Genomic DNA, 58,124 nt, shown 5'->3' on the forward strand with positions numbered 1-58,124 from the left:
GCATGCCTTCGAGGAGCCGCCGGGGGACGATTATCGCGTTTTATGGAATCAGCAACTTGGTAGAAATTTGTCTGTTTACTCGTATTCTGGTCGGTGGTTCTGATGTTCCCTTTTTCTTTTGCAGTTCGTCATCCCAATACAATTGCCTATCCCGAGAAATTCTTCGAAACTGCTCAACTGATCGCGACGCATAGTCATCTCAGGTGGCCGGATCTTAGTCGGGAGTGGATACGTCGGCAACAAGCTAGGATCGCCAGAGGTAAAGTTGCCGTTTACCCTAGAGAGATGCTCTTGAACCTTTTTCGTAGTCTTCGTGTCTGATTTCTCTTTCTTATGTAGTTGATTGGGAATCGAGACTTCCTTGTGTACTCGGTCCCCGCAAATCACGTCTCTCCCTATTTACTCGGAAGCAACAAAAACTCCTTAACCAAGCTAGAAAGATGGAGGGAGTTCCCGACTTAAGTGCCCTGTTGAAAGGGAAGCTTCAAATGCTCTCGACGAAATCGTCTTCCGCCGGTGCCTCAGAAGTCAGGCCCGTTCCCACAGATGGAGATGTGAACTCTGAGCCGCCAGCTCAGAGTTCCCCAAAGAGGAAGGCCAATAAGGCCAAGGCCAAGAACAGGAGTGTCCCTTTGGAAGAGGCACCATCTTCTGCCGATGTCTCTGAAGTCGCGGCTAAGAAGAAGAAGAAAAAGGAGAGCAAGAAAAGGTCTCGTGAGGAGACTTCTGTTGGGGCTATGGAGACCTCAACTGCCGCAGAGAATGATGGTGCGGAAAGAAACGATCCAGCCGATTCTACTCGGGGATCGCCTGAGGAGCGTCCCAAGAAGAAACTGAAGAAGAAGACAGCGGAAGACGATGGGACTTCTGCTCCCGAGATTCCTTCTAGAAGTGGGGAACCGGCTACCGAAGTCGGAGATGGCTCACGGGATGAATCTCCGTCGAGTAAGGGAGCCCCTTCGTCTTCTGCGAGGGAGACCGGTGCGGGAAGTGGAGGTTCACTTCCGCGGAAGGCGGGGGGAGGAATTCGCTTCCCGGATCGCGTAGAATTCCTTTACGACGAGGCGACTCCGTTGGTTCTGAATCCACTTCGGTGTGCTGAACTGACTCGTCAGATTCGTGGCGGGACCAAAGAGTTGCCGCCGGTCGATGACTTATACTTCAAAAAGGAGTACATTGACGCGGCTATGGCGGGCAGACGGGTAAACTCGCTTTCCCCTTATTTCCCTTTCTCTTTCTTAAAAAATTTTTCTAAGTCTTTACTGCTTCACGCAGAGCGACGGGAGCATGAATTATCTCGTGGAGAAGTACGACAGCACTTTGAAGCAGACGATGATCCAGCTGGGTGCCTCGGATAAACTCGCACGGACCAGATTGGGCGTGATCGAGAGGTTACGCGCTGAGAACAAAAAGGCCAGCGACAAAGCGGCCAAAGAGAAAGAGGTCCTCCGAGTTAAGTTCGAGGAGTTGGAAGACAAGCTGAAGTCCGACCGTCTTGCGAAGAAGGACGCTCTCCGCGAGAAAACTCGCTTAGAGCGATTGGTCGCTTCCCTTGAGAAGGAGAAGGCTGAGCTCGAGGGAGAGAGGGACGCTGTCGTCGGAACGCTGGTCAAAGAGAGGCAACGCCTGAGGGATTCAAGGGTTCAGGAGGTTACCCGCGAGAGGATCAAGGTCCAAACGGCTATGGCGGACAAGTCTACTCGCTGTATCGGTAAGATGAAGGGCTATCTGGATCGCCTTATCGCGCGAGAGAAGGCCAAGAACTTATATGGGCAGGCTTCAGGAACCAAAAAGTGCCTTGAGATGATTAAAGATAGCGGGATCGCGATTCCGCCGAGTATGATCAACATCTTCTCGGAGCAGGAGAAGATGTATGAGGCTGAAGTCGCCAATCTTTACCTCGAGCCGTTCTCTGAGGATGACTATGCTCTCTCTCCTCTCAACCTCCCTTCTCGATTTGTGAATGAAGAGCTCATGGGGGTACTTGACCCGTACGGATCAAATGTTGGTCTGATTGGCCACGAATCGGCCTCCCAGTTGATCACTTCCCGCGAGGCGACTGAGGATCCAGTCGATGAGCCGATGGTAGACATTACTTCTGCTTTGTCGGAGCGTATCGTCGTTCCCGAAGGAACTACCATCGAGGAGCGCCCCGACGGGAGCGATCCCGAGGAGACCGGGGATGCGATTCAAACAGACACGGGGGATGTAGCCGCTGAAGATCCGGTCTTGGTTTCTTCATCTGAGGAGCGAGGAGAGGACGAAGTGGGCGAGGAGGAGAACAGGTCATCGCCGGCGCTTGTTGAAGAGATGGTCCCGAACCTGCCAGTTTCAAACCCTCCTGCTCAGGTTGAAGGCCTTGGCGATCAAGTCGTTGAAGAAGAAACGATTGAAGCGCTTGACCCGAGTAGGGACGACCAAGACGTCGTCGTCTGATCTTGTTGTATGTTATATTTAGGATGCTTTCATCGGTGGTCTTGATAGACCTTGTTGTTGTACTTTAAAACTCTTTCTACTTTGTGTTTCTTGTCAGTATTTGCAACCCTTAAGCGATTTCATTTATCTGTTGTGTTTTGAAACATCAGATTTTCATATCCTTAATTTTTGCAAATAGACAAGTGATGAACCGGTAATTGGTTTTACTCGGCTGCCATCATGTTTCGATTTGGAGTTGTCCAAAAGTCGATAACAAAGAATTGAGTATAAGAGTGAAAGGTCCTTCTGTCCGTTTCCTCAGTGACAATTAAGCAATCGGGTAGCTAAGCCGTTACATTTTAGTCGAGAAAAGGCAAAGATTCACTCTGTTTAGTCGGTTCAATGCTTAGGCATAGGTGAACCGTGACTGTTAAGGTCCTGGAGCCAAGTGTCTGATCAGGACATAGCTGCGAGCAAAGGAGTGTGAGTGTCCGCGTATCCTCTGCTGGAGGCACGGGAACCATGATGTGAAAGTCATTGTTTATTCAATTGAGACCTAGGTAAGGTTTTGACTTTGGTTTTGTTACAGCTGGACCTGTTAAGGCTGCCTACGTACCTTGGTTGAGGATCAAGCCATTCGTAGTTCGTTTTTCCCGAGTAAAAGTGACTGTGAGTGGCGCATTTACTCGGTCGAGTAGAAGTGACCACGGGGGTGCATCTACTCTGTTTTTTTTGTTACAGCTGGACCTGTTAAGGCTGCCTACGTACCTTGGTTGAGGATCAAGCCATTCGTAGTTCGTTTTTCTCCCGAGTGAAAGTGGCCGTGAGTGGCGCATTTACTCGGTCGAGTAGAAGTGACCACAGGGGTGCATCTACTCGGTTTTTTTTTTTTTTTTTTTTTTTTTTTTTAGGCGTAAATACTTCTACGAGTAGAAACGTCGTAGATGCATTGAGTTCCATGATCGCGGGACTTCTTCTCCGAGCGAGGTTTGGAGCCGGTATACGCCAGGTTTAACAACTTTGATGATTTTGTATGGTCCTTCCCACCTGGCGCCGAGTTTACCGGCGTTAAGCTCTTTAGTGTTTTCAAACACTTTGCGCATGACGAGATCACCGAGTTCTAGAGGTCGGGCCCGGACCTTTTTGTTATAGTAGCTCTCAATCTGATGTTGGTAATTCTGGATGCGCAGCAGGGCTTGATCTCTCCGTTCTTCTATCTCATCGAGGGCGTCGAGTAGCATCTCCTTGTTTAGCTCGACGTATTGAGGCATTTTGGAGCGTCGGAGGCTTGAAACGTTAACTTCAGCAGGAGCCATGGCTTCAACACCGTAAGCGAGAGAGAAGGGTGTCGATTTAGTCGATCCTCGTGGAGTCGTGCGATGGCTCCATAGGACTCCGTCGAGTTCGTCAGCCCAGTGACCTTTTTTGAGGTCCAGACGCTTTTTAATGCCATCGATGATGAGTTTGTTGGAGGATTCGGCTTGGCCATTACCTTGCGGGTAACGTGGAGTGGACGGGCTTAGTCGAATGTTCCACTTGCTACAGAATTCCTTAAAGTTGCCTGACATGAACTGTGACCCGTTGTCGGTGACGATCTCGTAGGGCAGTCCGTGGCGGCAAATAATGTTTTTCCAGACGAAGCCGCGGACTTCTTTGTCTGTGACTTGAGCGTATGCCTCAGCTTCGATCCATTTGGTGAAGTAGTCGGTGAGGACGAGGATGAAGCGTCTTTGGCGGGAACAAGGGAGCGGTCCTATGATGTCCATCGCCCATCGCATGAACGGGTAGGGAGCGGTGGTTGTTCGCAACAGTTCGGTTAGACAATGGATGCTGGGTGCGTGCCGTTGGCACTTGTCGCAGCTTCTCGCATAAGACTCACAATCCGCGTTCATTGTTGGCCAGAAGAAACCTAAGCTCCTTACTTTTATTGCTAACGCACGTCCGCCCGAATGATTTCCACCGGCGCCTTCATGCGTTTCCGCCATAACCCTTGCTGTCTCGTCGCCATGGATGCATTTTAAGAGCACCTTACTCGCAGTCCATCTATGCAGTTCATTGTCGAGAACAACGTAATGGGCGCTGCGGGTTTTTAGCCGGCGAGCTGCCCATTTTTCTGCTGGGAGTTCCCCTTTCGAGAGGTAGTCGATGAATTCAGTTCTCCAGTCAGGGCCAAACCCATCGTCGTCTGGAGTGGCGGGTTCAACGACTTGGGCGATGAGGGTTTGATCAGTTAGGACGTCGATGCTTGGTTTCTCGATACGATGTATCGGGATGGTTCTTTTCACTTGATCACGAAGCTTGCTGCCAAGGGCGGCGAGGGCATCGGCGCAGACGTTCTCGCCTCTCGGAACTTTGATGAGTTCGAAGAATTCGAACTCTGCTGCCAGGCTTTGCACTATTTTGAGATAGGCGTCCATTCGATCGTTGCGGGCGTCGTAGTCGCCACTGAACTGACTGGCGACTAACTGGGAGTCGCAATAAGCGCTTAGTCGTTTAGCTTTGACGGCTTTTGCTAAGCGGAGTCCTGCGATCAGAGATTCATATTCTGCCTCGTTGTTTGACGCGGGGAAGCCAAAGCTGAAAGATTGTCTGATTAGCTCACCGGTCGGGGACTGCAATTGGACTCCGGCGCCTGCCCCCTTGTTGGTCGACGTGCAGTGTCCAGCTTGAGCTTGGGGATGTGAGATCTTGCTCTAATTCTGGGGCCAGTTCGACCAAGAAATCGGCCAGGACCTGAGATTTCGCTGCCGTGCGGTTCTTGTAGATGATATCGAGCTCGCCGAGTTCGATGGCCCACTTTGTGAGTCTGCCGGATCTGTTAGTGTTCTGGACTATCGTTCGGAGAGGCTGATCAGTCAGTACTTCGACGGAGTGCGACTGGAAATACGGTCGTAGTTTTCGCGCTGCTTCGACGACTGCTAAAGCCATCTTTTCTAGAGTTGGGTAACGCGTCTCTGGTGCTGTCATGCGTCGGCTCGTATAGAAGATGGGCTTTTGCTCGCCGCGGTCTTCTTTTATCAGAACGCTGCTGACTGCAGCCTGTGATACTGCGACAGAGAGATAGAACATCACCGACGTCTGGCTTAGCGAGTACTGGGGGCGTGGTCAGGTACTGTTTGAGTTGAGTGAACGCTGCCTCGCACTTCTCATCCCAAATGAACTTTTTATTTCCTCGCAGGAGATCGTAGAATGGCAGGCACTTATCGGTGGATCTGGAGATGAATCGATTTAGAGCGGCTATCCTGCCCGTGAGCCGCTGCACTTCTCTGCTGTTCTTCGGACTCGGGAGGTTTAGAACCGCAGATATTTGCTTTGGGTTCGCCTCGATTCCTCGCTGTGTGACAATGTAACCAAGGAACTCGCCAGAAGAGACCCCGAACGTGCACTTTGCTGGGTTTAGCTTCATGCCGTACTTGTTGAGAGTTTCGAAGCATTCTTGTAGATGGCGGAGGTGATCGGTGGCATGGAGCGACTTAACCAGCATGTCGTCGATGTACACTTCCATGGTGGTACCCAGCTTATCTGCGAACATTTTGTTCACAAGCCTTTGGTAGGTTGCTCCGGCATTCTTCAGGCCGAATGGCATGACCTTGTAGCAATAGGTTCCCCTATCTGTGATGAAGGCCGTCTTCTCGCGGTCATCCGGGTGCATCATTATTTGGTTGTAACCGGAGAAGGCGTCCATGAAGGTTAGCATCTCGTTTCCAGCTGTAGACTCGACTAAGCGGTCGATGTTGGGAAGAGGGTAGCTATCCTTTGGGCAGGCTTTGTTCAGGTCGGTGAAGTCGACGCAGACGCGCCACTTGCCGTTTTTCTTTTTGACGACTACTGGGTTTGCCAACCATTCGGGGTAGCGGACCTCGGCAATCGAACCTGCACCGAGTAGCCTGTCGACTTCCTCGTTCACGGCCTTAGACCTATCGGGGCCGAGCTTACGTCTCTTCTGTCGGATAGGTTTGAAAGTTGGGTCGACATTTAGCTCGTGCGTCGTTATAGTCGGGTCAATGCCTTTCATGTCTGCCATAGACCAAGCGAACGTGGATACGTTCTGTCTGAGGAAATCCAGAACTGACTGCTGCATTTCATCGGAGAGGTATGCGCCAACTCTCACGGTGCGACTCTGGTCGGCGTCATCAATAGGTAACTCGAGAACCTCGTTTTCCTGGGAGTAGACCTCTGGGGTTGGAGGGGACACTGAGTTCACGGGTAGCGACGCTCGTTGGAGTTTGACCGTGGCGACTAGGAGATCCCTAGCGGCCTTTTGATCCCCACGCAATGTTTTTATCTTCCCGTCCGCGCCGGGAAACTTGACGCACTGATGGTAGGTGGAAGGGACAGCTTGCATCGAGTGTAGCCAAGGAGTACCGAGTATAGCGTGATACGGAGCTTTTGTGCTAACGACGGCGAATTTGACCGTTCGAGTAACACCGCATGCGCGCACCGGGAGGCGGATCGTTCCCAAGATGGTTTCGGATGATCCGTTGAATCCTGTTAGCGTTCTGGAGGACGCTTTTATGTCGTCGAGGTCGACTCCCATCTTATGCAGAGTTCCTCGGAAGATGAGGTCGACGGAACTCCCGGTGTCAATAAGGATCTTGGTGACATCATACTCTCCAATTCCGAGGACGACGAGGAGGAGATCATTATGGGGCGCGTGAACACCTTCAGCGTCATCTGATGAGAAGGTTATTGGAGGATGACTTGACGGTTTACTCGGCCACTTCTGGGACGTCGCGACTTGTCGACGATAATCTTTCACGGAACGGACTGAGTCGCCGCTAGGGGAACCCCCCATGATGACGTTTAAAGACTGTCCCGTTTGGACTCGCTTGGAGTTCAGTAAGGCGCGGAGGTCTTTTGGTACGCTGGTATCAGGAGGTGGAAGTTGAGGTTGACCTTTAGCTCGTTCCAACTGTCGTCGTAAGTCTGTTGATTTTGACTTGTTAAGCCTCACGCGGAGATCGCTTACTCCGGCATTGAGTTTGTCTCGGAGGTCGCCAATTGGCCCTTCGTTGTTGTTGCCATCGCTTGTCGAGATGCGCCGAGACTTCCGTGCATCTAGCATCGTCCGGAGATCTCTGCGCGTGGTATCGCTTCCAGTTTCCGGTGCGAGCCGCCGTTTAAGGCTGTCTCTCAGGTCTCCGGGTACAGGCGAATCGTCATTATCTTCGTCGGACGACAAGGATTGCTGAGAGAGTATAACCTCAATGCGTCTACGATTAGCCGGATGCTCTTCGTCGGCTGAGGAGTCTCCCCCGCCGTTATCCCTTGGGGTTTCTTCCTCGTCGTCTCGTTGCGGAGCGTCGTTTTGTCGACCTCTGCCAGTGGCTTTGCGTTGGGCCCTTCGTTCTTTGTTCTTGCTCCAGCTCTTACCGTTCTTTGGTTTGGCTTTCAATGGCTCAAACTTAAACTCGCCGCTTGCAAGGGACGAGAGGTAATGCGCGTAGAGAGATTTGCATTCTGAGGTATCGTGTCCTTTGACGTCGTGATACTTGCAATGCTTGGTGAGGTCGACGGTCCGGGAGGGTCCTGCTGCTGATCCGACTCCCGCTGCGGGTTGGGTGGTGCAAACAGAATCGACTTTTTGGTCGGATGACTCGAGTTCTCTTACCCACTTGTTCCACCCCTCCCCGCGAACTACGAGAGTGGAGATTGGTGCGTTATTCTCGTTAACGACATACATGTAACCGTCCTTGCGACCGTTTTTGTCGTTTGGGCATGTTGGCGCGGTTCTTGTCGCGCATTTGCGTTCTTAGCCGCTGGAGCCTTGGGTGCGCTCATCTTGCTGAGGATTGCGTTGGTGTCCTCCTCCATTCGGATGAAGTTATCGGAGCGTGCGATAGCGTCTTGGAGCGACTTGGTTGGATTCTGGTACAGGTCTTCTCAGAACTTGGAGTGGACCCACAAGGTGTTGCGCAATGCGTCGATAGCGATTCCGTCTGGGATCTCAATCTTCGACACTACGGCTTTGAATTTCTCCATGTAGTCGCGCAAGCTCTGGTCCTTTTTCTGATTGAGGTTTCATAGGCTGGACGCGGTGGCGCTGCGCTTTGTGAACATGATGTATGTCTTGAGAAAAGCTGCTGATAGGTCGCGGAAACATCCGATTGAGTTCTCCTCCAACTGGGAGAACCAAGTCAGGGCTTGCTCGTGAAGAGTCTCGACGAACAGCTGGCAGTAACCTGCGTCCCTTTCGTCGTCGGGGAGTCGAGCTCGCGCCATCGCGATGTTAAAAGCGGTCATATGTTCCACCGGGTCTCCGCCGGGCTTGTACTCAGGTAGGCGCAGCTTTTCTATCTTTCCGAGTTGGACGCTAGTTAGCGCGCGAGTAAAAGGAGTGCGCGAGGTTGCGGCGAGTACACTCTCTATTTGCGGAGCTGCGCTGGTTACATGGTGGATCTTCTCTCCCATTTGTTGAAGGCTGAGTTTGAGCTCGGCGAGCTCGCGTATTGTCGTGAGATCTGAGCCTGCTGGGGGAGCGTCTGCGAGAAAGGCTTCGTTAGGCTCCGAGTCGTCAGAGATATGGTCGACTCCGGCTGCCGTAGGATTTGTGTTGAAGAGGCGGCGGCGTGTCAGCTGGGGACGGCTCGTTTGTCCCTCAGGGGCTGTGAGCGCCGCGACCAACGCAGCGAGTTGGTCGTTGGTTGTCTTTTGGACTTCGTCTTGGCGGGCGAGTCGAGCCATGACGGAGCTCATGAAATCTGAGGTGATGGGCGGCGCGGCCGCAGGCGTAGGCGTCGGTTCCTCGCCTGGGGCGCCGAAGGCGGCGTCGTCTTGAGCCATGTAGATCTAGAACGTTGCTTTAGTCGGCCCCACGGTGGGCGCCAATTGTTTGTACAGGATTCGGTCGATTAGAATGATGAACTTAGAAAATGGGGTGACTAAAGACGTTTTTATTAGGATTAACACAGTGGGTTACAAGACTGATGAAAGGTAAGGAGACAAGATCAGAGGTTTAAACGACAAGATCAAAGAGATGATTAGGAAACCCTAAATCTAGCCGCTTAGTATGTGATTTGTCCAAAAGTCCTTCTTTCGTTGCCTCCTCCTTCTCTCTTATAGTGCCCTTGTGCGTGGTGCCCTAATCGCGCCTATCCTTTGGGCCTTGTCGCCCAAAGGCCGAGTATGTGGGCCTTGGTATTGTTTCATCCAAGCCGAGTACAGCTGATCGACTTAGCTGGTGGGCTTAAAGTACTCTGGGGTCGAGCCGACGTCTCTAGCCGCTAAGCCGACTAAGCTTGATCGACCTTGTTGGGCTAAAGCCTGTTATGTGATGGGCCTTGTGGAGGGATGTAATCCATCTCCTACAGTTTTTATCCTTTTGTATAGACTTCCATCCATATGAAGAACTAGTTGAACTTGTCCACCGTAAAAATGTCTATAAATTATAGTATCTTCCTTTATAAATTCTTGCTAGCAAGGACCGAGGGTTTTGGACTATTTTCCATGCATGCTTAGCTAATAAAGCCAAGTTGAAAGCTCTCAAATCATAGAATCCCATACCATCTTCTTTCTTTGGTAAACATATTCTTTCTAAGAAATCCATGATACCTTCCTTTTACCGTCACTGTGCCCCACCAGAATCCAGATAGAATAGAGTTAACTTCGTCACGTTTTTTAGAAAAAAATGTTAAATTAAGTATACATAAAAAAAACTTCAAAGCATTGACACCTTCACGCGCAAGTTTCATCGTGTTCTCCACCACGCGCAAAGACATTACCGTCTTTAAACAATAACACCTTCTCTAACCACCTAATTACGAATAATTTCTCGTCATTCACCTAGTTGCCATATCCTTCTTGTATATTGAACATAATAATTCATAATTAAATTATTATTTTATAGTTTAGAATTATGTTTTATGATTGATAAATTGATTAATTCATTTTTATAAATTAATAATTTAAAGTATAAAATTAGTTTATTTGTAAATGATTGGTTTATGTATATATTGAGTGGTTATATTTTAATTTATGGATTATAATTTAATTACATATTTATATTTTAAGGTTTAGTGTTTGTGTATCAAAAAGATCATACAGTTAGTAATTTTGCAAAACCTAGCTTCTTACGATGAGATATGGTATAAATATGTATGATCAATTGAATTAAATTGAAAATTCAGTGGAAATGTTTATTTAATTATTGTTAGAAGCTTGTACGACGTTTAACATAGAAACAGAAGATATGAAGAAAAAAAAAAGAAGTGGTATACAGCGAATAGAATCCCTTTATATATAGAATAAAAGAATCAAATGAGATGGCAAAGACGAGGCCTTGAACACAAGTGCCTTCCATTGGCCTTGATCATCGCCACCACTCCTGCAGTCACTCCTGCCCACAAAGCTGACGCCAGATACTGCTGCGTGTTTCTTCCCGCTGTTGTTTATATCATTCAAAATCAACTCCAACCCCATAAGTCATATAAAATTAAAAGCCTTTCTTTACCTTGATGAATAGTGAAAGATGTCACTGTCACACCACCTATCAACAATGCTGATGCTACTGGCAGAAACTGTTTTATTCTCACCCAGCAAACAAAACATAACATAAACGAAATCAGATCAGTATCTTTCCATTTTTAACAGACTGTTTGAGTGCATTTCAGGAGGAACATACAGACGGTTGTGATCCTCCAATAGGCTGGAGCTGTGAAGGGCTGTTTGTGCCCACTGTGTAGCGACCACTTATGAGATCCAAAGCATCCTGCAACCAATTGAAAAATCTCTATTTCTCATCTCTTACATAAAAACATCGAATCTAATCTTGTAAAAAAGACACTACTTGCCTGCCTCACACCATCCTGGAAGTTATTCAGATAATATCTCGACATAGCACTGATGCCATCTTTGATTGCTCCAGATACAGTTTGTTTCCCGTACCTGCCATGTAACTATTAACATCCTCTTTCTAAATTAATATGATAAAAGAATCTTAAGGCGGACATTTTCTCACCTGACGAGGTCGCCCTTAAGAGCATATGTCCCGGCGTATTGCAAGCTAATCTCGTCCCCTTGCTCAGCCCAAACTATCAGAAAAGCCAAAAGGATTTTAGCTTTTTGATGAAAAGGCAGAAAATATCATACAGCTAAGACAAGTTGCAAGTGAGTGACATTCACTTACTTGTTCTGAACTTTGTGTAATCATCTTCAAACATGGATACACACTCTGCGGAATCAAGCACTCCGATCCTTTGAAGTTGTAGATTCAAAGACTTTTGGGCCATGTAATTCTTTTCACATGAAAAAGTTTTTGAATGCAATCAGAAGCAGTTCAGTGACAATGTTATTTGTAGCAAACACAGATGAAGTTAGATATGCAAGTAGTGATTTTCTCCCCCAAATAAATTAGTAGCTTGACCAATACTTGTACCAATCAAGATGGCTGGTGGAAATGAAAGAAAAACGAGAGTAACAAATCAAATTGAACAAACCTGGGTAACATTTGTGCGGTCAAGACAGTCGATGCAGTTAGATCTGATAACTCCTTTCTGCTCTTCTAGGATGTTCCCTTCTGCGTCTACAAGGAAGTATCTGCTCAGCTTGGATTAGTGGCAGCTGAAACAAAAAAAAAATCTCTGCACATAGCTAGCATCTACCTAACTTTAACCAAACAAACAAACAAATCTGATCTGACTGCTATGCAAATATTAACTCAGTGTCTAGAACTGAACTAAAAGAATAATAAGTTGTTTGCTTACGCTTGCTTTTCAAATTCATCCCCAATCTGTTCATAAAGTACCCCCAAGTTGTCGAAGTTAGTAGTTCCACAGATGTGATGGAAGTCAAAGGCGACATATCTGTGTCAAAACAACCTCATTAGCTAATAATACCTCTAATTCAACTTTGATGGAAGAACAGATTAAATAAAGAGAAAGGTGAAAGACATCCAAACAAACGAATAAATTATTACGAAGTGTCAGGAAACGGAAAAAGAAGTTTACCTCACGTTTGGAAGCCTCGCCATTTCGGTGGCGTATGCTTTGCTTAATTCACCTTCAGCTCCATGCTATTTGTAGACAAGGAAAGTAAGCAAGTGAATATTGCGTAGCAGCAACCACAAAATAACTGAAGCTAAAATGTCAAAATGCACTATGTTCTTATCTGCAATGAGGAGCAAGGAAATGTACCTGATCTGTTAGGTTAACTACCATAATTTCTCCATATCTTTGGCTAAGATCATGGAAGTGGCGCTGCACGACCTTCGGCTGGATGCAGAAAATAACTTAATCAAGGTTGCGGGATGGACAGTGAAATAAAAATATGTAACATGATCATAAGAAATTACCGTGTCTTCATGCTTATTTATCTTAAGCTGTGGTTTATAGCTCAAATCAACGATTTGCTCCCATAGAAGTGGAATTGAACCTCTAACCTAGCAAGTTAAAGCATGACGGTTACAACCCACAAAAATGAAAGGAAACCTTTAAACTAAGAAATCTATATAAGAATAATAATGAAACAGTGAATTTCAAGCATATCCAAAACCTTAAAACAGTAACCACTCAGTTGAAATGAGCATGTTATAGCAACAATGGAATGTAATTCCACAGATATTACAGCCAGTACAGTAACAAGAAAAGATCATTTTAACAGTACACAACACATGAAAGAGCTCCTAACAAAGGGTACCTGCAATAAAGAGAACTTGAAACCATTAATCTCCACTATTTGTTCAGATTCCACAAAATTAGCAGTGTCTCCCTCAAGATTGGCTCCTCTTCTCCACATACGTGTACCTGGAAATGCGAATTCCACCATGAGTATCAAACAGGCATTTAACTGAATTTTCCAACAGCACTAGTTATAAAACTAATAAACACACCTAGACGACGTGTACAGCGCCTCGAAATTAACGATATCACGGAAGGAGTATTCGTGAGCTGTAGCTCAGCAACTTGGTAGCTTAACCGTTGGTTAAGTTTTAAACAAACACGTTGAGAGACACAGCATTACATATACATATATATAAACAGTCCAAGAAGAATCGAAACAGAAGATAAAGAAAGGATATTTCCTTGAAGCAGAGGGGTAATAAAACCATCCAGCTACCACAAAAAGAGAAGATTAGATCTGTGAAGTTTTGACATGGAATGAGAATATTCAACTTAGAATGCGACAACTTACTTTGCATTCAATCAGTTCCTCCAAAAGATGCCAGTTCCAAACATATCGAGGGTCAGCCTGAGACGCAATTTAACCTTCAGCCTAACTTTTACTAGACCAACTAAAATCAGACAAGAATATAGTAATAGAAAAAAAATACAAGTTGCAGAATGATCAGAAGAACAACCAACCTGCTTCCACATGGGCTTACTCGTCCAACCAACAGCTAGCTTGCACCTTCTTTGCAAGCTGTAACATTGGATGAATGTATCAAATATATATATTCTTAAGTCTAGAGAATGAGACACTATTTAGCCAAAGATAACCAGATAGTGAAAACTTACTTGACAGTTAGATCTGTCTCATATGAAAAATACAATCCTGGGGTAGTCTCAAGTGCCTGTAACAGAGTCCTGAAATACGCTTCGTCCTTTTTCTGCACAAGCCACCAAAAGCATTCCAGACAACTTTAAAAAAAAAAACTCCAAAAATAGAAACTTTACAGAAGAAAAAAAGACTTACTTCTTGAGCTGTAGCAAACCTCAAATTCCCATTGCAAGGAAGGAACTTCATAGCCGTGACTCGAAAAATAGGAAAACCAAGGAAAGTCCCAGCTTCCTCCCGAGATGTTATAACGAACAAGTACGTTCCTAAACACAGTGAAGGATCCAATTTAGAAGAAACCAAAAAATAAAATATAGAAAGGTAGAAACTTTCACCTGCTAAGAGCCTAATAGTTCCAGCTACACCAAAGACTGTAGACACTTTGGTAGCATTACCAGAACTAGTGTTGTCTGCATTAATACACAAATAGTAACATCAACACACACAACAAACAGCTCGCGAAATGAATTACAGATTCCTCTCCGAAATCAAAACAGGAAACGGACACAGAGAGAGAGAGGTGAGAAGGTGATACCGTCGAGAGGTTTGATGTTGCCGTCGCGGCGATCGACGGAGAAGCCTTCATGAGGCGAATCTACGGGTTTGACGACGTACTTATCGGGAAACTCCAGAAGCTCGAGTTGATCGTAGAGCTTGAATCTACTTGAAGATGGAGCGATCTCCATTTTTACGCGATTTCGAATTATATTTTGAGATTAGAAAAGAAGATTAAAATTGAAGGATGATTGATGGGTTCAAGAAGGAACGGGATCAGATAAAAGAATGTCAACACTACTTCTCCTTCAAAGTTGACTCCTGACACGTGTCTTTCTTCTTCGTTACTAATGGGCTTTTCGTAGGACACTCCAACTCCACTTACTATTTAATAGAAAAAAGCTTTTTTAATGTTCGCTTTCTAGGATAAATTTCTGCCTTCAGCCCTTCACCATTAAAAACCATAATAAATAAAAATTTACCAAATTATATTCTATTTATAAAAAAATCAAAAATTAGTATTCTCTGTTTCATAATAGATGAAGTTTTGATCATTTGCACACATATTAAAAGTTATCTTTTTTTACACAAAAAATCATTGAAATATAATTTATTTAATTATAAATAAAAATAATAAAAATAAAATTGGTTATACTGTTTTTGATAAAATTAAAGTTATCTAGATATGTAAAAACATTATCTATTATAAAAACAAAAAAAAAACAATCAGCTAAAACATCATATGTATTTAAACGGAAGCAATATTATTTTTTGAAAAAAACATTTTGATGGTTGTTAACCTCGTTAGCTAAACGGTGAATCCTAAGCTCTAAATCCTAAGCCCTAGGTTTCACTCTACCCCTTATGGTTTAAAGTTTGGAATTAAAGATTTAGGATTGTACTTCTAAGATTTAGACTTTAAAGTTTAGGACTTTAATGACGGAGACTAGAATTTAGTGTTTTACTAACTGTATTAAAAATTCTTTATTTTTTTTTCTTTCTTTAGTCATTAATTTTCTGATTATGTTTATTTTTTCTCATAAACAAAATAAGACTTTACAAATTTTTATTGACTATTATTTTAGTAAAAAATTCACAAGTTCATTTTAAGAGGTGAACATAAGAAAAAAATCTTAATAAAACAAGAATTTTGTTTACCCCTAGGTGAACATATGTGTTCACCACTAAAACGATAAACGATAGTAGATAAAAATTTGTCAAGTCATATTCCATCTATACAAAAAAAATCAGAAAAAGTATTAGTTGAGGAAAAAGATTTAACGTTGTTAACGCTATCAGCTAAATCTTAAGCATAAGTTTCAAACCTTAGGGTTCACCCCCTTAGAATTTCACTGACAGAATTTAAGGTTTAGAGTTTGTTGACGGTATTTAGGGTTTATCATTTTCCTGACGGCATTAAAAACGTTAAAGTTTTTTTACTTTTTTGTAATTAATTTTTGATTATTTTTAGTGACATAATATGATTTTGCTAAATTTTTACTGGCTATTATTTTACTGATGAACATGCAGGTTCATAATAAAAATTTATTAGAATTTATCGGTTCGGGTTTTGTAGAGCCAAATTGTCTTAAAACAGTTAATACCAGCTATTTTTGGTTTGTAATGGTTTCAGATCGATTAAGATATTTATAATCTTAAAAGTATTTGAAGACCTGAAAAAATCCAAACCCGAAAAAATTAAAATTATTCAAGTATAATTTTATTTAAAATCTAACCCGAAGACATGAAAATATCCTAATTATATTTTTTTAAAATTAAAATTTTACTTGAAATCTAAAATTATATCCGAAAACTCATAACTGAAAATAATATATAAAAAATTCCAAAAATATACTGAAAACTCTAACTCCAAAATCAAAACATATAAACATGCTCGCAATTTATCTACAGTACAACTACTTCCAGAATTCCAGTAATTCACGCACCTAACATAGACTCACACAAATAATATATGGTGGTCACCACCAACCCTAGCTACGCTAGTGGCTATTACTCATCATCCACATTCTCCAACAGTGGTTCATCCTCATTCTTTAGGTTTAACTTTCTTCTTCTTCTTTTTCATTTCATCTATATCTAGCAGGAGAAGATGAAGTAAACGATGTCGTATTATTTTATATTTAGTAGTCGTATATACTTGGATATTATCTTATGAAAGGAAAATAATCAGACAAATTAACCTGTTAAATTTAACAAAAACTATTAAAAAATTATTGATAAAAATATAGAGAGAGGGCAAAAAGAGATCTCTTTCGTCGATTCGCTAGATATGGCTCAAGCAGAAGGGAATACATGTATTTATTGATACAAGATTAAAATAAACGCTCATGCGGATGAACAAATCGATCAAATTCTAGTATATAAGTTATTTCATTACCATAAAGTTTCACAAAACATGTAATATATAAGTTGTCAAGTTTTTAATGCCAAAAACATAAATCAATAAAAAAATTAAATAAGATATCTTTATATGATCCATTCACTGTAGTTATCAATTGCTCAGAGCCACCTTTGACAGTGATGTTGAAATAACATGTTGCATTGTCGTGAGAATAACTATGCTCCTAGAATTAACAAATGCGAGATGACAACAAAATGTCTGTGATCAGATTCTGACAACCTTTGAAATTCAGTCACATAATCTGGATAAAGATACATCCACTTGGATTGGCTTATACATCCACTTTGGATTGGCACTCACTATATCAAAAAAGCTTTTGATAAGATGAGAACCTATTTTGCCAATCCATGAAAATTTTCCATTTGTTCATATATCTCGTAAATCATAGGAACTAAACCTATTTTTAAAATAGACAAAGATTCATCACACGATAGGCCCTTTTTCTATTATTTGATATAATCTTGTTGAAAATCCCTGACCAATAACCAAAGTCCTTGTTTAATACTACCAATACGTTCTAATTTTTCCATAAATGGTGTTAATATTGTTGTATCAAATCTTACTATATAAAAGCTACTAATTTTGAAGCTTCTTAGGAGTGCCACATAGGACAAAATATTTCCCACCAATCAAATTGCCACGTCATCGCAAATGTTTAGATGATGGGTCTCGAACTATCCAAATCCATCAAAATAGTGAGTCCATTGTATAACTTATAGCTTCCTTTTCTTTAGCCTACTCGCCTCAGACGTCTCCAGCGATTCCAAATCTGTTCGTCTACCCAACTTCACCGGTGTAACTCCTACGACTACAACAATGGCACTTCAATGCTCCATTATAACTCATCAAGTGAAGACTCTTTGTACCTCTCCACATCCCTCCTCTCAATCTCTTGCCCAGTTCCTTAAATTTGATTTGTCACAAAAAGTTAGTGCATCAGATAGTTTTTGAAATTCAAGTAATACTAGGTGTTTTCCTGTACCATGTGCAATGATAATTTTTTTAAAGTTAAATTATATTTAAAATGAAATTTATTAATATTATATATTTTATTATTTTTGACTAATATTTAATATAAAGTTGATTATTTTTGAGACTATAATGTTTGCTATTGTGATCAACACATTTTTACAGTAATCTGTTTGTATTTTTTTTATTAGGCATTTTCATGTTCTTTTTTTATTTTTGGTAAAATGATTAAAAAAAAGAATGTAGCTAAAATTAATCTTTCTGTTCTTGATCATTCACGTTATCTTCAAAGTTAATAACATGGCCAACGTAAATGATCGACGTTGAGATTTCAACTTTTTCTGATTTTTACTATTCTAATGTTTCAATATAATTTTAATATTCTATTTGTTTTATAATATAATGGTTTAAAAGTATTTTTTGTTTCACTATATAAATTGTTTTTATATTTCAATGTAACTTTATATTTATTGGATATTGTGTGACCAATTAAATTATGTAGATTACTGTGTAATTGATTAAATTTATATATTAAATGACAGTTTTCTAAAGTAATAGCTTTTAAATATTACATATTTTAATTAAAATTGATTACATTTTGAAACAGGTAGAGTAATCTATAAACTAACTCTATATAGATATGAGGACAAAATTGTAAAGTGGTCTCATCTTGAATTTCTCTCATTCTGTGAATTCCTAATTGGGAGAAGATAATCAACATCTAATTTTATGTTACTCTCAGTATATTAGAAATAGTCGAACCGTAAACCAATTAAGAATGATGTAAGGAAGGCATAAAGATGTATTTCCAGTTATCACAAATATAGAATCAATTGACAACAACTTAATTATGTCCAGCGTAGGACAACATAGAAGAGTTTTCATACCTTCTAATATTATAATATCTCACTATATTATTGGTTAAATCAGTTTTCTCTAGCACAAATACTCACTCTATTTTTAGAGTTTAAGCTTTTCTATCTGATAATATTAGTAGTTTGATCCAAAAAAAAAGAAACGATTGAACTGTACATTATAATTGGAGAAAAAAAACAAACAAAAATCAACCGAAGACTTTTAAGGTATATGAAACAAAAATTGAAAATATCAATTCTCTGCAATTAAATAGTAATGCAATAAAATTGTAAAAATACAAAATAAAGCAAAAAAATACACAGAAAGAAAGATTTAGTAAAATAAAATCATTATATAATTTCCATAATTGATAGTGCTCAGCTACACTAAACTGTCTAAATTTACAACATACACAGTTTTATTTACATCTTGAAACCTATTATCTAATTAAAATGATTCTAAAAAAAGTGACAGCACGAAGAGTTAAAAAATATACTATAAAATATAATACATAACGTTAAAAATATATTACCACTAATCACTAAGAAATCATGTTAGTAGTAACAAAAATGAAATGACAACACATTTATTAAAACCATAGAACGACACGCAATAAGGTGTTATTAAATATACAAATTACAAATTAAATATGCTCAACGCAAACACACACAAAAATGAGACATCATATTTGGATATATTTAAATAAATAATTTTAAATATATTATATTCTACATAATTTTAAAATTACTTAAAAAGAAACTAAATTATTAAAAAAAATAATAGTCAAATAAAACTAAAGCAATATTTTGTAACGTCAAAATAATAAATGAATAAAAAATATAGTATGCTAATAAAACAGATTTTAGATTTTAAAGACTTCTAATTCATGTAATATTACAAAATTCAAAATTTGTTTATTACAATTAATATTTTACATTAGATATATTAAAATAATATTCTAGATCGATATTGAATTGTCAGTTTTCAACTATTACACTTAAACAAGTATTATTAAGTACGTTTTTTTTTTTTGAAAAGGAGGTTTTATATTTTAAGTAGGTTATTGGAGTATTTTTTATTTTCGTAAATTTATTCAAGATGAGATTCTGATCTTTTAAACTAATATAATTTGTGTTCTATACATAATTATATTTTTTTTACATAACTCTAAAATCTCGGACTTGATTCTTCATATTTTATTAGTTAATTGTGTTACATATAATATAAATATTTACTTCAATCTAAAAATATAAAAAAAATCAAATTTAAAAATTAGTTATATATAATTTAATATATAAAAATTCACGTACAAATAAAAATGATAAATGTAACAAATTTAAATATATTATTCGCGCGTAGCGCGGAAAAAGGATCTAGTTACCATAAAAGAAAACAAAAAAAAACATATTTCATTGTTTTCAACATAAATATCAATTAATCAGGAAGATTCATACAATTTTTTTACTACTTCTTGCTTCCATAATACTGCTAAAACTCTATTTCTACCTCAAGGAGATACTAAACATATGTAATCAAATTCTAAGGACACACTTACATCCCTTACAATATCATTTTTATTCATAGTTACTAATAAAAGTATCAATTATTATTCCATATAGATTTTTTCAGCTACCGATTATATTTATTAAAATCAAATAAGGATTTTAAATATTACATGAAAATATACTTTCACAAATAAATTTAGTACTTGAAACTGGAAAAGTAATAACCCGATGCCAACTTGCACAACTGCAGCATACACTGATACGCTAACTTTATCCTTGTCGGTCTAAATGATTTTGGTTTTGACTACCATAACATCTTTTTCAATTATAAAATTATTGAATGCAATCCATTTATTACATCGTAATCTGACCCACACACGAGATAACATGTTTTGTTATAGTCATTATCCACAATTTAATCACTTTTCCGCGTTGATGCCCATGAAAACATAAAATGTTCATCATCTTCTGTTTCCTTAATTGCTTTATCCTCAATAATTATTTCCCAAAGACAAAAAATATAACAGTCGTACGGATACGGGATCTCTAGCCCACTTGAACACATAATTGTGAAAAGAAGATGATCTTTGTAAAAATCTGAATAAGTAATAAATCTGGCAGTGGCAATGACTCCTTGTGTTGATTTGATAGAAACATCGTAACTATCAAGAAATTTGGTGAAAATCATAAGGAAACACCATCTTCTCATCTTGTAGCCATGACAACCTTTTTTCTATAAAAAATTCTCAAGAACACGATATGTTAGCCCATGGATTCATATCCGCTCCATTTTGAAAAATTAAAACCTAAATCACCAATATGTTGGTGTTGAAACTGAAACCACAAAGGAGATAACACGAACCAGTCGTAAAAATCCATAAAAGAATGAAGCCAAAACTATATGTAATTTAAGATGGAAAATATATAGTTATACCATAAACTACAAAATTGTATCTTCTATCAAAGTTATAAAATTAATTTTTATCATAAATTGTAAAACTATATATTTTCCATCAATATCATAAAATAAAATTTTATTATAAAATATCATGAAAATTGCAAAACTATATTTTTATCAGTTTAGAAATAATAATTTTTCAATAAAACCACAAACTTACATCTTTTTATCAAAATCGGAAGATCATATTTCTGTCAAAACGATAAAAAAAAAATGTCCCGCTAAATTCACAATTCTAAACTTTATATAAATTTTACGGCATGAAAGACATATAATTTTAAATTTGTTACAATTACTCTAGTTATTTTAAAATTTTATATTACTATCTGGTTATCCATTTCTTCAAACGGTACTTTTTAAAATGTGATAGAACACACCCAATAAAATGACGCCACGTGCTAACACGACAACTAAGTCCCGCAAAAGTTATGACGTAGACTCTTATCACCGGTAACTTACAACCACTGATTTCCCGAAACAGCATACTGTCCGAAAATTCTCACCACTCCCATCTCCGGCTAACAGCCACCAGAGACGATTCTCTCCGCCGCTTCTATGACTTCAATTCTCAACACCGTCTCCTCCATCCTCGCCTCCAGAGTTTCCTCCGTCGACCGAGTCGGAGCGCTCTCTCTCCGAAACCCGTTTTCCGTCGAGTTCACTCGCCGGCGTTCCGTTTGGTCCACGTCGGAATCTGAATCGTCTGGTACATTCCATTAGCTTTGTTGGATGCTGAACACGTTCTTTTTTGTACTGATTTGGTTACGTTCGTAGGGAGGAGATTTGTTGTGCGTGCGGCGGAGACTGATACAGATAAAGGTTTAAACTTTTGCTTGTTCTTCAAGTCATTCGTTAGGGTTCAAGCTTAGTTAACTAGGGTTTTCAAATGAATCTCCACTGCAGGTAAATCTCAGGCACCAGACAAGGCACCAGCAGCCGGTGGTTCGAGCATTAACCAGCTTCTTGGTATCAAAGGCGCAGCTCAAGAGACTGTGAGTTTCTTCGTCATTCTCCAACCTTTTTTTTTAATTTTTCTCCGCTGGAAGAAGATTCACTTGTTTCTTTCTTTGTGTTCAGAATAAATGGAAGATTCGTCTTCAGCTTACAAAGCCAGTCACTTGGCCTCCATTAGTCTGGGGTGTGGTCTGTGGTGCTGCTGCTTCAGGTAACATATATATATGAACCTCTTTTTGAGATGAATTCAACACTGTCATGGTGCTTCTTTACAATCTTCACCAAATATCTTTTTTACTTGTGTTCTCTAGTGTACTATGACTAAAATCTTCGGTTGCTGGCAGGGAACTTTCATTGGACTCCAGAGGACGTTGCTAAGTCGATTCTTTGCATGATGATGTCTGGCCCATGTCTTACTGGCTATACACAGGTCTGGTTTCAACACAACAAGAAGCAAGAGTTGTTTCTTATGCTAGTACATTTATCTTAGTGCCATACATAGTCTAAGAAGTGTCGATTTCCAGACAATCAACGACTGGTATGATCGAGATATTGATGCAATTAATGAGCCGTATCGCCCCATCCCATCTGGAGCAATATCAGAGCAAGAGGTATGTGATACAGAACATTTAGATTTTTTAACCATTAGTTTGTTTGTTTGGTACTAAATTTCTCCTTAAATGCAGGTTATTACACAAGTCTGGGTGCTATTACTGGGAGGTCTTGGAATTGCTGGAGTCTTAGACGTGTGGGTAAGTTGGTGGTTTTTGATGTAACCAGTACAGTTAAAAGCTTACATCAGAATTGCTAAACCTTTCCTTTTTCAGGCAGGGCATACCACTCCCACTTTGTTCTATCTTGCTTTGGGAGGGTCCTTGTTGTCTTATATATACTCTGCTCCACCTCTTAAGGTAAGTTCTATACCTACATTCCAGCGCTGTTTTGAAGTTTAGCACTTATCAATACATCTATTTGCAGCTAAAACAAAATGGATGGGTTGGAAACTTTGCGCTTGGAGCAAGCTATATCAGTTTGCCATGGTAAGATAGATATATTGTGCATATCATTCATTATATGCTGTGCTTTCATCTCATTGATCTGTTCTTTTATTGTTCACTTGATTGATAGGTGGGCTGGGCAAGCATTGTTTGGAACTCTTACACCAGACGTTGTTGTTCTTACACTCTTGTACAGCATAGCTGGGGTACTACTCTTCCTGCAAACTTTTATTAATGTTTATTTTATTATCTTTTTAAACATTCTGGTTTCACGTCATGTACTTGCAGTTGGGAATAGCGATTGTTAATGACTTCAAAAGTGTTGAAGGAGACAGAGCAATGGGACTTCAGTCTCTCCCAGTGGCTTTTGGCACTGAGGCTGCAAAATGGATATGCGTTAGTGCTATAGACGTTACTCAGCTCTCTGTTGCCGGTATGTGGAGTTTTGTTCATTGCTTGATCTTATGAACTAGATGATCATTAGTGAATTATTTTGGTTGCAGGATATCTATTAGCATCTGGCAAACCTTACTATGCGTTGGCGCTGCTCGCTTTGATCATTCCCCAGATTGTGTTCCAGGTAAAGACATAAAACATATTCATCAGCTACATTCTTGTCACTCGTCTGGTTTATAACACTCTTCTTCAAAGTGCAGTTTAAATACTTTCTCAAGGATCCTGTCAAATACGACGTCAAGTACCAGGTAAAGTCATCCGTGTGCAGAGTGTAATTAATGAAACTGGGATTGGTAACACGTGGAGTTTTTCTTGTTTTGAAATATCTAAAAGGAACATCAAGGCTGATAGGTCCTTTTTAATGAGAATACACTGGCTTTGAATACAGGCAAGTGCACAGCCATTTTTGGTGCTGGGTATATTCGTGACGGCTTTGGCATCAAGTCACTGAACGAGCTGTGTTGTGATGGGAGTTTGTGCTACTGCGGACCACAAATCTGGGCAGGTTGTAGCATCGTCTAGCCTAAGATTTTGTAAACAATATGTATTTAATATGTGCATGTACCGTCGCTAGAAGTTATTTCTGTTGTATCAAGTTAGCCATATTGGGTGAAATTGGAAAAATCGTTCCTTATTCTTATCTCTCTTAAAGGACTCATGGTGTTGAACGTCATGAATTTACTGAGTAGAGTACGTTCGGTCTTGTTACTTCACGTCTGCTTTTATACGTTTTCTATCGACTGTTATTTGTTTCAAAGCACAACTTATGTGCAAATATATTTCGTTGCATGTTATTGCCTCATTCGTGGTAGTAAGTAGCAATGACCGAAACAACATTTGTCAAGACATATATAACTGCATATTATTTGATTGTACCCTCACCAAACTTCAAAAAACTTCCAGAGCGGTACAACACTGCCGTTAGTACAAGCCATGCGTAGTTATATGACACATGAAAATAAGACTAGCTAGGGACGCTACATTAACCCTAGATTAAAACAACAAAAGACCTCGCTGCAACTTACGGAACCTAGAGGCTACTTATTCAGACTATATAATACAAAACGTTGCAGCGGACACTAGTAGATAGTTTGCAAGCTAGTATCACTTGTTGGTGAACTTGGACTCATCGATTTCAATCCCTTCTTCCTCCGCACGCTCTCCACCAGACTTGTCCATGGTACTGAGTCCTCCTTTACGTCCCATCTCCTTGTAACCCTCGTGCCCCAGCTGCTCCTTCCTAGTCTCTCCTCCCTTGTGTCCCATCTCCTGATAACCTTCGTGCCCCAGCTGCTCCTTCCTCGTCTCTCCTCCTTTGTGTCCCATCTCCTGATAACCTTCATGCCCCAGCTGCTCCTTCCTCGTCTCTCCTCCTTTGTGTCCCATCTCCTGATAACCCTCGTGCCCCAGCTGCTCCTTCCTCGTCTCTCCTCCTTTGTGTCCCATCTCCTGATAACCCTCGTGCCCCAGCTGCTCCTTCCTCGTCTGCCCTCCCTTGCTCCTTCCTGAGTAAGGTGTATACATTTCATTATTAAAGCACGGAGACTACTTCATATTCACGTAGAACATTTTATAAACCATCTTATATTCTAAGATATGCTAGTGCTTTAATGGGTCTTTCTTCTCAGCAAAAATAATAAGATTACAGCGTGTATACTATTTCATAAAATCATTCTGAGATCAGAACAAACAATAGTTTATATATATGCAGGTCCAAAGGGTTTATTAGTAGCTTTTATAATCTAATACTTGGAACCTCAAGAAAAAGAAAAGAGCGTCAAAATTTTAAACCGAAGTACATATATAATACCTTCAGCTAGACGCTCTTGAGCTTCGACACTTTTGCCACCGGTGCCACCTGGGACGACGGTCTCTCCTTGCCTGGCCTTCTCATCAAGCTTCTCTCGGCTTTGTTGCTTTGACGCCATTTTGAATGAGAAAGAAACGATATGTATAACTAAGGTTTTTAAGCTCTTGTTTGGTTTTATGCTCCGACACAGATACGGACTACGTAATAATATTCCTATAAATAGAAACATTGTGGTTACAAAAGGAAAGGTGAGGTGATGTCACGTGAAAGAGAAGACGCGGCGAAACCTGAGAGAGTTGGCTGTGTGGAGATGACACGTTGATGCTTACTCAGTCAACTTACTACAGTTATTAACGAGCTGCTTGACACGACTTCAGTTTTAGTACGCAGCTTAATCCATTTCTCTGTTTCTCCAAGACATCAAAGGAACTCAAAAGTGGTATGAGAAACATATATAACTATAAAGTTGTATTTAACATGATTACCAAAAGAAAAGAAAATCTGTTAAAGCTGTATAGAGTAGCTGTCATTACTCACTCAACTTGCTACAGTTATCAACGAGCTGCTTGACACGACTTCGGTTTAGTAGTAGCCTAATCCAATTTATGTTTCAAAGGACTCCAAAGTGTTAGAAAAACATATCTAAATTATAAAGTTGAAGGCATGGAGCCTATCTATCACTATCATTCAGAAAAACACTGGAAATTTTTAATATTTCCGCTATTCTTTTTAAAGCATATCGATTTATACTTAATTACCATACACATTGCAACCTAATTGTCATTTTATTCAATAAAAATAATGTAGAAAAGATAATTAACTACATACATAAACAATTATATAAATAAAATAAATATTATATTAATTTATATAACTAAAAATTGTTTTAAAATTATTTTACTGCAATTTTAACAAAAAGGAAGAAATAAATTTATTCTATTTTCTTATAAAATTCATTTTTCTGCTGAATATATTCTATATGTTGAAGTATTGGTTGAAAATCGCCATGGGAATCATAAGGTTTCGGTCTGAAACCGGTTCTGGAGAATAGACATTTGATTTCAGTTTTGAAGTCGGTTTATTTATAATGTAAAACGTCGCCGTATGAGTATCTTCGTCTTTGTTCTTTCGAAATAGGTTGTTACGAGTGTAATCCACGCGGAGAGACCATTAGAGGTTAGTTATCTTCGACGTGTGACGAGTTGTATGTGTGAGAATGTAAAAGCGGTGAGCTTGGAAAATACGGTGAAAGAGAAAAGCGATAGAATGAGGAAAACATAGAATGATCACAAGAATTCTCTGTATCTCGAAGTTTTTCGGTGAGTGATTCGGCGTTAATTCATTGAGCTTAGTGAATTTCCTCCAACGTAGGATCGCGGTTTGCGTCCGAACTGAATAACATATCGTCGTGTTCATTAGTTCATAGCTTATCTTTCTCGTAAATTGATGTAATCAATCTAGCTCTCGATCGAACCAAATATCAAACGAATTCGCAAGACTATCAATTTGTTCATAGTTTACTAACATCCGCGTTATAAAAGATGACTGAATATTATCATTGCAACAATTTCTTTTTTAAACAATAACAACAAATTTATCTATAAAAACCACATACATTAATAATTGTTTTGGTAACTTAAAAGAGTTGGCGAGTGCTAAAGATGGGCTAAAATTGGGCCAGCGAACGTATATGTTACTGAAACAGCCACCGTTTAGCCCATGATGGAGTGAAAAGAATAACGCATGGCCACAAATGGAAACATAAACAAAACAAGAGTTTTTATGTTAAACGGTGTCGTTAAGAAGAGACGACACACAGCGAAAACCCTAGTGTCTTTATTTGAGCCAACGTCGTCTCGCTTCTCACCCTCAATAGCTCTCCCCACCCTTTTACCAATTCCTTAAACCCCTGCGAGTTTCAATCTTCGAGAGATGAGTTCAGACGATGAGAGAGACGAGAAGGAGCTGGATCTTACCTCTCCTGAAGTCGTCACCAAGTACAAGAGCGCCGCTGAGATCGTTAACAGTAATAATCCCCATTCACGGTTTCGATTAGGTTTAGTTTCTTTAATGTCCTGTTTATTAATTGCTTTTGGGTTTGGAATTTGCAGAGGCGTTGCAGGTTGTTTTGTCTGAGTGCAAGCCAAAAGCTAAGATTGTTGATATCTGCGAGAAAGGAGACGCCTTTATCAAAGAGTTAGTTATTGTTTTTTAGGTCCTTGTGCTCTGCAATAAAGTTTACGTTGCTCATATGTATGTTTTTTTTCTGTATAAAAAAGGCAAACAGGGAGCATGTACAAGAACGCTAAGAAGAAGATTGATAGAGGTGTCGCTTTCCCAACTTGCGTTTCTGTTAACAACACCGTTGGTCATTTCTCACCGCTTGCAAGTGATGAGACCCTCTTGGAAGAGGGTGATATGCTGAAAATGTAAGAGACTTGAAGTAAGTTTGTCTGTGTTTTAGATGTTTCGGTGTGATTCATCGTGTTTTGTCTTTTCTCCATTGCAGTGATATGGGATGCCATATTGATGGGTTCATTGCCCTTGTTGCCCACACACATGTTCTTCAAGAAGGACCCGTTACTGGACGCAAAGCTGATGTTATTGCAGCTGCTAACACTGCTGCTGAAGTTGCTTTGAGGCTCGTTCGTCCTGGGAAGAAGGTAACCTGTTTTTTTTTTATGGTGCTACTGTAACTGTTACGTTTGGCTCTTAATGCTTGATTAGGCTATGGATTATTATCCATATGATGCTTTTTGTCATAGTTACTAGGATGGGAAGTTTATAATTCTCATTTCTAGTAGAGTCCTCTGTAGATAAATTGTTAGTGAGAACAAATTTGCTGAACAGGTCTTACCGGTTTGCTGATTCTGGATAAGTTACTACGATCAAGACAATTAAAATTGTGTTTATTTTTCTTGTGGCAGAACCATGCTGTCACTGAAGCTATTCAGAAGGTGGCTGAAGCCTATGACTGCAAAATTGTGGAAGGAGTTATTTCCCACCAGATGAAACAGAATGTGATAGATGGAAGCAAGTGTTTCCTAAGTGTATCCACTCCAGAAACAAGGGTTGACGATGCTGAGTTTCTAGAGAATGAAGTCTATGCCATTGATATTGTGGCAAGCACTGGTGATGGCAAGGTAAAATTGCTTTTCTTCATTTGCAAAACTTCGTCAAATTGCCATTGTTTCTTATACTCTTTCAATTTTGCAGCCGAAGCTTTTAGACGAGAAGCAGACAACTGTTTACAAGAAGGATGCGGATGTTAACTATCAGTTGAAGATGAAGGCCTCCAGATTCATATTCAGCGAGATTAAAGAAAACTTCCCCCATATGCCATTCACTGCAAGGTGTCTTTTGTACCTTCTGAAGCACTTAATTACATATTATCTCAGCTGCTAACGTTACCTGAGAATACAGGTCACTGGAGGAGAAAAGGGCACGACTTGGACTTGTGGAGTGTGTGAACCATGGCCATTTGCTACCATATCCTGTACTTTACGAGAAGCCTGGTAAGGATTATGAATCCTTTAGCCTCTTTTAGATTGATTTTGAGAGTGAGACTCATGATATATTTATTTGGTTCATGAACAGGGGATTTTGTTGCTCAAATCAAATTCACAGTTTTGCTGATGCCAAATGGATCGGATAGGATCACTTCACATTCACTTCAGGAGCTTCAACCTACGAAGACCGTTGATGACCCTGAGATCAAAGGGTGGTTAGCCTTGGCTATCAAGAAGAAGAAGGGTGGTGGAAAGAAGAAGAAAGGTATGAAATTTAGAAAATTATGTTTGTAGACTTTTATTTACCATGAAACTCAATCCACATTTGTTGAGAAAAGAATCTATAATGACTTGTGATTCTTTTTGCAGCCAAGAAGGCTGGAGAGAAAGGGGAAACCTCAACGGAGGCTGAGCCAATGGAAACAAGCAGCAATGCTCAAGAATGAGAAGGAGATGTCTCTTTTGTTTTCTTTTAAAGATTTTTTTTTTTGGAACTTTGAGGTACTGCTTTATTTGTATGTTTGGGGTTTCAGAGAATCTCTGCTTAGAAGTAAAAAAGAACAAAAAGTTACTTATTAACTTGATTTCTCTTTTTTTTGCACAAACCCTTTCTTAATCATTGGTTCTGTCGTATTGTTCTGCTCGGCTTTGCTCATGAATCAAAGATGATCTTGGATAGTAATAAGTTCATCTTATTATCGTGAAACTTGTGTACCTCAGGTCTCTCATGAAGTTTAGCGGAAAGATATATAATAAAGAAATGAAGTTAAACTAGATATACATTGTTAATTGAGAAAATAACCAGACATTTTTCTATCTTGGAATGTCGATATGAACTTTTTAGCTTATGAAATCTGAATACACATGGTTTGCTCGAAATGTAGTTTTTATGTCTTTGAAGGGTGTAAAATGGATGCTCCAATAGTTTGCATTCATATATTTGATGGACCAATAGTTTTTTTTTTAAATACTTAAATCCAAGTTAACATGCAGCTAAATCCAAAGATTGATTCCAATCCATATATAAGAAAACGATATATAATTTAGTAGTAGTAGCAGAGCCGACCCTGGGCTAAAGCCCATAAAACAAGAGCTTTAGGCACCAAATTTCATAAAAGTTTTATCGGCACCAAATTTCATAAGTTCACATTTTATCTTGAGAGAATTACATTCAGAGACAGTTTATGAGTTTATTTTACATTATGGAGCAGTTTGTGCTATTAGGGTAGTTTTTCTTAACCAATCTCACTTTTTAGTTATAAACTAACTAAATAAGCTTATAACTAAATGATATCACCTTAACTAATTTAATATCTGACTTTTGTAGGATTTATTCATGGTTCTTCATAGCAAACAAAAGGAAGTGGATCCCATGTATCATCTTTTTCATTTCTTCCTATTGAGTTCCTTATTTCTTTTTGCAAAATGAATATTGTTTTTTCTAAAAATTTTTTGAAGAAAATATGTTTATAATCAGTGGTTTTATTATTCAATCTATTTTTTGAGATATGTCAAGCTATATTTTTGATGGAACAAATCGTTCAACAAATTAGAAACCAAAAAAATCACTTTAGTTTGAACTTTTAAGATTAAAGCCATGAATTAGGATTGAAAGCTATCACATCTGGGTAAAAATACACAAAAAAACAAGTTGAGAATGTAAAGAATTGTGGAAAATAGGCGAGATAGGCGGAGATTAGGGTTTCTGGTCGACAATGGCTAAGGAAGAAGATGAGGTTATTTTCGTAATTTTGCAACATTAATGAAAAAATGTCGTGTGTACATTACATTCAAACTGTACATGTGTACACCTAGTTTTGTATTATACAACAGAGTGATTGTGTACACATTTTTGGCTTTTTTGTAGCCTTTCTATCTAAATAACTAAGCCTCTGCGACTTCATGAACTCAAGATAATGTTAACACAATGTACATTTGAATTTTTTTATCTTCTTCCCATGTACACACAGGGTCGGGCATCTTTGATATATGACTGAACCCAAATATCATCCTTCACACCTTGTTTAAGAGCGTCTAATTAGTATGTGTGTTTTCATGCTAGTTTCATGTGTACATCAACTTCATAATGTACATATGTATATTAACTTTAAAGTGTACATGTGTACATTAACATCTAACTGAACATGTGTCCGTTTACATATGTTCTTTAAACTACATGTGTACATTTACATATGTTCTTTAAACTCTTAAATTCAACCAAATTTCACCATACTTTCATACAAGAATAAATGTATCTAACAAACTATAAAGTGTACATGTGAATTCTTGCTCATATATCTAAAAAATTATCCGGTTTCTACGTATTATTGTACAAGTTTATTGATGTATATATGGATAATAATACACGGGTTCGACTCGTACTCTCTTTTCTTCCTTTTTTTGATAATAATGTCCTTTTTGATAATACTAACAATTTAATATGATTTATTCATAGAAATAGAGACGGGTAGTTACTTAATCTGCAGAAGAAGATCCTAGCCCCCTCTTCATTCTCTATGGGTGTGATTGGTAGTGGCTGTGAGTGCTCTCTACGGCCTCATTTCTTTTTAGAGCACTAAATCTACACCAATCTTAATTTATATTTTTTTTAAAGCTCACAGTCATTTTATAAAATCCACAGCACTTCTTTGAATTTATGTCTTTACAATTTCTCTGCAGAGACAAAAACCTACAGCCCAAATATAAAGACTTTTAAAAATTAAAAATCTAAAGCCAAAACAATAAAAATCACAACAATATTTCTACAATCAAAAAATGAAATCACAGCACTTACCAATCAACCCCTATATTAAATTGTATGACATTAGATTAGAGCTGGGTTGCGGGTCAAACCCGTCCCGCTTCACCCGCTAGAAGAAAATATGAAATTCGCACCCATCCCATTTAAACCCACGGGTGATCCGCTAGACCCACAGATAGTATTATTAATAATAAAAATTATTAATTTAAATATTTTTATTAAAAATAACAATAAAATTTAATATTTTAAATATTTTTATTAAAAATAACAATAACTTTTAATTTTTTAAATATTTTTTATTAAAAATATTAAATATTAATCTATTTATAATTAAAATTAAATAATTTTTTAAAAATTTTCTATTTAAAAATAATATTTTAAAAAAAAAAAATCTTTTTTTTTATAGTTTTTGCGGGTTATCGGATACCCGCACTGAATTTTGGCTGACGCGCACCCGCCCCGCATAAAAATCACTCAATCCGCACCCGCATCCGTGAACCAAATTTTTAAAATCACTCGATCAGCATCCACCACGCAGCGGATCAAATGGAACGGGGCCGCGGATAATGATTCATATTCCCAGCACTACACTAGATAAATAAATTTAATTAAACAAAATGTTTTTTTTGGCAAATAACAAACCTATGTATTTTTTTTTGGTAGGAAACCTATGTATTAGTAACAACTAACAAACATTTATTTTCTTGACGTCTTTTGTGTATTTCTAGCGTTGATCTTTGCTATAATAGCTGAAGAAGTTATAACAATTAACTCAAATGATCAATTCTTCATATTCCAAGTTTGTTTTAATTGATATCCATCGGAATAGCTGCATATGTCATGTAAGTTTTCATTTTTTTTTTATATTTGTTGGTTTCTATTGCTTAAAAAAATGAAATTTTAATAAACAAAAAATTATTTTGGGATTTCAACAATCGATGCTGACAAATAACTTTTGAAAAAAAACTTCATAAATAAGGTTTTCATATTTTTCTTTTAAAAATAAATAAATATTAATATGATTTAATGCTATTTTATTAAATAACAAAAAATAAAGCAAAAATTAATATATTGAAGGGGCATATTTTTTAAGTCTATAGGCACCTGGTAAGTCCGGACCGGCACTGAGTAGGAGTATGCTATAAAAGCAGTATATAGAAGTAGTATATAAAAGCAGTATGCTGCAAAAACTATATGCTTTTGCTAAACTGTTTAATAAGATGATTGGTATAACAGTATGAATATGCTATTTTAAATTATTAAAAAAATTAATCTATAATCTATAATATATTTATTTTAATGAATATATTTCGAATATATATATATATATATATATATATATTAACATATAAAATTAAAAGATATAAAATTAATTTATTTTATTTAATAATCTAAAAATTATGCTTATATCGAAAAATATTATTTTAAATAAATTTTATAATTAAAATATCTATTTAAAATTAATATTTCATATTTATAATATAATTTAATTCATATAATTTAATTATATTTTTAATGTGAAATACTATTTTTTAAAGTATTTTTATTGTAAATTAATTTCAGAAATCAATTTTTTATTTCCTGGATATAAAAATAATTTTATGATATTATTAAATAAAATAAATGATGTAATTATATATTTTTCTTAATTTGATAAATTATATATGCAAATGCTTTTCTAAAAGCTTCATATAAGAGCATTGGTCAGAGAGCATTTGGAAAGCATTAACATTTAGTTAATGCTTTTCTAAATGATTTTCTAACAATTATTGATTGGATCATGTAGAGTATAATGCTAATCCTCTACTAATCAATGCATAAGTATCATAGACTAGAGGTGTGATGTGGAAGTCCGTTTAATTAAATAACATTGCATTCTATTTTAGACAATTATCTCAAATAGAAAAATGATCAAAATAACTTTTTTTTTGTTTTGAAAATTTTAATTTTAAATTTTTATTTTTAAAATTTGAAATCCTATTCTCAAAATGCAATCGCCTTAACTAAATCTAAGTTTAAATTAGTTAACCGTAGAGTATAAATATTTTTTTACTCTTTAACAAAATTAAATTTGTTTTTAATCCAAAAAGTAGGTCTCATAGATGGATTTTCTCAAATATTAAGGATATATAAAAGCTAGCCGTTATGACTCGTAACAACTATATGGTGAATTCTAACTCTCAGAGATTTGAGTTTTTTGGCTTAAGTTATCAAAACACACATGGACATTTGGACAAGTCTCTAAAACCACAGAATAGTTATTAGTTTTATATGTATTGAATTAATCTTGCAAAATGTTCGTGACTTACATTTCGAGACTTACATTTTTACCAAAAAAAAAAAAATGTTCGAGATTGGCATGCCATCCCCTGGAATATATGCATGGAATCCGAGATAACAAAAATATCAATATGTTTTAATGGTCACGTGTATTGCAGTATATGGGTTACCAGTGTACCACCGACACAGCAAGTTACGAGGTACATGCATGGCTCTGCTTGTCTAGAACAGTGGACGTATCGTGTGTCTTTCAAGATTCGCTTTGAATAACATAAAAGTTTAGTTAATTAGCTTAGAGGCTAAGATATATTCTCCTTTTCTTATCAAAGATATATTATCTCTTTCTTTTTGGATAACCATATTGTCTTCCTTTCTTTTTGGTCGGTTTTGGATGTCGATATATCTAAATGTTTGTTCTTTTTTCATGGAATTAATACAACAATATAGTTTATTTATCACTGATTTGGCTGAATAAAGGGACTAGTTTTACTTTACCACATGTAGAATGGTACCGTCTCAAGGAAAAGAATGGAACCAATGGTAAGCAAAGAAACAAAAGAAAATATGAAAGAGGGCGTTCCAGAAGCAGATAATCTCTTAAGTAACGAAGATAAAACAAAAGAAGAAGAAGAGGAGGAGGGAGGTAATGGTGGGATTTTGAACAATCTGATATCCAACTTGATGGGTGCAACAACAACAGCAGTAGATGAAAAATCTGGTGAAAATACTCAGAAATCTGAATGTGAAGATGAAGATGAGAAGAAGAAAGAGGGTTCAGGAGCTGGAATCTTAGAAAAGATCATTTTTCATCTGCCAGGTACGCTTTTGTTCAAAAACGGGCTTACACAGTTTAAGCTATTGTACTAAAATTTGTGAGACGTCTCAGTTTTAGTAGTATAGTAGTGTTGTCTCCCGTGCTTCGCACGGATTAGTTTTATTGTGATCATCACAAAACCCTAATTATATATAACTAATGTTTATATTAGTCACATATTTTAAAATCTCGATAGCACATTTGGTACATGGATTTAAAAGTAATTCAAATAAAGCAGCACTAAACAGTTTCTTTGATTTTATTTTGAGAAATTAATACATTATGTATGTTTGAAAGCTTGTTTTATAAATATAAGATACGCATAAAAATATGGTATAGAATATCATATTTGATACATTGACTTTTTTGTAAATAATACTTCTTAAAAATATAAATCTCTTCACTGTTACCATAATAAACATAAAATATGAATTTATTGACGAAAATAAACTCAAATGAAACAATGAAATTATGATAATTAAAATTTAATTGAACATATTTTGATATCTGAAATTGAAAATAAAGATTAAATCCTAATATAACAATTAAAGACTCAATGAAAATTAATTATGTCAAAATAGAAACTAATCACTCTCTTTTCCCTAATTCCTTTTTTATCAATTATATTTCATTAAAGCTTGAATACCATCTCTTTTTAATATAAAACACCTGGACAAAGTTGAGCTTCATCTAGTTAAACAGATTTTTAGATATCATAATTTTAAAATGTAAATATGTTTACTTTTCTCTACATAGTTTTTGATAATGAGAATGACTTCATGCTTTTGATAGTAATACTCTGTGAAACAAAGCTATGATCTTCCACATCCCTTATATATTAATTGAGAAACATTACAACCATTAAGTGTAGCCACGTGTCATCATCAGAATGAAATTCAGATTCCTTAGAAAATATGTTGGTCCAATTAAGTATATATTATACTTTTCATTAAACTAATCATGTGTACAATTACTATTTTATTTTCTTTCCTTAAATAAAAGTTACAGAATATGACTAATATATATATATGACAATTAATGATTCTAATAATAAAGATTTGATAAAAATTCATATCTCATCCATCGTTTTTGTTTAATTTTATATTACTAAAATAATTAAAACAATCAAATTAGCTATAAAGTTAAAATATAGATTTTTTTCGTATATGTTATATTTTGAAATTTTAAAAAGACAAAATTACTAAAACTGTTAAAATTATTATGTTAAAAATCAATGATCAATGGTTTAACGTTCCTTATATATTAATAGATAAACATTTAAAAAATTTAGAACATGTAGTTTGTACCAATTAAAAAAGTGTCATGCTGAGTTTTCACGTAATTGGAATGTTAATTTGTTTACGTGACGGCTTGAAAATCAATTGAGAATTTTGTTAGTCTAAAATTAAATTGTTAGAGAATGATATATTATATAGTATGTTCATTATGGACTATTCATTTATTAAATTGAAATTTATTATATATTATTTCCTTAAATAAAACCTATGATTATGATATATATATATATATAGTAATGAATGATTTTAAATAATGAAGATTTGCTAATAATATGTATATTTTCTATCATTTTGTTTAATTCTTTATTATTAAAAATAAATTACACAATTACATTAATCATATATTAAAAATTAGATTTTTTTTTTGTATATGTTGTATTTTGAATTTTTCAAAACGAGTATAAATGACTAAACTGTTAAAATTCTAACATAAAATTTTGTGATCAATGTTTAAATTTTTTCTATAATAAGATACAATGATAATAAAATCATATAAATAAATAATTTTATTTTAATAGTGTTTATGCTAATATATATTTACTTCATATCGTTTACATTTAATTATATATCATATACGATAGATAAGATTGATTGTTTTGATTTATTTATCCTAAAATGATGGGGAATAAACAAGAGTGGCCATTTGATTTATATGTGCAAGCCAATTTATTACATAATAGTAACTGATTTCTTAGTTATTTAATATATAGTTATTATTTTATTATTTCATATAGAACTCGAATATAGAACTTGAAGACTCAAATAAGAATTGCTCTCTTATTATAACTTGTGAAACTCTCTCAAAACACAAGCTCTCAAATCTCTAATCTTCTTAAGTGATATCACAACTCAATATCTACTTATATAGAGATTATATTTTCCTAATCCTAATAGATAAACATATCTTTAGATAACTCCTAAACTTATTATGTTTTCTATTTCCATGGCTCGGTAGGATTAGGTCTCCTTACTTCTCTCTCAAGCTTCTTTATCCTTCAAGCTTATTCCAACATTTCATAATATGCAGAAAAAAATAAAATAAGTAATAAATATAAAATATTTATTCTGCACAAGACTCAGATCTTAACCTAAGCATGTATCTCTTTAATAATTTTAAATCATAATCATTTCTAAATAAGAAATGATAATAAACTCAAAAATCAATATTTATATCAAGCAATAACCAAAATGACACAAAAATGAGAAAAATATCGAAGATAGATATAATTGACACGTGAACGTAAACCTCTCATAACCATAATTAACTTTTAAATTGCTGAATCATGATATAAAACCGAGCTGACATAGTTTCATTGTAACCAAATAGTAGGCATGAGATTCTCGAGCCTAAACGTTAGGTTTTTATGCGATAAATAATTTTTGACTTAAAATATTTTTAAAAATGGGATCAGTTCATAAGTAAACAAATTATGTAATTAACAAAAAAATTTAAAAAATTGTTTAAGGGTCAAAAATATTAATTCGATCAATAATATAAATTTTATTTTTCATATGATATTTCTTAAATAATTTTCATATAAATTTACCCTGCACAAGGTGCAGGTCTTATCATGAAACATTAAGCTGAAAAAGAAGTGTATATTTTCAACTTGAATCATGTAGAAGGAATTGTGAAAAAGTAATTTCAGCAAAAAGAAGAATGAACGTTTAAAAGATTTCTGCCACACTCAAACCAAACTAAAACAACAAAGAAGATGAAACAATCGAAAGAAAAAAGAGAAGCAATAAAAAGGAAAACAAAAACAGTTTATTATATGTTATATATAGGAGATAGAGCAGTTAGACATAGGGTGTTAGATTTTTTTTTTCCTTTTTGAACGTGTAACCGTCGAAGTAGTTTCTTTAGAGAAAATATGATCTTTGCCAGTTACATGAATATCTGAAATGAAAAAAGTCTGATAATTTGTTTTTGATTTTTAACAATTACACATGTAAAAATTTTGTTGGTCATGTGACTTGTGTTTTAGTATATAAGAGATATGTTTGTTAAACAATTTAGATATCTAAACTGTTTGATTTGTGGAAAGTAATCACCATTTTGTCTCTTTGTTCCCATAATTAGTTAGATAGATGCTTCCATGAAATACAGATTTTTTATTTGTTATCAGAGGAATTCTAATCTTTAAACTCATAGTCGTCCACAGATTTGAAATCATTTTTTAGATATTCCTGATTTAAAGAATAATCCTTAATACTAAAAAAAAAATGATTTGAATCTGGAGTATAAAAGAAACCAACCCCTTCCACCAACACCTTGATTGAAGTCCGGATATCTAAAGCCAAATCTTTCTAAGAGCATCTCCAAAAAACACTCTATAACTTCAAATTTGAAGTTTTTTGCTCTCCAAAAAGGAACTTCAAAACTTCAAATTTGAAATTTTGAAGAGTGAAACTCTATATTTGAAGTTTCACTATTCAAAACTTCAAATTTGAAGTTTCATATTTTTATTTACATTTTGGTTCTTACAATCACACATCACATTTATGATTCATAAATATTTTATTGTTTACTATTTTAATCCTTAAAAAATTATATCTCATATATATTTTAATTTTTGTTTACAGATTTTAAATTTTACACATAAAATTAAATATAACTTTAAAATATTTTAAATTAGATTTAGACAACAATAATATACAAAAGAAACTTAACAAATTTTTTTTTTAATTACATGAAAACATAACTATTACACAAATTTAAATATTATAACAATACTAATAGTCATGTAAGTTTGATCCGGAACCTTTAAAATTTTTAAATATTGTCTAATTTTTTTTGTGTAACTGAAGATGGTTGTTGTTGTTGTTTTTGATGCCTTTTTGTACAATTCTTTATTGTTTATATCGAATATATTCACGAGTATTAATATCATCAAAAATAAATTAGTCTTTTAGCAATATTTTATGTTTCTCTTTTACTTTCTTGTTCCGATCTTATGTATTTACAAGTATCAATATCATCCAAATTCAACAACTTTTAGCTCGTAATCTACAAAGTAAAAATGAGGAGAGCCTTCGAAATGCACTAATAGATCGTATATGCATTACGAAAATTATTTTATGGAATAATATGGTATTTTGTTTGAAGTTTAATATTAATTAAGTTATTCTTATTAAATTTTGATAGAATATTTTATTAATTAATATTGTTGTAATATGTTTATATGTGTGTTAGTTATTTACAAAAGTTTTATGAATTCAAATTAGTTATGACTGATATAAAGTCCATATTATAAAATACAAATAGTTTTGAAGTTGAGTTTGAAGTTTTGCTTTTGGAGAAGAACACCTTTAAACTTCAAATATAGAGTTTTGGAAGCTTCAAAATATAATTCCTTTTTGGAAATGCTCTAAAATAACTTGTTTTGGGGTTTGTAAAGCATTTAAGTAGACAATTGTTAATTAGTTTTAAATTTTTAACTATTTTTTTTGTAAATGCAGAAGATGCAGTTCCAACGACAGAGGAAGCATCCATTCTGATCCACTCTGTGATTGACTGAAGAAGACTTAAACCACAAATCATTTTCATCGTTGTTGTTGTTGTTTATGTGACTTGTGATCTTGTTATTTCTTTTCACAAAACTCTTTGTTTTCCTATCGGAATCTTTTCAAGGCTAACGTTGAAGCCATCATGGTTTTTTCTATTTTCTTAGCTCATATTTTAAAAAAATAAAAAAGTCTGTAGTTAGATATGTTTATGTTCTTGATGCCTTTTCTCACGAACACAACAATACACCTAAGGGCATCTCCAACTCTACTTTGTTTTTCACTCTAAAATAGAATTTTAGAGTAAAAATGTTTCAATTGTACTATATTAAACAGGTTTACTCCAAATATAGAATAAATTTTTTTTTTTGTTCATCACTCTATTTTCTAGAGTAAAAAATAGAGTAAGCTATTAGAAATGATCTACCTAAATACCTACGGTTTAACATCTTCGAGGTTGCAGCTCTAGAAATTCATAGATAAATATAAAAAATCTACCCAAGGAAAGGGGTTAGACTATGAATCACTGGATAACAGATTCGATAGATTTCGCATACAATGAAAGAGGAAACATATGGTTCTTTAGTTACAAAAAAAAAACATATTGTTTTGACCATTTGGACAAGAAGCTTACAACGAAAACAAAACGAGTTCTTCAACTATTAAACAAATTATGTTATACATTTCCCATTCAATAGTTATGTTCAATAATTTTTGAGAATAATTTTTCTATTTAGTAAAACTTGAGTTAATGAAATGGGTAAGCAAAAATTAAGTATTACTATGTTCTATAAAAAAATATAGGTAAATTCATATAACAATTCATTTTGATTCGTTATTATTTATTATGAGAAAACATATGTTCTATAAGTAGTGGTGGAGCCAGAATTTATTTTTATTTGGGTAAAAATTTAAATATTAGTATATTTATAATATTAAATTTATTAATATTTTAATAGTAAAATAAATTCTAAAATATGAGTTTTAAAACCATTGATGAAAAAATACCATTGTAAAATATATTTTATAATTTGTTATTATTTTTTTTATAAAATTAGCAAATGTAAAAAGTGTAAAAATATTATTTTAGTCATTGTATTTTGATTATTTAGTTATATGTTTATCAAACAAACAATATTATACTAAATATGATGAATTGTGTAAAATTATATTAAATTTTTGTTGTAATATAAAAAATGTTAGTATATCACTTCAAAACAATTAACTCTGCAAACAAATAATTTGATAAATTTAATTGCTGCAATCTATTTGAAGAGTAGAATTAAAATTTCATAAGTTTTCTACGTACAAAGCAAAATGTATTAGTCCAAAGTCTTTTAGATACTGTAAAATATCATATTGGCTGTATGTATCACATTCATTAATTAATGTATAAAAATAAAATTATAAAAATAATCTCATTTTTTTACATCTAAAAATAATCTCATTAAACAAAGAAAATTAGTAAATTTACTTGAATACACAAAACTCAGTTAAGAAAAAAGAAAACCGACCAAAGAGAAAATGTACTGGGGGCAAGTAAGATTTTTGATATGGGAGCAAAAACTATTTTACTCTATAATATGTATTAAATTAAAAAAAAATATTGGGGGGCAAACTGCCTCCCCTCTCAACGTACGTGCCAAACGTTGAATAGATTTTTCTAATTAGTGATAAATGTATTGTTCCTAACTCTTTATATATTAGTTAATATCTCACTAAAACGATGTGGGATACTTTATTTCTAATACATACTATATCAACATGGTTAAAAGCTTTTGTATCATATTCAATAAGAAATTAAACTTGAGGTTGATACTTTTCATTCATACATAGCAAAAGCCTGAACCTTTTTCTCTCGTAAGAGTAGCAAATTTATGAAGCATTAAGCTTCTTTAGTTTCAGTGGATTTTTGTTGCCTAATTGCACAAAAATTTAGTGGTTCATTCATCTTAATCTCTACCTATCTGTAAATTTAGTGTGACGTAGGAAAAATATATTTGTAGATTCTTCGAGATATGATCATGTGGTTAGATTGATGTTTTGATACTTGCCACCCAAGTGTCACGTCCCAACTTTTGAAGAAATAATGGGCCGAGACCGAGAGGTTTCAGACCGACCATACTTAATATTTTTCTTAAGTGTTAAGCTTGTAAAATATCTAAGTAAGGATAATATAAAATAATGATGGAAGTGTGTAGAATATTTTAGAATAAAGTAGCTTAAGGGTGAAGTACTTCATAGGAAGGAAAAGATCTGAGCCGTTAGATCGGTTTGATCTCCACCATCCGCTGAGGAGGTGATTGTATATAAATAGGGGGTGAAGCCTCATCCGTAAAATCATTCACCACGTTATAAAATAAATACTTCCAAAAGCTCTGACTTCTCCCTAATAATTTTTCGCTAAAATCAGGTTTTCTTATCCGTAGAATACACTTTCTACACTGCGTAGAACCAAAACAGAAATCCCATTAGAAGATTCTATTTCATGTAGCCGTTTGAGTAGTGTATAGATTTTGCATTCTTAGAATGTTAGAATACTTCATAAAAGTAGAAACTGCATTCGTAGAAAAAGTAAATAACTTTACAATTAGTAGAATTCGTATTTCTCATATTTGAAAGTTTAATTAAAAGTTGATTGCTTGTTCTAAAAAATTAGATGAACTTGTTTAGTCTGGAATTTAATTTCTACTAACCCATTTTCCGTAGAAGACACAATATAGTTTTAGTAGAACATATTTAAAATTTCAATTTATCAAGTTTTTCAAAAAAAAAAAAACCAGTTTGTGTATATGAGTGTTTTATCAATTTTTTGTATTTTTTATAATTTTTTGATTTATTTCATTAATTTTTAGAAATAGAAAGGGTAAAAAGGAAAAAAAAATGGACAAAATTGTTTTTATAGCAAAGAGAAAACCATGCTGTTTTTTGTTCCGATTTGACAATTTTCTCCAAAAAGTTTAACCTCTAATTGTCAACTCACGTTTTGACAAAAAGTTAATATAGTTTTGATTTCGTAGAATTTAGAGAAATTTCATTATCAAAAGAAAATTTATTTTCTGTTTGAAAAACAAAAAAATGTTGTCGATGGGTATGAAAAAAAGGATTATGAATGTATATATCTCATTGTGGGAAGTCAAAGATTTGCTTCTTTATAATATCCTCCATTTTTAGCCAAAATCTTTTTACATATATTCTATGTTGTAGTCAAATAAAAATATAAAGAAAATCTCAAATTCCATTTCAGTCTTTTCATTCTTGTGTTTTTAGCCAAAATCCTTTTATAATATTATCTAAAGAAACTCTTGTGTTTTTTATTCAAGATGGAAGGAGAATCCTCTAATGGCCCTCTCATGCTTGGTGGAGTTTCTGAAGTGGCCTCGACATCTGGTCAACTTGGTGATGGTGCTGACAAGGATGAAAGATACGCTTTAAATATACAAGATGCAGAGAGTATGAAATCTAGGCAACGACCAAGAAGAAGAAAGAGGAGCTCAAGTTTGAAAATAGTAGAAGTTGAGCTCATCTTTCTTCTTGGCTGTTGCATAGATTTCATACTCTCTGCATCTTGAATCTTTCGTCCTTCTCAACATCATCACCAAGTTGATCAGATGTCGAGGCCACTTCAGAAACTCCACCAAGCTTGAGAGGATCATTAGATGGATTTTTCTTCCATTTTTAATAAAAACACACAAGAATTTCTTTAGAATAATATATAAAAAGATTTTGGCTAAAACACACAAGAATGAAAAAAACTGAAATGGAATTTGAGATTTTGTTTATATTTTTATTTGACTACAACGTAGAATATATGTAAAACGATTTTGGCTAAAAATGGAGGGTATTATATAGAAACAAATCTTTGACTTCCCACAAAGAGATATATACATTCATAATCCTTTTTTTGCATACCCAACAGCAACATTTTTTTATTTTTCAAGCGAAAAATAAAATTTCTTTTAAAAATGATTTCTCTAAATTTTACCAAATCAAAACTACATTAACTTTTCGTTAAAACATGAGTTAACAATTTGAGTTTAAATTTTTTACTACATTTTGATCAAATATCTTCAGAGTCTTCCACCAGAAACAAAACTATATTGTATTGCGGATGTATCCTGGAAGTCACCAACTGAAAAGAGTTTGAAAAGGATGGTCCTTAACAAGCAAAGAAGGCATTCTCAAAATTCAAGCACTTAATAAGTGCTACCATGTCACCTTTGGTAGCACAATCAATTGTAACTAGCTGTTCAACAAATAAATCGACTTGGATATATACAAGGTGTGTTTCTAGGTGACTGCGTGGAATTGCTCAAAAATTTGGATCAAATAGCAATAGCTAGAAGCGGAAAGGAAGCAAATATCATGACGCAACACCTGTAATACAAGATATCTTAGCTCTAGCAAGATTGAATAGATTTAGTTTTCATCAAGTACCTAGAAATTTGGTTTAGTATTGTTGATCATCTAGCTAAGAGAGCCAGGTATAAAATTCAAGGATATGTAATAACCTGGTTTTAAGTATAAGCCATTGTAAAGGAATGAAATGGTAGCAAAAAAAATAAGACTGGAAAAATATATAGCATAACTAGTGGCGGAGCCAAAATTTATTTTTATTAGGGGTCAAAATTTAAATATTGTTAAATTTATTAATATTTTCATAGTAATATAAATTTTAAAATATGAGATTTAAAATCAATGATGAAAAAATACCATTGTAAAATATAAATTATAATTTGCTATTATTTTCTATAAAATTAACAAAATGTAAAAAGTATAAAATATTATTTTAGTCATTGTATTTTGATTATTTAGTTATATGTTTATCAAACAAACAATATTATACTAAATATGATGAATTGTGTAAAAATATTTTAAATTTTTGATGTAATATAAAAAAATGTTAGTATATCACTTCAAAACAATTAATTCTGCAAAAACAAAATTATAAATTTAATTGCTGCAATCTATTTGAAGTTTAGAATTAAAATTTTATAAGCTTTCTACGTAAAAAATGAAATGTATTAGTACAAGTCTTTAAGATACCGTAAAATATCATATGGGTCCGTATGTATCACATTTATTAATTAGTGTATAAAGTAAAATTATACAAATGATCTCTTTTTTTTTTTGACATCGAAAAATAATCTCATTAAACAAAGAAAATTAGTAAATTTACTTGAATACACAAAACTCATTTAAGAAAAAAGAAAACCGACCAAAGAGAAAATGTACTGGGGGCAAGTAAGATTTTTGATATGGGAGCAAAAACTATTTTACTCTATAATATGTATTAAATTAAAAAAAAAATTGGGGGGCAAACTGCCTCCCCTCTCAACATACGTGCCAAACGTTGAATAGATTTTTCTAATTAGTGATAAATGTATTGTTCCTAACTCTTTATATATTAGTTAATATCTCACTAAAACGATGTGGGATACTTTATTTCTAATACATACTATATCAACATGGTTAAAAGCTTTTGTATCATATTCAATAAGAAATTAAACTTGAGGTTGATACTTTTCATTCATACATAGCAAAAGCCTGAACCTTTTTCTCTCGTAAGAGTAGCAAATTTATGAAGCATTAAGCTTCTTTAGTTTCAGTGGATTTTTGTTGCCTAATTGCACAAAAATTTAGTGGTTCATTCATCTTGATCTCTATTTATCTGTAAATTTAGTGTGACGTAGGAAAAATATATTTGTAGATTCTTCGAGATATGATCATGTGGTTAGATTGATGTTTTGATACTTGCCACCCAAATGTCACGTCCCAACTTTTGAAGAAATAATGGGCCGAGACCGAGAGGTTTCAAACCGACCATACTTAATATTTTTCTTAAGTGTTAAGCTTGTAAAATATCTAAGTAAGGATAATATAAAATAATGATGGAAGTGTGTAGAATATTTTAGAATAAAGTAGCTTAAGGGTGAAGTACTTCATAGGAAGGAAAAGATCTGAGCCGTTAGATCGGTTTGATCTCCACCATCCGCTGAGGAGGTGATTTTATATAAATAGGGGGTGAAGCCTCATCCGTAAAATCATTCACCATGTTATAAAACAAATACTTCCAAAAGCTCTGACTTCTCCCTAATAATTTTTGCTAAAATAAGGTTTTCTTATCCGTAGAATACACTTTCTACACTGCATAGAACCAAAACAGAAATCCCATTAGAAGATTCTATTTCATGTAGCCGTTTGAGTAGTGTATAGATTTTGTATTCTTAGAATGTTAGAATACTTCATAAAAGTAGAAACTGCATTCGTAGAAAAAGTAAAAAATTTTACAATTAGTAGAATTCGTATTTCTCATATTTGAAAGTTTAATTAAAAATTGATTGCTTGTTCTAAAAAAATTAGATGAACTTGTTTAGTCTGGAATTTAATTTCTACTAACCCATTTTCCGTAGAAGACACAATATACTTTTAGTAGAACATATTTAAAATTTCAATTTACCAAGTTTTTCAAAAAAAAAAACCAGTTTGTGTATATGAGTGTTTTATCAATTTTTTGTATTTTTTATAATTTTTAATTTATTTCATTATTTTTTAGAAATAGAAAAGATAAAAAGGAAAAAAAATGGACAAAATTGTTTTTATAGCAAAGAGAAAACCATGCTGTTTTTTGTTCCGATTTGACAATTTTCTCCAAAAAGTTTAACCTCTAATTGTCAACTCACGTTTTGACAAAAAGTTAATATAGTTTTGATTTCGTAGAATTTAGAGAAATTTCATTATCAAAAGAAAATTTATTTTCTGTTTGAAAAACAAAAAAATGTTGTCGATGGGTATGAAAAAAAGGATTATGAATGTATATATCTCATTGTGGGAAGTCAAAGATTTGCTTCTTTATAATATCCTCCATTTTTAGCCAAAATCTTTTTATATATATTCTATGTTGTAGTCAAATAAAAATATAAAGAAAATCTCAAATTCCATTTCAGTCTTTTCATTCTTGTGTTTTTAGCCAAAATCCTTTTATAATATTATCTAAAGAAACTCTTGTGTTTTTTATTCAAGATGGAAGGAGAATCCTCTAATGGCCCTCTCATGCTTGGTGGAGTTTCTGAAGTGGCCTCGACATCTGGTCAACTTGGTGATGGTGCTGACAAGGATGAAAGATACGCTTTAAATATACAAGATGCAGAGAGTATGAAATCTAGGCAACGGCCAAGAAGAAGAAAGAGGAGCTCAAGTTTGAAAATAGTAGAAGTTGAGCTCATCTTTCTTCTTGGCTGTTGCATAGATTTCATACTCTCTGCATCTTGAATCTTTCGTCCTTCTCAACATCATCACCAAGTTGATCAGATGTCGAGGCCACTTCAGAAACTCCACCAAGCTTGAGAGGATCATTAGATGGATTCTTCTTCCATTTTTAATAAAAACACACAAGAATTTCTTTAGAATAATATATAAAAAGATTTTGGCTAAAACACACAAGAATGAAAAAAACTGAAATGGAATTTGAGATTTTGTTTATATTTTTATTTGACTACAACGTAGAATATATGTAAAAAGATTTTGGCTAAAAATGGAGGGTATTATATAGAAACAAATCTTTGACTTCCCACAAAGAGATATATACATTCATCATCCTTTTTTTGCATACCCAACAGCAACATTTTTTTTATTTTTCAAGCGAAAAATAAAATTTCATTTAAAAATGATTTCTCTAAATTTTACCAAATCAAAACTACATTAACTTTTCGTTAAAACATGAGTTAACAATTTGAGGTTAAAATTTTTACTACATTTTGATCAAATATCTTCAGAGTCTTCCACCAGAAACAAAACTATATTGTATTGCGGATGTATCCTGGAAGTCACCAACTGAAAAGAGTTTGAAAAGGATGGTCCTTAACAAGCAAAGAAGGCATTCTCAAAATTCAAGCACTTAATAAGTGCTACCATGTCACCTTTGGTAGCACAATCAATTGTAACTAGCTGTTCAACAAATAAATCGACTTGGATATATACAAGTTGTGTTTCTAGGTGACTGCGTGGAATTGCTCAAAAATTTGGATCAAATAGCAATAGCTAGAAGCGGAAAGGAAGCAAATATCATGACGCAACACCTGTAATACAAGATATCTTAGCTCTTGCAGGATTGAATAGATTTAGTTTTCATCAAGTACCTAGAAATTTGGTTCAGTATTGTTGATCATCTAGCTAAGAGAGCCAGGTATAAAATTCAAGGATATGTAATAACCTGGTTTTAAATATAAGCCATTGTAAAGGAATGAAATGGTAGCAAAAAAAATACGACTGGGAAAATATATAGCATAACTAGTGGCGGAGCCAAAATTTATTTTTATTGGGGTCAAAATTTAAATATTGTTAAATTTATTAATATTTTCATAGTAATATAAATTTTAAAATATGAGATTTAAAATCAATGATGAAAAAATACCATTGTAAAATATAAATTATAATTTGCTATTATTTTCTATAAAATTAACAAAATGTAAAAAGTATAAAAAATATTATTTTAGTCATTGTATTTTGATTATTTAGTTATATGTTTATCAAACAAACAATATTATACTAAATATGATGAATTGTGTAAAAATATTTTAACTTTTTAATGTAATATAAAAAAATGTTAGTATATCACTTCAAAACAATTAATTCTGCAAAAACAAAATTATAAATTTAATTGCTGCAATCTATTTGAAGTTTAGAATTAAAATTTTATAAGCTTTCTACGTAAAAAATGAAATGTATTAGTACAAGTCTTTAAGATACCGTAAAATATCATATGGGTCCGTATGTATCACATTTATTAATTAGTGTATAAATTAAAATTATACAAATGATCTCTTTTTTTTTGACATCGAAAAATAATCTCATTAAACAAAGAAAATTAGTAAATTTACTTGAATACACAAAACTCATTTAAGAAAAAAGAAAACCGACCAAAGAGAAAATGTACTGGGGGCAAGTAAGATTTTTGATATGGGAGCAAAAACTATTTTACTCTATAATATGTATTAAATTAAAAAAAAATATTGGGGGGCAAACTGCCTCCCCTCTCAACGTACGTGCCAAACGTTGAATAGATTTTTCTAATTAGTGATAAATGTATTGTTTCTAACTCTTTATATATTAGTTAATATCTCACGAAAACAATGTGGGATACTTTATTTCTAATACATACTATATCAACATGGTTAAAAGCTTTTGTATCATATTCAATAAGAAATTAAACTTGAGGTTGATACTTTTCATTCATACATAGCAAAAGCCTGAACCTTTTTCACTCGTAAGAGTAGCAAATTTATGAAGCATTAAGCTTCTTTAGTTTCAGTGGATTTTTGTTGCCTAATTGCACAAAAATTTAGTGGTTCATTCATCTTAATCTCTACTTATCTGTAAATTTAGTGTGACGTAGGAAAAATATATTTGCAGATTCTTCGAGATATGATCATGTGGTTAGATTGATGTTTTGATACTTGCCACCCAAGTGTCACGTCCCAACTTTTGAAGAAATAATGGGCCGAGACCGAGAGGTTTCAAACCGACCATACTTAATATTTTTCTTAAGTGTTAAGCTTGTAAAATATCTAAGTAAGGATAATATAAAATAATGATGGAAGTGTGTAGAATATTTTAGAATAAAGTAGCTTAAGGGTGAAGTACTTCATAGGAAGGAAAAGATCTGAGCCGTTAGATCGGTTTGATCTCCACCATCCGCTGAGGAGGTGATTTTATATAAATAGGGGGTGAAGCCTCATCCGTAAAATCATTCACCATGTTATAAAACAAATACTTCCAAAAGCTCTGACTTCTCCCTAATAATTTTCGCTAAAATCAGGTTTTCTTATCCGTAGAATACACTTTCTACACTGCATAGAACCAAAACAGAAATCCCATTAGAAGATTCTATTTCATGTAGCCGTTTGAGTAGTGTATAGATTTTGTATTCTTAGAATGTTAGAATACTTCATAAAAGTAGAAACTGCATTCGTAGAAAAAGTAAATAATTTTACAATTAGTAGAATTTGTATTTCTTATATTTGAAAGTTTAATTAAAAGTTGATTGCTTGTTCTAAAAAAATTAGATGAACTTGTTTAGTCTGGAATTTAATTTCTACTAACCCATTTTCCGTAGAAGACACAATATACTTTTAGTAGAACATATTTAAAATTTCAATTTACCAAGTTTTTCAAAAAAAAAAACCAGTTTGTGTATATGAGTGTTTTATCAATTTTTTTATATTTTTTTATAATTTTTTGATTTATTTCATTAATTTTTAGAAATAGAAAGGATAAAAAGGAAAACAAATGGACAAAATTGTTTTTATAGCAAAGAGAAAACCATGCTGTTTTTTTGTTCCGATTTGACAATTTTCTCCAAAAAGTTTAACCTCTAATTGTCAACTCACGTTTTGACAAAAAGTTAATATAGTTTTGACTTCGTAGAATTTAGAGAAATTTCATTATCAAAAGAAAATTTATTTTCTGTTTGAAAAACAAAAAAAATGTTGTCGATGGGTATGAAAAAGAGGATTATGAATGTATATATCTCATTGTGGGAAGTCAAAGATTTGCTTCTTTATAATATCCTCCATTTTTAGCCAAAATCTTTTTACATATATTCTATGTTGTAGTCAAATAAAAATATAAACAAAATCTCAAATTCCATTTCAGTCTTTTCATTCTTGTGTTTTTAGCCAAAATCCTTTTATAATATTATCTAAAGAAACTCTTGTGTTTTTTATTCAAGATGGAAGGAGAATCCTCTAATGGCCCTCTCATGCTTGGTGGAGTTTCTGAAGTGGCCTCGACATCTGGTCAACTTGGTGATGGTGCTGACAAGGATGAAAGATACGCTTTAAATATACAAGATGCAGAGAGTATGAAATCTAGGCAACGGCCAAGAAGAAGAAAGAGGAGCTCAAGTTTGAAAATAGTAGAAGTTGAGCTCATCTTTCTTCTTGGCTGTTGCATAGATTTCATACTCTCTGCATCTTGAATCTTTCGTCCTTCTCAACATCATCACCAAGTTGATCAGATGTCGAGGCCACTTCAGAAACTCCACCACGCTTGAGAGGATCATTAGATGGATTCTTCTTCCATTTTGAATAAAAACACACAAGAATTTCTTTAGAATAATATATAAAAAGATTTTGGCTAAAACACACAAGAATAAAAAAAACTGAAATGGAATTTGAGATTTTGTTTATATTTTTATTTGACTACAACGTAGAATATATGTAAAAAGATTTTGGCTAAAAATGGAGGGTATTATATAGAAACAAATCTTTGACTTCCCACAAAGAGATATATACATTCATAATCCTTTTTTTTCATACCCAACAGCAACATTTTTTTATTTTTCAAGCGGAAAATAAAATTTCTTTTAAAAATGATTTCTCTAAATTCTACCAAATCAAAACTACATTAACTTTTCGTTAAAACATGAGTTAACAATTTAAGGTTAAATTTTTTACTACATTTTGATCAAATATCTTCAGAGTCTTCCACCAGAAACAAAACTATATTGTATTGCGGATGTATCCTGGAAGTCACCAACTGAAAAGAGTTTGAAAAGGATGGTCCTTAACAAGCAAAGAAGGCATTCTCAAAATTCAAGCACTTAATAAGTGCTACCATGTCACCTTTGGTAGCACAATCAATTGTAACTAGCTGTTCAACAAATAAATCGACTTGGATACATACAAGTTGTGTTTCTAGGTGACTGCGTGGAATTGCTCAAAAATTTGGATCAAATAGCAATAGCTAGAAGCGGAAAGGAAGCAAATATCATGACGCAACACCTGTAATACAAGATATCTTAGCTCTAGCAGGATTGAATAGATTTAGTTTTCATCAAGTACCTAGAAATTTGGTTCAGTATTGTTGATCATCTAGCTAAGAGAGCCAGGTATAAAATTCAAGGATATGTAATAACCTGGTTTTAAGTATAAGCCATTGTAAAGAAATGAAATGGTAGCAAAAAAAATACGACTGGGAAAATATATAGCATAACTAGTGGCGGAGCCAAAATTTATTTTTATTGGGGTCAAAATTTAAATATTGTTAAATTTATTAATATTTTCATAGTAATATAAATTTTAAAATATGAGATTTAAAATCAATGATGAAAAAATACCATAGTAAAATATAAAATAAATTTGCTATTATTTTCTATAAAATTAACAAAATGTAAAAAGTATAAAAATATTATTTTAGTCATTGTATTTTGATTATTGAGTTATATGTTTATCAAACAAACAATATTATACTAAATATGATGAATTGTGTAAAAATATTTTAACTTTTTGATGTAATATAAAAAAAATGTTAGTATATCACTTCAAAACAATTAATTCTGCAAAAACAAAATTATAAATTTAATTGCTGCAATCTATTTGAAGTTTAGAATTAAAATTTTATAAGCTTTCTACGTAAAAAATGAAATGTATTAGTACAAGTCTTTAAGATACCGTGAAATATCATATGGGTCCGTATGTATCACATTTATTAATTAGTGTATAAAGTAAAATTATACAAATGATCTCTTTTTTTTTGACATCGAAAAATAATCTCATTAAACAAAGAAAATTAGTAAATTTACTTGAATACACAAAACTCATTTAAGAAAAAAGAAAACCGAACAAAGAGAAAATGTACTGGGGGCAAGTAAGATTTTTGATATGGGAGCAAAAACTATTTTACTCTATAATATGTATTAAATTAAAAAAAAATATTGGGGGGCAAACTGCCTCCCCTCTCAACGTACGTGCCAAACGTTGAATTGATTTTTCTAATTAGTGATAAATGGATTGTTCCTAACTCTTTATATATTAGTTAATATCTCACTAAAATGATGTGGGATACTTTATTTCTAGTACATACTATATCAACATGGTTAAAAGCTTTTGTATCATATTCAATAAGAAATTAAACTTGAGGTTGATACTTTTCATTCATATATAGCAAAAGCCTGAACCTTTTTCTCTCGTAAGAGTAGCAAATTTATGAAGCATTAAGCTTCTTTAGTTTCAGTGGATTTTTGTTGCCTAATTGCACAAAAATTTAGTGGTTTATTCATCTTAATCTCTACTTATCTGTAAATTTAGTGTGACGTAGGAAAAATATATTTGTAGATTCTTCGAGATATGATCATGTGGTTAGATTGATGTTTTGATACTTGCCACCCAAGTGTCACGTCCCAAATTTTGAAGAAATAATGGGCCGAGATCAAGAGGTTTCAAACCGACCATACTTAATATTTTTCTTAAGTGTTAAGCTTGTAAAATATCTAAGTAAGGATAATATAAAATAATGATGGAAGTGTGTAGAATATTTTAGAATAAAGTAGCTTAAAGGTGAAGTACTTCATAGGAAGGAAAAGATCTGAGCCGTTAGATCGGTTTGATCTCCACCATCCGCTGAGGAGGTGATTTTATATAAATAGGGGGTGAAGCCTCATCCGTAAAATCATTCACCATGTTATAAAACAAATACTTCCAAAAGCTCTGACTTCTCCCGAATAATTTTCGCTAAAATCAGGTTTTCTTATCCGTAGAATACACTTTCTACACTGCATAGAACCAAAACAGAAATCCCATTAGAAGATTCTATTTCATGTAGCCGTTTGAGTAGTGTATAGATTTTGCATTCTTAGAATGTTAGAATACTTCATAAAAGTAGAAACTGCATTCATAGAAAAAGTAAATAACTTTACAATTAGTAGAATTCGTATTTCTCATATTCGAAAGTTTAATTAAAAGTTGATTGCTTGTTCTAAAAAAATTAGATGAACTTGTTTAGTCTGGAATTTAATTTCTACTAACCCATTTTCCGTAGAAGACACAATATACTTTTAGTAGAACATAATTAAAATTTCAATTTATCAAGTTTTTCAAAAAAAAAAACAGTTTGTGTATATGAGTGTTTTATCAATTTTTTATATTTTTTTTATAATTTTTTGATTTATTTCATTAATTTTTAGAAATAGAAAGGGTAAAAAGGAAAAAAAATGGACAAAATTGTTTTTATAGCAAAGAGAAAACCATGCTGTTTTTTGTTCCGATTTGACAATTTTCTACAAAAAGTTTAACCTCTAATTGTCAACTCACGTTTTGACAAAAAGTTAATATAGTTTTGACTTCGTAGAATTTAGAGAAATTTCATTATCAAAAGAAAATTTATTTTCTGTTTGAAAAACAAAAAAATGTTGTCGATGGGTATGAAAAAGAGGATTATGAATGTATATATCTCATTGTGGGAAGTCAAAGATTTGCTTCTTTATAATATCCTCCATTTTTAGCCAAAATCTTTTTGCATATATTCTATGTTGTAGTCAAATAAAAATATAAACAAAATCTCAAATTCCATTTCAGTCTTTTCATTCTTGTGTTTTTAGCCAAAATCCTTTTATAATATTATCTAAAGAAATTCTTGTGTTTTTTATTCAAGATGGAAGGAGAATCCTCTAATGGCCCTCTCATGCTTGGTGGAGTTTCTGAAGTGGCCTCGACATCTGGTCAACTTGGTGATGGTGCTGACAAGGATGAAAGATACGCTTTAAATATTCAAGATGCAGAGAGTATGTAATCTAGGCAACGGCCAAGAAGAAGAAAGAGGAGCTCAAGTTTGAAAATAGTAGAAGTTGAGCTCATCTTTCTTCTTGGCTGTTGCATAGATTTCATACTCTCTGCATCTTGAATCTTTCGTCCTTCTCAACATCATCACCAAGTTGATCAGATGTCGAGGCCACTTCAGAAACTCCACCAATCTTGAGAGGATCATTAGATGGATTCTTCTTCCATTTTGAATAAAAACACACAAGAATTTCTTTAGAATAATATATAAAAAGATTTTGGCTAAAACACACAAGAATGAAAAAAACTGAAATGGAATTTGAGATTTTGTTTATATTTTTATTTGACTACAACGTAGAATATATGTAAAAAGATTTTGGCTAAAAATGGAGGGTATTATATAGAAACTAATCTTTGACTTCCCACAAAGAGATATATACATTCATAATCCTTTTTTTTCATACCCAACATCAACATTTTTTTATTTTTCAAGCGGAAAATAAAATTTCTTTTAAAAATGATTTCTCTAAATTCTACCAAATCAAAACTACATTAACTTTTCGTTAAAACATGAGTTAACAATTTGAGGTTAAATTTTTTACTACATTTTGATCAAATATCTTCAGAGTCTTCCACTAGAAACAAAACTATATTGTATTGCGGATGTATCCTGGAAGTCACCAACTGAAAAGAGTTTGAAAAGGATGGTCCTTAACAAGCAAAGAAGGCATTCTCAAAATTCAAGCACTTAATAAGTGCTACCATGTCACCTTTGGTAGCACAATCAATTGTAACTAGTTGTTCAACAAATAAATCGACTTGGATATATACAAGTTGTGTTTCTAGGTGACTGCGTGGAATTGCTCAAAAATTTGGATCAAATAGCAATAGCTAGAAGCGGAAAGGAAGCAAATATCATGACGCAACACCTGTAATACAAGATATCTTAGCTCTAGCAGGATTGAATAGATTTAGTTTTCATCAAGTACCTAGAAATTTGGTTCAGTATTGTTGATCATCTAGCTAAGAGAGCCAGGTATAAAATTCAAGGATATGTAATAACCTGGTTTTAAGTATAAGCCATTGTAAAGGAATGAAATGGTAGCAAAAAAAATACGACTGGGAAAATATATAGCATAACTAGTGGCGGAGCCAAAATTTATTTTTATTGGGGTCAAAATTTAAATATTGTTAAATTTATTAATATTTTCATAGTAATATAAATTTTAAAATATGAGATTTAAAATCAATGATGAAAAAATACCATTGTAAAATATAAATTATAATTTGCTATTATTTTCTATAAAATTAACAAAATGTAAAAAGTATAAAAATATTATTTTAGTCATTGTATTTTGATTATTTAGTTATATGTTTATCAAACAAACAATATTATACTAAATATGATGAATTGTGTAAAAATATTTTAACTTTTTGATGTAATATAAAAAAAATGTTAGTATATCACTTCAAAACAATTAATTCTGCAAAAACAAAATTATAAATTTAATTGCTGCAATCTATTTGAAGTTTAGAATTAAAATTTTATAAGCTTTCTACGTAAAAAATGAAATGTATTATTACAAGTCTTTAAGATACCGTAAAATATCATATGGGTCCGTATGTATCACATTTATTAATTAGTGTATAAAGTAAAATTATACAAATGATCTCTTTTTAAACAAAGAAAATTAGTAAATTTACTTGAATACACAAAACTCATTTAAGAAAAAAGAAAACCGAGAAAAGAGAAAATGTACTGGGGGCAAGTAAGATTTTTGATATGGGAGCAAAAACTATTTTACTCTATAATATGTATTAAATTTAAAAAAATTATTGGGGGGGGGGGGGGGGGGGCAACTGCCTCCCCTCTCAACGTATGTGCCAAACGTTGAATAGATTTTTCTAATTAGTGATTATTCCTAACTCTTTATATATTAGTTAATATCTCACTAAAACGATGTGGGATACTTTATTTCTAATACATACTATATCAACATTGTTCAAAGCTTTTGTATCATATTCAATAAGAAATTAAACTTGAGTTTGATACTTTTTCATTCATACATAGCAAAAGCCTGAACCTTTTTCTCTCGTAAGAGTAGCAAATTTATGAAGCATTAAGCTTCTTTATTTTCAGTGGATTTTTGTTGCCTAATTGCACAAAAATTTAGTGGTTCATTCATCTTAATCTCTACCTATATGTAAATTTAGTGTGACGTAGGAAAAATATATTTGTAGATTCTTCGAGATATGATCATGTGGTTAGATTGATGTTTTGATACTTGCCACCCAAGTGTCACGTCCCAACTTTTGAAGAAATAATGAGCCGAGACCGAGAGGTTTCAAACCGACCATACTTAATATTTTTCTTAAGTGTTAAGCTTGTAAGATATCTAAGTAAGGATAATATAAAATAATGATGGAAGTGTGTAGAATATTTTAGAATAAAGTAGCTTAAGGGTGAAGTACTTCATAGGAAGGAAAAGATCTGAGCCGTTAGATCGGTTCGATCTCCACCATCCGCTGAGGAGGTGATTTTATATAAATAGGGGGTGAAGCCTCATCTGTAAAATCATTCACCACGTTATAAAACAAATACTTACGAAAGCTCTGACTTGTCTCTAAAAGTATTCACATTTTCTCTCTGTAAGTGCTGATCGAGTTTATCCGAAAGGATGACTTAGTAACCACAAGGGTGAAAAGGTACTAAGGCCGTACATCCTGATTGCTGCGATAAATCAGTCCGTGACACATGGCTGCTCAATATTTCCGTTTTAATGTAAGAGAGTAAGATGCACCAAACATTCTAATTGGTGATTAGTTTCATGAGAGGAAAAAAAGAGGAAACTTTGCCAAAACGGAATAAAAAAATATAGTTGTCCATTTGATATATATCCATCGTTAATTATCCTTTGAGTATATTTTTCATAATTTCAAAACTATTAATTGATTAATAAAACTAAACACAATAAACACTATTTAAAGATTTAATTGAATTGTGAAAAGTTTAATGAAAAAAATGTTTGAAAAACGTTAAAATTTAAAAGTTTAATTTTTTTATTAAAAAGTTTATAAATGTTTTAAACTTTTTACAAAAATAATTTTTTTAAAAAGGTTTACGAAGTTTTATTTTTATTTCTGTACAAACGTTTTAGAAGTGTTAAAATTAAAGAAAAATATTTCTTTTTATTAAAAAGTTTAATAAAAAATTAAGAAACGTTTTTAAATAATCTTTTTGATAAAAAGTCTAATAAAATGAAAAAAAATGCATACACGTTTTAGGGAAGTTATAATATTACAATTTTTTTTTTGATATTTATGACAAGATAAATCAACCTATACACGTTTTAGGGAACTTAGAATATTATAAATACTTTTAGAATGTTTTCTTAACTGAAACTTCCATAATTTTCGCCAAAATCAGGTTTTCTTATCCGTAGAATACACTTTCTACACTGCGTAAAACCAAAACAGAAATCCCATTAGAAGATTCTATTTCATGTAGCCATTTGAGTAGTGTATAGATTTTGCATTTTTAGAATGTTAGAATACCTCATAAAAGTAGAAACTGCATTCGTAGAAAAAATAGTTAACTTTACAATTAGTAGAATTCGTATTCCCCATATTTAAAAGTTTAATTAAAAGTAGATTGCTCGTTCTAAAAAAATTAGATGAACATGTTTAGTCTCGAATTCAATTTCTACTAACTCATTTTCCGTAGAAGACAAAATATACTTTTAGTAGAACGTAATTTAAAATTTCAATTTATCAAGTTTAAAAAAAAAAAAATAGTTTGTGTATATGAGTGTTTTATCAATTTTTTGTATTTTGTATAATTTTTTGATTTATTTCATTAATTTTTAGAAATATAAAGGGTAAAAAAGAAAAAAAATGGACAAAATTGTTTTTATAGCAAAGAAGGCATTCTCAAAATTCAAGCACTTAATAAGTGCTACCATGTCACCTTTGGTAGCACAATGAATTGTAACTAGCTGTTCAACAAATAAATCGACTTGGATATAAACAAGTTGTGTTTCTAGGTGACTGCATGGAATTGCTCAAAAATTTGG

The 58,124-nt window shown here is 33.8% G+C and overlaps 5 protein-coding genes and 1 long non-coding RNA gene across 6 annotated transcripts; 3 read left to right on the top strand and 3 right to left on the bottom strand.

Annotated features, from left to right (window-relative positions):
• Positions 1 to 10,504: 10,504 nt before the first annotated feature.
• Positions 10,505 to 14,725, bottom strand: LOC103848640 (phosphoinositide phosphatase SAC8). Its single transcript, XM_009125509.3, has 20 exons — positions 14,441 to 14,725; positions 14,241 to 14,315; positions 14,044 to 14,171; positions 13,866 to 13,957; positions 13,713 to 13,770; positions 13,543 to 13,599; positions 13,430 to 13,463; positions 13,241 to 13,321; positions 13,048 to 13,154; positions 12,704 to 12,790; positions 12,546 to 12,623; positions 12,360 to 12,424; positions 12,117 to 12,215; positions 11,850 to 11,949; positions 11,540 to 11,648; positions 11,372 to 11,444; positions 11,205 to 11,298; positions 11,036 to 11,122; positions 10,865 to 10,931; positions 10,505 to 10,795 (listed from the first exon to the last, which is right to left on the bottom strand). Exons 1-20 carry the CDS (start codon positions 14,589 to 14,591, stop codon positions 10,668 to 10,670), a joined length of 1,770 nt encoding a protein of 589 aa, XP_009123757.1. The 5' UTR covers positions 14,592 to 14,725; the 3' UTR covers positions 10,505 to 10,667.
• Positions 14,726 to 21,550: 6,825 nt separating this feature from the next.
• On the top strand, positions 21,551 to 24,196 carry LOC103848641 (chlorophyll synthase, chloroplastic). Its single transcript, XM_009125511.3, has 14 exons — positions 21,551 to 21,815; positions 21,884 to 21,928; positions 22,013 to 22,101; positions 22,187 to 22,274; positions 22,408 to 22,493; positions 22,588 to 22,674; positions 22,750 to 22,815; positions 22,891 to 22,974; positions 23,042 to 23,103; positions 23,192 to 23,267; positions 23,350 to 23,494; positions 23,565 to 23,641; positions 23,718 to 23,765; positions 23,906 to 24,196. The coding sequence occupies exons 1-14, from the start codon at positions 21,665 to 21,667 to the stop codon at positions 23,966 to 23,968; spliced, it is 1,167 nt and encodes a 388-aa protein (XP_009123759.1). The 5' UTR covers positions 21,551 to 21,664; the 3' UTR covers positions 23,969 to 24,196.
• Positions 24,197 to 24,365: 169 nt separating this feature from the next.
• LOC103848642 (em-like protein GEA1) lies at positions 24,366 to 25,547 on the bottom strand. The gene is made up of 2 exons (XM_009125512.3): positions 25,328 to 25,547; positions 24,366 to 25,022 (listed from the first exon to the last, which is right to left on the bottom strand). The coding sequence occupies exons 1-2, from the start codon at positions 25,443 to 25,445 to the stop codon at positions 24,622 to 24,624; spliced, it is 519 nt and encodes a 172-aa protein (XP_009123760.1). The 5' UTR covers positions 25,446 to 25,547; the 3' UTR covers positions 24,366 to 24,621.
• Positions 25,548 to 27,093: 1,546 nt separating this feature from the next.
• On the top strand, positions 27,094 to 29,469 carry LOC103848643 (ERBB-3 BINDING PROTEIN 1). Its single transcript, XM_009125513.3, has 9 exons — positions 27,094 to 27,353; positions 27,439 to 27,523; positions 27,607 to 27,756; positions 27,837 to 27,990; positions 28,255 to 28,470; positions 28,544 to 28,680; positions 28,751 to 28,842; positions 28,925 to 29,101; positions 29,206 to 29,469. Exons 1-9 carry the CDS (start codon positions 27,260 to 27,262, stop codon positions 29,280 to 29,282), a joined length of 1,182 nt encoding a protein of 393 aa, XP_009123761.1. The 5' UTR covers positions 27,094 to 27,259; the 3' UTR covers positions 29,283 to 29,469.
• LOC117132716 lies at positions 29,316 to 31,887 on the bottom strand. Its single transcript, XR_004456234.1, has 2 exons — positions 31,639 to 31,887; positions 29,316 to 31,348 (listed from the first exon to the last, which is right to left on the bottom strand). It is a non-coding gene; the product is annotated as an uncharacterized LOC117132716 (long non-coding RNA).
• Positions 31,888 to 33,114: 1,227 nt separating this feature from the next.
• LOC103848644 lies at positions 33,115 to 57,618 on the top strand. The gene is made up of 2 exons (XM_009125514.3): positions 33,115 to 34,694; positions 39,452 to 57,618. Exons 1-2 carry the CDS (start codon positions 34,406 to 34,408, stop codon positions 39,508 to 39,510), a joined length of 348 nt encoding a protein of 115 aa, XP_009123762.1. The 5' UTR covers positions 33,115 to 34,405; the 3' UTR covers positions 39,511 to 57,618.
• The last annotated feature ends 506 nt before the right edge of the window (positions 57,619 to 58,124 follow it).

The sequence above is a fragment of the Brassica rapa genome, chromosome A01 (assembly GCF_000309985.2).
Source record: "Brassica rapa cultivar Chiifu-401-42 chromosome A01, CAAS_Brap_v3.01, whole genome shotgun sequence".
In the NCBI taxonomy this organism is placed as follows: domain Eukaryota; kingdom Viridiplantae; phylum Streptophyta; class Magnoliopsida; order Brassicales; family Brassicaceae; genus Brassica; species Brassica rapa.

Coding starts and splice junctions, on each gene's coding strand:
- LOC103848643 (XM_009125513.3), top strand. CDS start 27,260: ATGAGTTCAGACGATGAGAGAGACGAGAAGGAGCTGGATCTTACCTCT. Junction 27,524..27,606: donor GGAGACGCCTTTATCAAAGA/GTTAGTTATTGT, acceptor TGTATAAAAAAG/GCAAACAGGGAGCATGTACA. Junction 29,102..29,205: donor TGGTGGAAAGAAGAAGAAAG/GTATGAAATTTA, acceptor TTCTTTTTGCAG/CCAAGAAGGCTGGAGAGAAA.
- LOC103848642 (XM_009125512.3), bottom strand. CDS start 25,445: ATGGCGTCAAAGCAACAAAGCCGAGAGAAGCTTGATGAGAAGGCCAGG. Junction 25,023..25,327: donor TCAAGAGCGTCTAGCTGAAG/GTATTATATATG, acceptor CACCTTACTCAG/GAAGGAGCAAGGGAGGGCAG.
- LOC103848644 (XM_009125514.3), top strand. CDS start 34,406: ATGGAACCAATGGTAAGCAAAGAAACAAAAGAAAATATGAAAGAGGGC. Junction 34,695..39,451: donor GATCATTTTTCATCTGCCAG/GTACGCTTTTGT, acceptor TTGTAAATGCAG/AAGATGCAGTTCCAACGACA.
- LOC103848641 (XM_009125511.3), top strand. CDS start 21,665: ATGACTTCAATTCTCAACACCGTCTCCTCCATCCTCGCCTCCAGAGTT. Junction 22,675..22,749: donor GAGCAATATCAGAGCAAGAG/GTATGTGATACA, acceptor CCTTAAATGCAG/GTTATTACACAAGTCTGGGT. Junction 23,268..23,349: donor TCTTGTACAGCATAGCTGGG/GTACTACTCTTC, acceptor ATGTACTTGCAG/TTGGGAATAGCGATTGTTAA.
- LOC103848640 (XM_009125509.3), bottom strand. CDS start 14,591: ATGGAGATCGCTCCATCTTCAAGTAGATTCAAGCTCTACGATCAACTC. Junction 11,649..11,849: donor ACCGCACAAATGTTACCCAG/GTTTGTTCAATT, acceptor TCATGTGAAAAG/AATTACATGGCCCAAAAGTC. Junction 11,299..11,371: donor CTTAAGGGCGACCTCGTCAG/GTGAGAAAATGT, acceptor GTTACATGGCAG/GTACGGGAAACAAACTGTAT.